Source organism: Lepidochelys kempii, chromosome 4 (assembly GCF_965140285.1).
Source record: "Lepidochelys kempii isolate rLepKem1 chromosome 4, rLepKem1.hap1, whole genome shotgun sequence".
NCBI classification, from domain to species: Eukaryota; Metazoa; Chordata; order Testudines; family Cheloniidae; genus Lepidochelys; species Lepidochelys kempii.
The window spans coordinates 26,603,361-26,675,449 of NC_136383.1; the positions used below are offsets into that span (position 1 = coordinate 26,603,361).

Genomic DNA, 72,089 nt, shown 5'->3' on the forward strand with positions numbered 1-72,089 from the left:
TCAGAAAGTAGAAATAATATCTCTCGTTGCTCAGCAACAACCATTTTGGCCAATTAGAGCAGAGAATTTGCAGGTTTACCCTCCTGACATCCGCAACCTGCTGAGAAACAGTTGCTGAATCACAGACCATTGAGGACATTGATCTGAAATAAGTTCTCCCTGGTGCTCTAACAGAGAAGCCCAGCACGTTTCACATACTCCACATTTGAACCAACACTGACTTTAATTCTCTTTTTTGCTGTGCATGAAGTTTATGTACAAATTCTGCTCACATACATAATCATTAAAATTAAATACTGGATTGGAATCAGCAACATAGGAGACATAATTCAAATCACACCTGCGTAAATCTCTTTGCTCTTCCCATTGTTTCTGCTTCATTAGCTTCTTCATTTGCCTCTTTGACATAACTCCAATGCTCTCTGCCTTGTCTGATCCTGGCTCCCCTTTTTTGACTTGATTGTCATTTGAATTAATCTTTTCTTCCACATCAGGAACGTCTGTGGGCAATGGATTTTCTGCTGGCATTTCTGATGACATTTGCTTTCCGATGGCTTTAGTGGATCTTGTCTAAAGAAGCTTGAATTTGTAGAGTAAGTCTTTTTTTCCTCCAAGACTGTTTCTGCAAGAAACAGAAGACAGAATAGTTCAAAAATACCACAAGACATCTACTTCAGATTAGTATCACTTTAAACCTACTGTAAATAGGGGGAGGGGGCGGGGGGCAATGACAAACAAGAACCGTAGACAGGCTTTTCCCCAATTCTAAGCCTTGGTCTGTGCCTCAATAAGCAACTAATGCTCAAGAGCAAGTAGTAACAAATATAACTGTAGTATTCAATACTTTTCTAGAAAAATCAGCTTTTAGCTACAGATGACATACCACCTATTTAAAGATTTATTTTAAACCCAGAGGGGGAAAGCCTAAATATGCTATGTTATGACCAGACTCATTTAATTTCTGTGAACACCCGTCAAAATTGAGTTCAAAATGACCCCCAAATGCATGTGCAGGAGAAAGAATATCAGGAGGACAGAATTCTGAAAGCATGACTCAGATGTCTGTTTGTTTTTAAATAAAGTTCTTCGTTGTTTAGACAGCCTATTTACTGCAGATTTCCCAAAGCTATCACTTTCAATAAACAGTTTTACCTCTTCATTTTTCAAAAAGAACTCAACGTAGTTGCATATCGTTCTTAGTTGGAAGTCCCTCATAATTATTTTGGTTTTCCAATCACCTTATCCTATTTTGTAAGTGTTTTTCTTTTCCCCCACCCTGTTGCTGTGTAAATCCTGCAGAGAAATAGGGGGCTATACCAGACAAACAGTATAGGGAAAAGAGTTAAATTAACTACCATGCATACACAGTACCCTGAAAGGCACAAAGGAAAACAGAACAAAGTAGAGAACGTTTTTCTGCTCTTTCAGTTATCCTGATGTTAGAGGTTAATTATAAACAGAAGTTAACATTAATTCAGACACAAGCTTGATTTTAAGAGACCCGGGGGGCGGCGGGGGGGGACGGGGACGGCGGGAAAGAGATTTTAAAAAGACAGAAAATCTTCTCTGGCTCTGGAGAACGGACTGGCGGCTTAACGAAGAGGCGAAGCAGGGACAGACAGGAGCTCCTGGCGCAGGAGGTGGGTGGGGCACCAGCCGTGTCGGATTGAAGCCTGCACACAGCGCTGAGCCCCAGGCCATGGCAGCGCGCCGCAGCGCCAGCAGGGGAAAAGCGCCGCCGAGCGCCGGCGGCCCGGCCGGGGACAGTCGCTGTTCTTCGCACCGCTCTGCGGAGAGCGCGCGCGCGCGCGGCCCCGCCCCCCGCCCCGGGGGCCCGCAGGCGAGCGAGACCGGCCGGCGGGGCGGCTGCCGGGGCTGATGACTCGTGAGGGGGGAGTCCCGTCCCGTCCCCAGGCTCAGCGCAGGCGGCTGGCGGCAGCGCTGACTCACGATCACCCACGGGGGCCGGCCGCCCCGCACTTACCCGCGCGCGCGCGGCAGCGCGAGACTGGAGCGGGGGGCTCCCGCCTCCAACGGCCAGAACCGCTTCCTAAGCCCCCTGCCGTCACCGGAACCGCGTCGCCCATCTGACGTCATCGGCCCGCGCCCCGGCCTGGGGGGGTCTATCGCCGGGGGCGGGGCGGGCGAGCTGCAGCGTCAGCGGGGAGGCGGCTCAGCGGCCCAGCCAGTCCCCTCTTGTACCCACACCCGGAGCAACGGCCTCGCCCCCGGCCGCCCCTGAGGTGCGGCCCGGCGATGTTGTGCAGACCTAGCCACGGTTAATCTGCCCCGACTGTCGGGTTTGCCACAGGCGCCTCGGGCCCCTCTCCAGCCACGACACACAGGGCCACCGGCGGGAGACCGGCAGCGTTTGGGGCGTGTGAATTAAACCCCTCCCCCCACGCCCCGCAGCCGCTGGCCCAGGAGGCAGCGACCCCGCTCTGCCGGCCGCGCGCGCCCAGCCTGGCCCAGGGGCCTGAGGCAGGGGCCGAGCCCACCAGCGGCAGCCTGCAAGGTGGAGGCCCAACAACTGGAACCGCTGCGAGCTGACACCAGCACAAACCAGGCTGGTCAATCTCCAGCGAAACAATTCCCCTAGTTGTCGCCCGCGTCACCCCCGTCCTCACAGGAAGCTCCCCGGTACGGTTAAGGAGGGTGTGCGTGTGAGGAACTTGACTCAGGTGCGTCGCGGGATGCAGGTACCTGGCCGGAAGCATTAGGGGATTCCTCGGTCACAATATGGCGACAGGATTCAGAGTAACAGCCCTGTTAGTCTGTAGTCGCAAAAAGAAAAGGAGTACTTGTGGCACCTTAGAGACTAACCAATTTATTTGAGCATGAGCTTTCGTGAGCTACAGCTCACTTCATCAGATGTTTACCGTGGAAACTGCAGCAGACCACACAAGCTCACTCTCCTGCTGGTGGAGGGGGGTATGGGGGGGTGGAGGGTGAGAAAACCTGGATTTGTGCTGGAAATGGCCCAACTTGATGATCACTTTAGATAAGCTATTACCAGCAGGACAGTGGGGTGGGAGGAGGTATTGTTTCATGGTCTCTGTGTATATAATGTCTGCTGCGGTTTCCACGGTATGCATCCGATGACGTGAGCTGTAGCCCACGAAAGCTCATGCTCAAATAAATTGGTTAGTCTCTAAGGTGCCACAAGTCCTCCTTTTCTTTTTGCGAATATGGCGACAGAACAAAACGCCTGTACTCTGTAAGGAGCGCTGTCGTGTGTGATAGATCTGCTTTTTATTTATGGTCACACCTCCCACTATTTTTAGACTTCACTTTTGCTTGGGTTAATTTCCCTTGGTCTCAGCGAATACGTTTTCTTGACCACAGAGTTTCTGAAACCCCTTTTTATGAAACTCATGTCTCGCATGATGGCGCTATGTGGGGGGAGAAAAGTCTAAGAATATCATGCCATTGTTATTGGCAGAATTTGAAAACATACTTAAAATGACAGTTGGCAGCATACGAAGAGATATGCATTCATCATTCAGTTTATGTACACTGGGACTATTACATAAATTAACATGTTTTACAATACCACTCCTTTTCCTAATGTAGAAAAAGCCTTAATTATCTTTCCTCAAAAGCAGTTTTGTCACTGACATTTCCTGCATGCTAGTCACTTGAAGCGTGCTTCTGCTCTAAGAAGTCAACTGTTCTGCATGGCCCCCCTGCCTAAGTCTAGAGGAGAATGAAAAGATAGCAACTCTCTCTCAATTATACCACTGCTACTATCACAAACAAATTACTGAAAAGTCAAAAGCTGTGTCCTGCTATTTTGGGGTTGCCATCCCAGTAATGGAAAAATTAGCTACACACTTACCCGAAGTTCCTTCCTCTGCATCTGGTTCACCTGTGCTTGACTGGCAGGACTGACTGGACTGTAGTGGACTCAAAAACAGGTCCTGTCTTGCTGCGCAGCTGGATCCCCCAGTTGCCTGTCCCCCATCTTCCTCATCCACCTCCTCCTCCTCACTGTTCATGGCAGGGGCCTGGGACTCAGGCTCCTCTGAGGTATCCAGAGTGATGTGTGGGGTGGTAGTGGAGTCTCCACCAAGATGGCATGCAGCTTGTTTTAAGAGTGGTAGATCTGCAGCTTGGCACTGTATTGATTATTGGCATCCCTGAGCCCCCCTTCTGGTATGCCTGCCACAAGTTCTTGGCTTTCATGCAGCGCTGCTGCGTGGTCCCTGTTGCACCTCTTCTCGTGCATCACCCAAGCAATCTGCTCGGCGATGTCCACGTTTCTACATCTTGTTAGCGTCTTCTCCCCATGCACCCAGGAGATCCACTATCTCCTGTGTACTTCAGACATGAGTGCATCATTGGGCAGTTGCGTTCAACAATGGAGAGCCGCTAGGTGTCCTTGCCAAGCTGGGCAATCAGGAAAAGGAATTTTTAAAATTCACATTTAAGGAGGAGTGGTTGAGCTTCCAGTCTATGTGGCCTCTGGGCAGTGGAGTTCACAATGGTGATCACAACAGTCAGTTTGGGGTATTGTGGGACAGCTGCTAGAGGACTGTTAGGGTCAACACAATGTCTATACTCATGCTATGCTGACCGTAGTACATAGAGCATGGCTCGATGTCATTCACGGGGGTGGCGTTACTATGTTGGCATAACAGGGCACTTACGTCGTTGGGAGACAAATTTAAGTCTAGACATATGCATGACTAGGTCAACACAAGGCACCCTTACGTCACCATAACTTTGTAGTGTAGACCAGCTCTAAGGCCAGAACTGGGCACTGCAATTGCAACTTAGACTTCACTCCTGCAAACATTTATGCAAATGAGTAGTCCTACTGAAGTCAAGGAGACTACTCACAAGCATAAGTGTTTGGAGGAGGTAATTCTGTTGAGAATGGGCAAGAAATAATAGAATTCAGTTTATTCTCTCTTAGCTGTGTTGGCTCGACAGACTCAAGAGTGAAAAGTAAAGAAAACGTTATTTTTATCTGCTGGTTTTAGTGACATGACTGAGTGCACACGGAGTAAGAAGGTGTTCTATTTATAGTGTCACATTCTTCAGAGAAGAACCATGGTTTTAAAAAATCAATTACATATCCATTTCACCCCTTTAAAAAGTGTTACACTATTCACATTTCACATTCAACTAGCATTATCACTTAGTTCTGAAGACTGCAGTGCCATTGCCCAATTGGAGTTGAAGTACACTATGCACTTCTTATCTTTCCCAACCAGACAGTATGCTGGAAGAATGTCGCAATAGAACTGGAGTTTATTCTGGAGTTCAGTGTGTGAAATGTGACATAAGTACACTTTCGTGACAGTATAGATGGTGACACTTTCCCAGCTCCGTTACTGAGACATGCGAAGGCAGCAAACACATGTGTCTGTGGAACCATAGTATCTTTTTCATGTATCTTAATGCTTATCTCAAGTTTCATTGGTGCCAGATATACACTGCGTTTCAGTCACAGTGTTGGTTTCAGATTTATTTCTGCTATATTAGAAGTCACAAAACAGTGTGGTATCCATGGTAAGACATTTACCTTTAGCTGGTACACAAATTCCTCCATATGCAGAATTTTTAATATTTGATTTTCTCAGGGGCCCCATATATCTGGATTACTTTAAAAAACCTGGATTTACATTTGCTTATGCTATTGTCTGTTTTAAACCTCACCATGTTTCTATTTATATCTAGATTTACATACTAGAATCACACAAGTTCAATTGCATCACAGTCCCGATAAAGAATCCTTCATTTTCACTTGGTCATTAAAGGGCTGCAGTTTGGTTGCTGACAAAGCCCGTTTGTTTTTGTTTGGTTCTCTTTCTTTCTGTGTGTGTTTTGTTTTTAAAAAAGCAGCAGCATTCAACTCCTTTTTTTTTCTTAGGAGTGTGAAGATCCTCAAAGGTTTTGATTAGCAAAACATTCCCCTCCCCCCCCACACTTTCTGATTTTCTAGGATGGCAGCATTTTGGATCCAAACCTATGTTTCTTTAAATGGCAGTAGTGGGGCAATGAAACCATTCTGGTCTAAAATCTGTCACAGTGCTAAGTGGTGACAGGGTACACTGATGGCCCAAACAGTTGAAATAGCTCAAAAACAGTGCTAGACTTAAGTATTCTGATAGAGTCCAATGTGAACCTTGAAGATGTTAATTTAAAAAGTGAGTTTGCGTGAACAAAAGTACACTGAATACAAAAAGTATCAACAACTAAATAAAAAAACAAATTAAGCAAAAATATAAGAGGCAAACTAAACACAGGAGCAGCTAAAAACCAGCAGCCCAATGATATTATGTAATAATAAGAACATCTATAGAGAAGGTGATGTTGCAGGGCAAGTTGCAGAACAATGAGAGAGAAAACTGGAGACAGGTTTGTACACAGAAATCAGTCTCTGGATAAGGTTTGATTGCAGAGGTTCTTCTGGGTTATCTCACACTGAGAACAACAAAACAGAAAAGTACAAACCATATGGGGTGTGTAGCCATATTTCCTCAGAGCTTCCTACCCTGGATTCTGGTTGACATAACCTCCTACTTCCACTCCTCTGAAGCATTGTCTATACTATAAAATTACCTATTGTAAAACTCTTTGCCCTCATGGTGTATAGCTAAATCAGTGTGGTTTGTTCTTGGCAACCCTTGCAACTACAACATGTTCAGTCACACTAGTTCATTATTATGACCAACAAGTAATTCACCTAATACAGACATGCTTTTAGAGTGACCCCCTTCTTCTAAGATTTTGATTGGGATAGATTAGAGAAAAATTAAAATTTCACTCCATCTTTTGTGAAGAACAGCAGACTATTTCATTGAACTCAAATGAGCAAAAGGAGTGTAATAAGTTTTATTAGGTAATAATAAGTTTATTGTTTGGACTCTGGAATATAGGTGACAACAGTAGTACTTTAACCCTGGAACACATGCCAACAGGGCTTAACTGAGGTGTATATTAAGTGGCCAGTCCTGCACCCACTGAATTCAGCTGTAAATACTTCCACTGATTTCAGTGGGTGCAGGATTTACCCCTAAAAGTCAGTTCTAATGTTAATTCCCTTGATGTCAGTGGATTTACTCCTGATTTGTACCGAGTATAATTGAGATTAGAATTAAGCCCTCTGTTTTTGAGTAGAATACACACACACACACACACTATCTACCAATAGAGGTACAGTGTCCAGATCCTTGGCTTGTGTAAATTGCCATAGCTCCATTGACTTCACAGGATATAAACTGATTTACACCAACTGACGATTTGGCTCCTAATGTTTTAACTGTTTAAACGACACTCTTCTTGACTTTATTTTAAGGATGGACAAGATGTATGAAATATATTTCTTGATTAAATTCCAAAGATGTAAAAAATATGCAAAAAGCTGATAAGGCATTTCCACAGGGAAAAAAAAACAGACATAACTCTCCTTTGGAGACAAAATTCCATACCTCAACATTTCCAGCCCAGAATCTACATTTCCATGCTCTCACCAACCATAAAATTACCTGTGCAAGGTGACAGATTATTCAGGTTTCAGAGTAGCAGCCGTGTTAGTCTGTATTCACAAAAAGAAAAGGAGTACTTGTGGCACCTTAGAGACTAACCAATTTATTTGAGCATAAGCTTTCATGAGCTAAGCTCACTTCATCGGATGCATTCAGTTGAAAATACATTGGGGAGATTTATATACACAGAGAATTTGAAACAATGGATGTTATCATACACACTGTAAGGAGAGGTTTCAGAGTAGCAGCCATGTTAGTCTGTATTCACAAAAAGAAAAGGAGTACTTGTGGCACCTTAGAGACTAACAAATTTATCTGAGTATAAATCGGTTGCATCTGATGAAGTGAGCTGTAGCTCACGAAAGCTTATGCTCAAATAAATTGGTTAGTCTCTAAGGTGCCACAAGTACTCCTTGCCACTCCTTGGGGGGGGAGAAAACCTTTTGTAGTGATAATCAAGGTGGGCCATTTCCAGCAGTTGACAAGAACGTCTGGGGGGGTGGGGAGCGGAAATAAACATGGGGAAATAGTTTTACTTTGTGTAATGACCCATCCACTCCCAGTCTCTATTCAAGCCTAAGTTAACTGTATCCAGTTTGCAAATTAATTCCAGTTCAGCTGTCTCTCGTTGGAGTCTGTTTTTGAAGTCTTTTTGTTGTAATATTGCGACTTTTAGGTCTGTAATCGAGTGACCAGAGAGATTGAAGTGTTCTCCGACTGGTTTATGAATGTTATAATTCTTGACATCTGATTTGTGTCCATTTATTCTTTTACGTAGAGACGGTCCAGTTTGACCAATGTACATGGCAGAGGGGCATTGCTGGCACATGATGGCATATATCACATTGGTAGATGTGCAGGTGAACAAGCCTCTGATAGTGTGGCTGATGTGATTAGGCCCTATGATGGTGTCCCCTGAATAGATATGTGGACACAGTTGGCAACGGGCTTTGTTGCAAGGATAGGTTCCTGGGTTAGTGGTTCTGTTGTGTGGTATGTGGTTGCTGGTGAGTATTTGCTTCAGATTATTCAGTTTCCAAAGAGTACAGCAGTTTGCAAAGTTCTATGCTTTCCAAGCAATAGAGAACACAGCAGGAATATCAGCTGCAATCGAGAAATAGTCATATGTTATGCAACTCTTGTAATGCAAGAGCATATCACATAGAAGGTATAATATAAATTAAAACTACCACGGGAAACGTAACCAGCTGGCAGCCTTGCACCAGACTTGCAAAGAAAGCTCCACTCAAACCTATTTCAAATTTGTACCCTAGGAAACAATTTCTGCCTTCAGTTACATACATTAAATATTGTTGACTGCACTGGATTTGCTCAGGTGTAACTAAAGGCAGAATTTGACCCTAAACATCAAAATAAACGGTTATATTCCCTACAAGGGAAAGGCCCATGTAGGTGCTAGGACACATTAGAAATTGAAAATCAGTTTCCACCTATCTTCTAAGCCAGGGGTTCTCAAACTGGGGGTCAGGAGGTTATTAATATTAATGTGAGGTTATTACATGTGGGGTCGCAAGCTGTCAGCCTCCACCCCAAACCCCGCTTTGCATCCAGCATTTCTAATGGTGTTAAATATATAAAAAAGTGTTTTTCATTTATAAGGGGGGTCGCAGTCAAAGGATTGGTATGTGATAGGGGCTATCAGTACAAAAGTTTGAGAATCACTGTTCTAAGCTGAGATGAGTGGTCCTCTTACAGAATGTGAAGTAGGCTTGACCCTCCAAAGCCACTGGTGTACTGAAAATCTGCAGGGAAATCTGGGATCTTGGGAAATCCATCCAACATTAGGACTCTTGTAAGGAGAACCAGTCCTACTTTCTGGCCCCACATTCCTTAAGGAAATGTGTTGCTATGGTCTCCACATAAGCCTCTGTCTGCCTCAATCTTCCCACCCTTGCATTGGGGTTGGGGAGTGTTTCATGCCACAGATGTGGAAGTAACATAAGGCCATCATTATCTTGGTTTAAGCCTGGTGGTTTAAGGGAGGCAATGGCTCATTCCACTCACCCTCTCCAAAATAGAGCATTGACTCTGCAGACTTGGGGAAGAGGAGCTTGTACAGGCTGAATCTGATTAATATTCAAAAATGAAAACTGAGGTGAACAATAAAATAGGTAAAAGCCCCAATTACCTCAGTTGTGAATGATTAACGGAAGACCATCAATGAACTTAGTACCTGAGTATGGAATTTGGAATCTGACCTTTACTACATCTAGATAAACACAGTTGCAGATTCAGAGGCTCTCTTTGCAAACTTCACTCCCAGCTGAAGAGTTCACTTCTTGGTAGTTTTAACATTTAATGCTATAGTCAAGAGCTCAGAAGAGTCAAACATGATTCTTCTTACTGTGCTTTTCCTCTGCATCTTTTCCACAAACTCCGCCTCTGTTAAAGGTAGGTCTACACTGTTTTTTTATTAATCTTTTGGTGGTAGCAGTGGTGAATGTACAGTGGTATATTTTTTACATAAGAAAGGAAGATCTTATACTAAAGGGGTTCTCGAGGAGCAGAATTTTTAAATGGATTTACTAAATGAAAATAAATATGCAGCACACGCACTTGTAATGTTAGTTTCACCCAGTTTATAGAAAAGGCAAAGGGGTCAAGTGCATGTGGCACTGGCCTAGAAGTCAGAAGACCTGGCTTCTAGTCTTGGCATTACCAGTGACCTGGGGCAAGTCATTTCACCTCTCCGCTTCCCAGTTGTTAAATGAGGCTAATGATACTTATCCTCCTTTGTAAAGCATTTTGAGATCTACAGATTTTAAAATGCCATAGAAGAGCAAAGTACTACTACGATTTCCATTTTAGGCTAAATCCTGCAAGGGGTTGAACACTGGCCCTGATCCAGCAAAGCACATAAAAGTAGTTCCTTTGACTTCAAAGGCACTACTCACATGCTTAAAGTTAAGCACTTGTTTAAGAGCTTTCATGGATCAGAGCCAGAGTGCTCAGCTCTGCATAACTGAGCACTATGTGGTTTTTCCAGCTCCCATTAAAATCAATAAAAAGACTCCCACTAACTTGAATGGGAGTTGGAGCTGGATCTGCTCTCAGGGTGAAGTTCTGGGTGCCCACATAAAATGGTTTTACGCAGGTCTCCTGCACAAGAGTCAGGGGTACAAAATCCACACACAGGAATCCCCTGCAGCCCCTCTGCACACTTCCGTGTCACCAGCCTATGGGATAGAAGTTGTCTCACACAGTGCCTATGGGGGGATATTCTGCCACTGTTTGGATTAAATTTACAAGACTTTTAGGCCAAAGCAATCAACATTTTGGGTGAAAATGATGCAAGAGCATTCTGTTCTATGAGTCTGTACTTCGAGGGCCATATTCTTAAAACTCAAATAAATGGTAATTAATATAGTTTTATGCAGATACCCTACATCCATATTAATTAACCATCCATTATTAGGCCAGGCTGTAGGGTAGCCTGTGGGATGGGCTAGTTGTTACTGCCCCTCCCTGTCCCTCATGTAGAGAATCCAGGCCATTGGATCTGTGCAAGCACAGACCAAGTGCTGCTTCTCCAGCTCACTGTCACTTGGGCCCCATTGCTCTCTTCCACACCAGTAAATGTGGAACCAGCACACAGCCCACCTCCTCAGTTTACAATGGATGCAGAAGCTCCCTGTGCATCTTCTCTGCTCACCTTTTCCCTCACAGAAGTGGCAAAGCACAGGGCTCATCATACAATCCCTCTACCAGCAGGTGAATTTCACCATGCTGCCAAAACGATCTTATTATATAACTACTCAACCAACATGCTGTACCTCTAGTATTTGCTACTCTCAGCTTCTGAGATAGTTATTTTAGCCAAGCTAGCCCAATGTAAAGGAATATGGAATAAAAATACTTAGCACTTTACATCTCCAACATGCTGTGCAAACATTAACTCATTCAGTAGTTCTCAAAACAGCCCCGTGATAAATCATTATTTCCATTGCACAGATGGGGAAGCTGAAACTCAGAGAGGTTAAGTGATTTGCCCAAGGCCAGAGGGTGAATCAACAGCAGAGCTGGGATTAGAATTCAGTTCTTGGCTCTCAGTCCACCAGACTGTGCTGCCTCTTTAAAATACTTATGGAGTATTCTGTACATTCAAGTCAGTCGGATAATTGCACACGATACATTTCTAGCTTTAGTTACATTTTTAAAATGTTTTCAAATAAATAGCTTGATGGCTTTCGTTTTTTTAAAGGTATCCAATATCATAAGAACTGGCAAATGTAATTTATGGTCTTAGAGCCAGTTAGTGGTTAGAGATGCACATGTTGTGCATGCCAAATGTATTAATAAAAGGCACAGGATTTGACAGCTGTCTCTGCTCATGCAGTGTAACCTTCTGTATTGTACACTATCATAATTTAATTATAGAATTGGCATGTTACCCTTAATGACAGACACTTAACATTACTAGTCAAACTATGTGTTATGCACTCCACCTTGAAAGCGACACAGTCCACGCAGGCATTTCTGACCCCGACACAGCAGAGCAGAATGCTGTCTCTGGGTCCAGTCCTGGTCCCCTTTAAGTCAGTGAGGGTTTTGCCATTGACTGCAATGGAAATAGGATCAAAGGAATAAACATCACAACATTATGTAGGACTGACAGTACAGTACAGATCTCCGAAAGGCAGCATAATATTAAGTCTCTGATTTTTGAGAGAGGTTTCTATTGGCTAGGAACAGAAATGCAGCATAACCTTCTATATTATACACCATCATGATTTAATTATTTACCTAAACAGTACTGCTATTTTTCTTACAATGGAAATAGTATGTGTATTTTGTAAAAGCTAGCTTGGGTATCGGTTTTGCACATAACATCACCCAGTCCACATAAAACACAGCTGTTAATATCTTCTTTGCCTGTTAATCTAGCCACGTTACCCTACTGCCCCTTTAATCTCTGCTGGCTTCCCCTTTTCTACTGCAATAAATTCATGCTTCTCCTGATTGTCCCCTTCCCTACTTGCCCTCCCTAGTCTCTTAGTCTTATCAGATCTTCCCACCACAACCCCTCTTCGGCTTTGTGACCTGTGTGTCTGCTTCTCCAGCAACTGTCTGTACTTTCTTCCATGCTGCCTCCTATGCATGGAATGCCCTTGCAAAGCTGGTGCATAAAGCCACTCTCCTCCCCACATTTCAGTCCCTCCCAGACACTCATTGCTTCCATGACTACCAGGAGAAACTAGCTGGTGAAGTCGTTTGCGTATCTGTTTCCTGCAGGAGTGAACTGCTCCTCTGCATGTGGAGGGGATCCAGTGTAGGGCGGGGAGGGCACAAAGGGAATATTAAATGAGAACTACTATAGAAAAATACACATGGGCTGAATTTGTGGAGGAAGGGTGGGGAAAGGGGATTGTACGGAGTTTAAACCTAAGAAAAATGTAAAAAGAGAACAAACAATCCTATGCTGTAACTAACAAGACCAGTCTATCATCGCCCTGATCATTTTACTCACATGTCCTTTCCCCCACCCTTCATGTCTTTGCCTTTTTAGAGTGAATGCCCTCAGGGGTAAGTACAGCATCATCTTCTGTGGTTAGAAAGCACCTAGCACACTGCACTACCCCACTCTCAATAAATATTAAATACTCAACAGTGTAATTGGTACTAAGTTACAATACACTTAAAACAAGCCATGGGTCTTCAGCAAAGATTTATTTCCAGGAATTGGGGTCTGTTCCTGATAGGTGTTGACAAGCTTTTATGCCACTGACATTGATGGGAGCAGAGGATGCTCAGCACGTCACAGGAAGCACTCGCAGACCCTTACAGGAGCAGGCCCTTTATTTTTAAAGCACTTATTTTTAAAGAAAAACCTCTGGCCTACAAGGAAGTGCTTCCCAGCATCATTACAGTAGCAAGATAGTGAGACGACAGCCCCAACTTTCAGCTCTAGGTAGTAGTTCTCAACATCAGGGACTGCAAAATCTCAGGGCCAGATCCTCAGCTGGTGCAAATCAGTGTTGTTCTATTGAACTTCTATGGTGCTATGTCAATTTACAGTGGCTAAAGTTCTGGCTCTTTGGGGGTACAGCATCCCTTCGAGAAGTATGTTTCGGTTCCCTTCGACTCTACCTTAGCATGCTAGTGACTATCACATCTGAAAAAATTTGACCAAAAAAAGGGAGTGGAAAGTGCCTTGAGAGATTTTTTTTTAAACTTATGAAATTAACTTGATTTTTTAAAAAAGAAATCCATCCTGTCATGGTGGATCTCCAACACGTATCTAATCAAAGGAAGAATTTAAACTTTTACCTGCCATTTGAACAAACAAATACTTTGCATTTTTTCTTGATTAGATGTATTGAAACTTTTATTTGGCCAAGTCATATCAAATGGTGCAAGACATTATACAAATTGGGAAACCCTGGTACTGTCAATTCTCTGACAGGAACACAGAACACACTGACTGAGTTCCAGTTGGTTTGAGAATCTGTCTGAGGTGGTGTGGCTGATTTTCCTTTTCTGTGTTTGCCAAGAGACTTACTCATCCCTCCTGTAGAAAACAATGCGACCTTGTCTGGTTGAACTTCGTTGCAGAGGTTTGAATGCAGCTTCTTCAGTTTAAATGTCTGATCCTGCACCCACTGAAGTCCATGGCAAGGCTCCCATTGGTATAGGATTGGAGCCGAGTAAGACTCAGCTCTTTAGTTACAAATAGAACATCAAATCATTATAACAAAGTAATTTGGAGGGCAAGGGGGAGGAGGGATCTCATTTTTGTCGTTAGTTTACTTTGTGCCTTTGGCAGCCAGAGGTGCTGAAACTGGGGGTGCTGCCCCACCCCCTGGCTTGAAGTGGTTTCTATTATATCCAGGGTTTACAGTTTGGTTCAATGGCTCTCAGCACCCTCACAATACAAATTGTTCCAGCACCCCTGTTGGCAGCAATTTGTATGTAGTCAGTCAGTTTCACGTCCTATCTCCAGCACCAGCCTCTATATGATGAGTGAATTAGTCAATACTCCCTTGTACACAAGAGACCTTTATAACCATCAACAAGAGAGGAGAAAAACCCTTGTAAACATTTATTTAAAGGGAATTTTATACATTTATTTCAGGGCATAGTATTTAAAGGATTTGCTACCAGAAACCTTTGTTTTTTTTAAAGTCAGTTAAAAAATTCCAATTGATAGCATTCTCTTAACAACAAACACTTTATGGATCAAATGGTATAACTGTTCCGCGTGCTGCAATTAAAGTGAGTGAAACCTCCATGCAGTGTGATTCTCAAATCAGGCCCGTAGAGCCAAAGCTAGCTCCCACTTCTGAGGCTGGAGAGGGATCCTTGACAGTGGAACTGGGGTGTGATGTGTCCCCCTGCCGTAGCAGTGCAGAGGAGAAGGGGGAAGGGAGGAGGAAATAGGGCATTGGGCACTATAGGCAAGGTTAGCTGAGATGGTGGAAAAAACCCTTGAGCCTTGTCTACACACTCCAGCATCAGCTTACATAAGCAATAGCAGAGCTGAACTGCTGGGGAATAATGTGTGTCATTTTTGCTGGTGCAGAAGCGCTGGAAATATCAGTGGGAGCACACCTATGGCAGGGGGTGCCCTAAATTAGATGCCTAATTTGAAAGCTGCATCTGTGATTTTATTTTATTTATTTATTGGTGTATGGGGGGATGTGTCTTTTAAAATACATTGTGGGGTCTAAGTGTAACAAAATCAAGTGATAACTCCCAGAGACATGTATTTTATTTGAAGAAAATGGGTTTACTGCTCTGAGTGAAAAAAGCAGCTTTCTACTGATCTTCATTACTTTCATTTGTGTCATCCCTTGGATGGAGTCTCAATACAATGACTACAGGCAAGGTCCTGAAAGATGAGGAGTGATTCCTAATATAGGCTGAGTGCCTTCAACTTCCATTAACTCCCATGGGAGATCAGGGCACTCAGCACTTCTCAGGTTGCCAAACAGATTGCTTTCTAGTGATAGAAAATTCTTTATATTCTGAGCTCACTCTGCATTCATTTTTAAAAAAAACCTATCCGAAGGGAAGAATTGGAACTTAAGCCAAACCTTCTAATATCTCTGTGTAAAGTTACAAAGATTTTTATGGACATTCTGGTCAAATTGCCAAACTCAGAAAAAGCAGTCCCATCAAAGTCAATGTAACTCAGTAAAGGTTGCAGGATCAGACATGGAATCCTTTGTTAGAGAAAAGGTCTTTAGTTCTTCTAAAGCTGATTCTACATGTTTGAGAGAGAAAATGACAGATCATTTGGGTCTGTGGTTATTGCTAAAATGATGCCATGTGCATTTTTCATCTCATTTTTTCCACACAGGGCACACTACAGGACCAAGAATAAATAATGACAAGCTATACAAATTCACCTATTCAACAGAAGTGCTTATCGATAGGGTTAAAGGATTACCAGAGGATAGCGCGGGCTACCGGATTTCATCCGGTGTGGACGTCAACCTAGTATGGAGAAACCCCAACAACGATGATGACCAGTTGATCAAAATTATGGTAGGAGTTTTCAAAAACATATAAAAGCAGGCAAATTACTTTAAGAACCCACCTTTTTCAGTAGTCTAATTCGCATTGTGTGCTGCTTTGTGACATGTATGGTAAATTAAAGGGTTTATGAAAATTGGGATGAATTACTCAAACAAAGAGATTGTTGTACACCTACAAGCCAGAAATCTGTCACCTGCTGAAACAATATATCTGAGGCAAAGGCCAGGCCCTGCACGGCTCTGAGTACCTCCTGTTGCTACAGAGAACATCCACGTGAGGACAAGATCATCTAATAGGTCCTTTCCATCTCTAAGTTTTGACTGTATGACAAGTCCTCCATTATATCTATGTAATATATGTAATATTTTGGCACCATGTAATGTTTTGTTTACTGGAGTTGTTATATTTTGCCGGAGTGATGCTCAGATTCTAAACAAAACTCCATCCAAACTAAAAATAAAGAGTTTTCCAAGATTTGTCTGTCTATACAAAAAAAATCTAACTGCCTTATCAAATAGCCATTATATATGACCCTGTTGTAAACATTATTAAGAGTCACAGATATTCTAGTAAATTCTGTTTAACTGACAGCATAGGCAGATTGATCTTGAAGAAATGTTTCCTGTTGGGATACAATTCTTTTTAGAAAATGAGCATATCACCATGCCATCCTATCTGAGTTCCACCAACTAAAATTAGTTTGTAGGTTCAGTAGCTGCCCACAGAATATAAATTCACTGTGTGGTACCAAAACATTACAGGCCAGATTAACACAACAGCTCTGCACCCAACAGCTTCCATTTAGCCACTGACATGAGCTGGCCAGATTGTCAGACATGCTCAGCATCCAGCAGCTCTTGTTGAGAACAATGAGATTTGCTAGGTACTTTGAAAAATCTAGCCATTTCAGTTAGGTTCCTTCATCTGAGCTCAGCTGTTCTGTGAAGGGTTCATGTTTAGCTATTCCACCTGGAAGCAGGCAGGGCACACCCTGACTGTTTTGTAGAAGCAATGCACACATTGCTCTATCCAAGGACAAGGGCTAGATATGAACCATGAGAACTTGATTGTTGGGACAGCAACTGTGGGAAGCTTTCTTAGCCTGGGCTCAAGGCCTAAGAACCAAAATTGTAGTAAATAAAAAATGGTAAATAAGTATATTAATCAACGTCATACATTCCTTTGTGTATCTTTTTGCGGTAGCGGTGTGTAATGCTTAAAAAAAAAAAAAAAAAAAAGTAAAAGGCGGGGGGGCAAAACAGCCCGTCTCAGCTAACCAGCCTGCTTGCTTGCATAAAGCTGTGTTCTGTCTCATCATTAAACCGCCACAGTTCTGAAAAAATCTTTTTTCAGTGGTGGGTTCTGACTCTCTTTTGAAAATCTGCCCTACATCTGTCTCTCAGATACAGAAGGCAAATAACAGAATGAAAAGACCTTTTAGGTAATTTTGTCCATCCATCCTCCTGCCAATGCATGGTTGCTCCCTATGTTTTTTTTTTTTTTGCTTTTACTTTTCTAGATAAAAGATGTTAAGATTGAAAATGTGAATGAACGTCCAGCAGCAAAAAACATCTTTAAAGGGAAACACTCAGAGAATATAATTGGAAAAGAATATCTGTCAGCTTTACAAAGGCCTATAGTTCTTCAATGGACCCGTGGAAAGGTAAGTCCCTGCCTTTTAAAGTTCATGCATATTCCTTGGAGAAGCCCTGAACAAGTCATTTCTTGTTGGCATGAAAACATTTAGTAATTTGTTGTCTCTTTAGAGTTACTAATACACCATCCTGTCTTATTTTTGTACATAAAATATATTCATTTTGGGCTAGACTATGACTTGCCCTTATTTGGGTGCATTGTGGTGAGGACATAAGGAACCTCGTCAGCTCCTGGCTCTATGTCTGTATATATGTAAATTGTTCATGGGGAAGGTGCCAGGAGATGTCACTCAAGAACATGTAGCATAATTATGAGGTAGGACCAATAAAACTGGCTTTTTTTGCATTGCAGATAGCTTCCTCTGTGCAGCTCTTTACACCAGCTCTTAATACCTTGCAAAGGGGCCAGCCAAAACTAGTCCCTGCTTTCTTGTGCACATCTGGGGACATGCAATTATGCAAAGAGGGCCAGGAGAAAGCAAAGCCATGGCTGCACCCCCTCCAGCCCACAGAGCTGCTGGGCATAGCACAGCAGAGAGAGCAGGCCACGGCATCCCAGAGGAACAGAGAGGGGAAGGTAGATTGGGGAGTTATCGGTATACAGGCAGTAACTGAAGCTGCAAAACTGAATGATATCGTGCAATGATAAGGGATGAAATCCTTGTTCTACTGAAATCAATAGGAGTTTTGTCACTGATTTCACTGGGGCCAGGATTTCACCCAAGAGGTAGAGGGAGAAGAGGAGATATTATTTACCATGAAGGTAGACAATACTGAGTCTAGTCTGGAGCAATGTTAATCACTCTGGTGAGTACTTGAGTATATCCGTACTGGCTATAGCAGTGTTAGTTCAAATTATTATAGTCAGATAAGTTCATCAGGTAGGATATCCAAAACCCTGAATCTTCAATGATTTCAATGAGATGTAGGCTCCCGACTGCCTAATTCACTTTTGAAAATGTGGCCTAGGTTGTAAGTCACGTGTTTATGAAAATTTTATCTGAGATCACCATTCAACACAGCACTCGTGTCAGATCATCATGTAGAGCCTCCACTGGTTACAAAATAATTAGATAAAATATCCTGAGATTGAAAATCTGAAATATTCTGTGTTGTTCCTGTACTGTGGGATTTCATCAAGAATCAGGAAGAAAAAAAAAGTGTTTCCTCTCCCACTGGCAATGGGCTGGATTGTGATTTTACAACTTGTCCCGAGTAAAGGGCAGCACATAGCTGCCACAGGAACAGCTCAGAGAACCCGTTGTGACTCAGAGAGAGCTCCCATTTACTCAGGGGAAGGAATAAGTTACTTGAGTATGAGCAACTTAGTTTCATGGAGCAGCTTGGTTTCCTTTCATGGAGCAGCTTAGTTTCCCCACTGTGTCCAGCCAACTACTCTGGCCAGTGATGGGAAGGGTGGAGCCAAGATTACTCCCACTCTCTCTCTATTCCCTTCCCACCCACTGGCTCACAACAGAGTGTATCAGGGGAGCAGCCCTTGCTCTCCCAACTGCAGCCAGTGACAAACCTGCCTTGTGCTGAGCAGAGGGGTCACTCCTTTTCAGCCCTCTGCAAACTTGAGTAAGGGCTGTGACTCTCTAACCCCCAAAAGATCTTCACCTACTGCTGTAAACAGATTCTGAGCACATACACTGGCTGTTAGTTTGGCCTGCCCGGATGCAGATGCCACTGGGTCTGCTCAGTAAGTTTCAAATTTAGCCTCGTCATTAGTTTTACAAAACATAAAAAGGAACAGGATGGCACTGGCTCTCCACTGTACGCATCTCTAAACCATGACTAAAGTATCAAAATAGCACAATCTAAATACCTCTGCTCCCAATTCACTGCAAATATGTTGGCAGATGCAACTCTCCTACTAGAGGCTGAGATGTTGTTTTCCATGTAGCACTTTCTATAATCTCTTTTTCTTGCCAACTAGTATGTTACTCTATCCCCTGTCACAATGACAGGATCTCCTCTTCCATGCCTGTTCCCTCTAATGCTGCAACACTAACACAGATAACATTGATTACATTTAGTTTCTAGGAAGACGGGCAGTATAAAAGCTCCTTAAATGCACATTGAAGGTGCAAAGTCTTGTGTTACTAGAGAAAAAGCTCAGACAGGGACAGTCTTCCTTTGTGGTTCAAAGGTTGGCGCATGCTTGACACGTCATTTAAGTCTCTCCAACTCTGATTTAGTTATGATTCATTCTGACATATTGTAACTGGTGGTTAAAGTGCAATGGGTACTAGATGTATGCGGGGAGGGAATGGGGTGCGAAGGGAGGGATTACTATGGGATGTGATACTTTTGGACACATCTTTGAGAGAATAATGCTGTAAGGGACCCATTTTAACCTGCATGTAAGAGTGAACCACTTGTGATCTTATATTTAGTTTTCCATTTCTCTTCTACTCATTTCTCTTCTAAATTCTCTCTCATTAGCACACAGGAAGTCCTCTCAAGTGAGGCCTTTTTAGTTTTTGCCAGAGGCTTCAGTTATGGGCTGGATCCTGCAGTCAGTGGGGTTTTGCTGAAGAAAAAACTACAGGATAAGGTCAAATAAGCTCAGTTTCCTGAGCTGAACTCTAGAAATTGGAAGGAAGTTTGCAGGGGATCACGTGGTGTTTCTCTGATTTAATCAGATGTATACATTTACTGTTTGTTTTTGTTTCCACAGGTTAAAAACTTCTACTCCTATAAAAATGAACCTGCAGTTGTTCAAAATCTCAAGAGAGGTCTGGCTAGTCTATTTCAGATACAGCTGCACTCTGGTGCTGCCAGGGAGGTACTGTACTACATCAGCAATATAGAGATAATCAGATTGATAGAGTCCTGAATGCATGTATGTGGTTCCCATTGACTTCACGAGTATTTAAAGGCCAGGACAGAATTTGTCCTTTTGTTTAAACTTGAACTTGTGATTGAAAAGATCATTGGTGGAGCCTTTGGTTACACTATGTTTGGCTACATTCAAAGTTGCAGATGTTTAACTTTATAAGATTTAAAAACTAATTTAGTGAAACCAGAGCTACCCCTGTGTGGACATACTTAATTTGATTTAAAAGTCCCTTGTTTCAATTTTGTTTAATTCACTAAAGAATCAATTTAAACTAAATCAACATAAGTGAGGTTTAAATAGAATTAAGAGTGTCCATGCAGGGTTAGCTAAGCTCATGAAACTTGGAACATGGACAAGGCCAGAGTCTTGCCAAAATTCACTCCAGCACAGGCAAATGCAGTGCCATCATCATCATCATCATCATCAACTGTTTAGAAAATTCACATTTGTTAAATTAATGTTTACTTTGCTTCACATGCCGCTAATAAAAAATAATTTTTGCCCATCCAAGAGAAAGTACTTTTTGCATAAGTTAAAAACAAACAAAAATAAAACCAGCAGCCTCTCTTACCCCCCCCACAAACTAGAAAACAATGAACCCAAAATGAAAATCAACCTCGGACAATACACCACCTCTCACACAAGTACCCAAGAATTAAGAAAACAGATTATCTTTGGAGTACACCCTATAGCACAACAGATTGATTCAAGTAATTGCCCGTGGACATGCTGTTAAGACTCCTGCAGGTTGCAAATATTGCAAGCCTGCCATCCAGTAAAGACGGTGTACGTGTATGAGAGGGAAAAAACAAACATCAAAAACATGACAACAAATGAGAAATGGGTGACACTGAAAATAGTTTTTCTTTTTCCTTTTTCAAGGTGGACGTCTCTGGGAAATGCAATGTTACTTACCATGCTCGAGAAAGTCAAGTGACTAAAATTAAAGCCCTGGGCACCTGTGAAATCGAAAAGACAGGATTTACAAGCCATAATGAGGTACAATGTGGTTCATTTTTGAAAAAAATAAATACAAGAATCAGCATGTCAGATTCTAACATGTCAGTATGTCTAAAATTAAAAGAGCCAGTTCTGAGCCATAGTTTATTTGATGTTTGCCCATACGCAGTGGTAGATATGTGTGACCAATGGAAGTCATTTTAATGTTCATTATTTGTTTTACCTTAAAATACATTCTGATTATACCCTCTTTACTTGCTCTCATTTATTCCCTTCCTTGCATTGTAGAGCGCATGCTACAGCTGCATGTTTCATGCAGGAGACTTCCTAGTATATGCTTTACCGCAAAATACTGTGTGCATTACCAACAAATGAAAATGTGGGGGTAGATCCTCAACCGTGTAAAATGTCATAGTTCAACTGAAATCAATGGAATTAGAACATGTATACCTGCTGGTGATCTGATCCAGGATGTATTTTACTTGCAGTGTCTATGGAGACTTCCAGGATGTCCTGTCTTCTTTGTGGTTTTAATTATTATGTGTTTCTTTCTATGTGGGTAAAGCTTCTATATATTTGCAGAGCTAGTAATAATTGTAAACCCTTCCCCAGCTATTATATATGTGTTTAGTACATACTGCAGATGTAGGGCCAGATCCCTAACCCGATATGGCACTTCGGTGGCATAGGGAGGTAGTAAATTTGGCTGAACTGCACAGCTGGTTCCCCTGGCATGACAAAGGAGGTATGGTATGGATGTGGCCACAAAGCATCTGTGCCCTAGTGATCCATGGCTAGCATAAATGCCCCCTTTGGGCTGTTACTAATGAGTGCAACTTAGAGCCAGGCTAAGGGTACTCAAGCTAACCCGAGAGCCCAAACTAATCCTTGTCCGCTGTAGAGATCCATAAAGCACAAAGGCGGTATACAGCCATATTTGCCCTGCTCCTTCTTGGCTCCTGCACCGAGGGCAGTGTGGCTGGGCCTAAGCATTGAGCGCCTAGTATTTCAAGCTTACCACAAAGAATTCAAGTTGTTTATGAACAGGTCATTAGAGTAGATAGCTAGTTTCCTTTCCACAATATGTTCTAGATATGGGAGGCCAACAATGTTGGGCCAGATCCTGCAACACCAACTCACATGAGGAAATCTGACTCCTAGGAGTTGCCCCACTGATTTTCTCGAGAATCTTGTTTTCTGGTGGTTGCCTTTAAAAAAAAGAAAAAACCTTGATCTACGAATTATTGAGTGTCTTTTCAGCAATATTCAATTCCCTAGCCCCCCGTTTCTCTCCCCACCACCCTCTGTGAGGTAGGGAAGCATTATTGCAATTTGCCAATGAAATATTTGAGAGGCATAACGGGGAAGTGATTGGCTCATGGTCACAGATAAGGAAATCATGTCAGAAATTAAATGAAAGCTCTGGAGATCTTGGCTCCCAATCCTGGGCTTAGATCTCTTTCCTACACCAGGGGGACAGGCCCAGTCCCACATTCCTCAACAGGGCCTTAGTTCAGTTAGAGTTTTGCCTTGGACTGTAGGATCTGGCCCTATTTTCTTGTTTGTTATTATTTTTCAGCTTTTAGATGTCAGTACAAAAGTCACATCTGCTACAATTTATGTCCTAGAAGACAGCTTTATTAAATCTGTGAGAGCAGAAGAGAATCATGTTTTGTCTCTGAATTTCCGGCAAACGACAAATGCCAAAATAGTTTCCAAGTAAGGTGGCTAATTTGATTTTTTTAAATGTTTAACTGTTAAATCCAACTAATAATGGCTGGGTAGGAATAATTAATTATATATATTTTAGATGTTTACTTAACCTTATAATTAAAAATAGAAAACCATCGACTAGTGTATATATTCAGTGTATGTAACTATACTTTGCAGTCACTTCTGTCATCATTCTCCCTCCCTCACTATTTCCTGTTGTTTGTTATACACACTTGTGGTGTCTTGTCTTAAATTAGGGCTCACGTCTGCAAACATGTTTATTTTATTCATGCAAGCAGTGCCATTGACTGCAATGAGACTGCTAGTGTGAGTAAAGTGTCTGCACGATCATGGCCTAAGACCATAAACTCTTCAGAAAGGATTTCTGTCCAACCTATATGTTTGTGGAGTACCTAGTTCAATGGGGCGCAAATGTACTATCATGCCGCAAATAATAAATAATGAAATAATAATAGTTGAAGCTGGTCAGACCATTTTGAAAAATTCAGGGTGTCTATGAATTTTTTTTTTTAAAGAGTGCTGATTTTTTTGGATAATGATATTTTTTCAGTTTTTGATCACATTCTTAATGGAGGTATTAAGCCATAACAACATTCCAGTTTTGGAGTCATTCCATTTCTGCATCCTCTCATTTCTTTAGTAGAATTTTAAACAGAGATTGACCCAAGCTGCAAGATGCATCTCCACATCTAGACTTCCAGCATCTGAAAGTTCAGAGGTGTTTGGATCATGGCCTGTTATATAGATCGGGATGAACTGCAAAATTTGGAACAATGTCTGAGTCCAGACTCCTAGATCCACCAGAGTTTGGAGGCATTCATATCCAATGAATTGGTTCAGGAACATTTTTAGGGTTTGTCTACTAAGACTTAGTGTGCAGCAAACCAAGGTGCCAATGTACAGCTCACTAGCGTGCTGCACACAAATTCACCCTGTGGACCCTGCTGCTGCACACTGAAAGATCCACAGTGAGCATTGACATACTGCTGTTTGGGTGGCAGGGTCCACGTGGACAATTAGTGCACAACCAGCTAGTGCACTGTAGATTTGCACCCCAGCTTGCAGTGTACTAAGTCTCCATATAGACAAGCCCTTAGCATTATTTTTACACCTACAAGTTCTGGAAGGCTGTTTCCCATATGTTATGGAGCTGAATCCCAGAAAATAGCCTAATATTTGGGCACCTTATTCATTAGACAGATCAATTTCCTCCATTTCCCTCCAGCAACACCTCCACTAGTGTTAAATCCTCCTGATAGCTTAAAATGGAAAAAAGATTTACAGTGTTTTCCTATAACTTCTCAAATGAGAAATTAATTGATTCTATGATTCACATCAATGGGATAATATATTTCTTTCTTGACATGATTCATTTATTTCTTCAAAACACATTCCGACTTAACAGTGTTTTTTCAATATGTGGCTGTGCAGGCAGAAACTGGAACTGAAGTCAACAGAAGCTGGCCCTGGAGTGATTGCTGGGAAGCAGGTTGCCAGCGTTATCAAGACTTTGGACCCTAATTATATAGCACTTCCACTAGTGGCAGAGCCAGTCAAGACTGAATGCAAAAACTGTCCCTCAGTAAGTAAACACACGGTTAGAGACTTAAATTCAAGGAGGTGAGTAGAACAGGTTTGAAAAAGAAATTTCTATCCAACAAATATGCCAAAGAAAGATGTGTAATATATCATTATAAATGCCCCAGGAATTCCCCCAAACTTCTGAACATTATGGTAGTGCTGTAGTGAGTCAACAACCAAGGCTGAGTTGAGTTTTGCACTTGAAGTGGAATTAAACCCTTTTGTATTCTATGAATAATATCATGTATCTCCCTCTAAACTTATAGCACATATTCTTAACAATAGGTAATGAAGTTTCTGAGAATTTACAAGTAAATTCTTAAATGTATTAATTAGAATCACTTTAAAATAAAATGGGCCTTTTATATGTATTTTTTTGAAAGTCTAACCTTTCTTCCCACTCCCTCGAGCAAAACAATCTTGCTTTTTGAGATTTGACTTACACACTAGCAAAATCTAAGATAAAAGCTACTTTAAAAAAGTGTATTGATATTATCAACAAATATTTTAACTGATACTATGATAACTGATTTTTTTTTTCAGTGAACTGATATCCTAGAATTTAGAAGTTATGATTCTAAAAACTTTTTGATGTGGAAGGTATGGCTCCAATTCAGCAAGATACTGAAGTATGTGCATCATTTTAAGCACTTTTAATGGTCTATTCATGCACTTAAAATACCTTTCTGTCCTGGAGCCTGTGTAAATTATTTGGCAGTAAAATCATGCTGTAATGTTGTCTTTTTTCCTAGAGTTTGTATAGCTGCACAGAAGTTAAAAAAACATAAGCTGGGGAAATCTGAAACAGAAGGGATATTGCATGAGTAGTAAAGAAGTTCTGAAGGTGCGGGTACATCAATGGGAGGCAGACAGCTGAGAAAGAGGGGTGCCCTCCTTCACCATGGGGTTCTGCTTATGAATGTTTACACTGAACAGTTTCTCACTTCTTATTGCGAGACCTGAGGTCAAATAGTTTGGATCTGAATTTGTCATAATAGTTGTAGAGATAATTTCCAGGCCAAATTAAAAATCATTGGGTATCTTTACAGAGCAGTGCATGAGGAATGAGGCATGACATTCTCACTATAAACCTAGGGGAATGCTGACAATGGAGTCCTGCTTCCCTGCTGTATTCGAGTGTAACTGCTATACAAAGACTGGGTCTATAAACAGAACACTACATCCAGAACAGCAACATCATAATATTTAGTACTTCCATGTCATAATATACATTAATACCACTCTGATATAGTATGCCATACACCTTTACATTGTCAAAGGCCTTCACAGACATTACCTAGATCACTTAGGTGTGGTTAGGATTAGTAAAAGTAACCATTATCCCCATTTTACAAGTAGGAAACCTAGATACAGAGAAAAAAAGGCCAAGATTTTTAAACTTGGAAGCTTAAAGTTAGGCATGCAAATCCGTATTTAGGCACCTCACATAAGTCACTTGATTTTCAGAAGTACTGAGCAATCATTGTTCTTATATAAATGGGTGCTCAACATTTCTGGGAATCAAGCCATTTATTAAGATGGCTACTTTAGTCACGCACATTTGAAAATTTTGGCTTAAGGAACTTTCCCCAGGCGTCACAGTTGAAATTTGAAGCTGCTTCTCATGTAGTTTAACTATTAACTTGTCAACACATAAAAATAGTAACTGCATTATAATTTTTCTTTATCCATTTTACATGATTTCTAACTGCAACAGGTGAAGCATTTCCTGGCAATTAATGACCAGATGAATTCGAGACCCCAAGTTCTTCTTGGGGCCTAACCTCCTCAAACTGGTCAGCTGCCGGAAGATGCAAAAGAATCATTAAAGCTGGATGAATGTTAAAAGATGATTTAGAGTAACCTAGTGTAAAGTAAAAGACATTGATTGTGTAGAGCACACCAACCAAAGTGCGTCACTCACCACAAAAATCCATTTCTCTGTGATGTATATTTATTCATTTTCAGCTTACAATAGCAATATTGACCTTGATGCTGGGTATCAGTGACCAGCAGAGATTAACAGCCCCAGGCCATCTATTCCTCCCAGATGGTCATTAATCCCCAGGAAATATCCAGTGCCTCTGCCATTGTTGCCTAATTACTGTCTGTTACAGTTCATGGAATTACACTCTGTAGCACTGAAATTATACTTCTGTTTGCAGGCAGGTTCAAGTGTTCTAGCTTAATACAAACCCTGTGAAGATAGAATATTTTAGCAAAGATTGAACTGGTATTGATGTGAATTCCCACTTTGGAGAACTGCAATAAACACTGCTGAAAAGAACAGATGAGTTTTCACCAAGGAATGTCCTAGATAATACTAGATAACAGAAGTGGAGGCAGGTGATAGAACAGAGAAAAGGTCAAAATACCTGTACAGATTTCTTACAAAAGGTGTCTGAAAGAAAGTAACCCTCTCAACCTCTAAATTTCTTAATGTGGAACATGGGCTTCTAAAATACAGCAATGGGAAGTCTGGAAATGTATAAAATTGATGCAGAGAGCTTAGCTGGATTGAAAAAAGGGATTGGACATTTATATCAATAACAGGAACATCCGGAGGTACAATAGTAAGGATTTAAAAAAGAGAGAGAGAGAGGATGACAACAATTGAATGGGATATAAATCCTCACAATTCAGGACATAAACTAATCTCTAACCACAGAAGGAAGGAAGAAACTTTTCTTTTGGACATATTATTCCACAACTGCCTACTGCAGGGTTTCATGCCCCTCCCGCTCAAGTATCTTGTACTTCCCACCTTTGTGCACAGGATACTTGACTTAGAGGAACCATTGGTCTGATTTAGTATGGCAGTTCTTGTTTACCTGTAGTGCTGGTGCATCACTTTTGACTGGCTCTTTATCTTGGCCTAAATTTCACCCCCTTTCCCTTCCACAACTGTTGTGCAGCATGCTGTGCCCCACTTGATTGCTATCCACCACAGCAGAGGTAGATGTATTTCAGTTGTATAGTTTGTGGAGCACTTTAAAGATACTTTGGGATGACGTGCTATATACATGTAAAATATTATTAATGATTCAACAACTGAAAGCATGCAAAATCATCCTGGTTCCAATACTCTGCTAACTACCATTTTATAAAGCAGCTACAAATTGCTACCCCTCTTCACCATACACAACTGTAGAAGACAGAAAAGGGAAAGTCTTACGGGGGCATATGCAAAGGCTTCTTGCAGAAGTGCCACCTTCTAAAAATAATTTCAATGTGGCATTTCACATTTCTTTCTGTCGTGAAGTTTCAAGAAAACTAGAGCCAAATTTTATGAACACTATATTTACAGAGGCTGCTGAGACCTGGAAAAGTTTTAAGGAACACATGGTACCATAACAGAGGCATATTAAGTGATATCTATCTAAGGAATCTCCAGTTTATGAGATTTCAGCTAGTATAAACTATACTCAACATAGCTATCATGGTACTGATTTCTGAGAATTGAGACCAGTGCGTAAGGTTTGACATCAATTTGTTTAATTATTTTGCAGATTTCTGAGCACTGGCAGGCTATCAGGAAACAACTAGAACCTGAAAACCTTTCCAAAGCTGAAGCAACAAGAAGTTTTTTGTCCTTTATTCAGAACCTCAGGGAAGCTACAAAAGAGGAGATACTTCAAATTCTTAGAAGTGAAAGAAATGCAGTACTGTAAGTCACCAAGAGCAACCTTTTATGGTCTAATAAAGTGTTTACAAAACACAAAAAATGTGAGGTGGGTACATGGGAGGGAGTAACTCATAGACATACATGTGTAGTCATATTAGGGATATGCTAGATCTGTAATAGTTAACACTTTTTCTATCTACATGAAAGGGGAAGTTTTTGTATGATAGTGTTTGCTTCTGCAATAACATGTTCTTGCAGTTTATTATTCAGCCCCTAGATGCCTCTGGCAACTGTATAGCATCCCAGACAGTGTGGTCTCTGGTAAACAACAGAATCAAAGCTGGAACTCACGCTGAGTGGAAACCCCTTCATCTGGAGTTATAGCTCTTTTCCTTTTACAGACACACTTTTCCTTTTTCAGATTTAATCTTGTGGATTTTAAAACACTCAGAACACTTCTAAGCCTTTTGTCATACTCTTCCTCTGTATTGGCATAAAACAAAATATAATCTAAGTGTATGGCTACCCCTTGCTGTCCTTCAACTATCTTGCTCTGGAAGATTTCAGGAGCACTGGTTTTGCTAAAAATGTAAATGCTGAAAGCAGTAGCAGCCAAAAAGAGTAATAAATGTTACCTGTGATTTACTTGCCATGATAAGACCTGTCAATAGCCCAACCTCTTTGTTTCTGTAAGTAGCAGTGTCTTTTCAATACATTGCCTAACACACTTCAATAACGTGTTAATTTCCACTCCTCCCTTTACAGTCCTCAGCTGGTGGATGCTGTAACCTCTGCTCAGACCCCAGCCTCACTGGAGGCTATGCTGGAGTTCCTGGACTTTAAGAATGGAAGCAGCTCTGTTCTACAGGAGCGGTTCCTATATGCCTGTGGATTTGCTTCTCACCCCAATGAGTTGCTACTGAAATCTTTAATTGTAAGCCAAAATGGCAGAAAAAACACAAGCTAATTTATTACTCAAAGAGCCTAAGCCACACTGAGAGGGGAGGGAAGGGGCGTTGTCCAAGCACCTCACAACTTTGAGGTGTGCACATTCTGCTGCAGGTTGTGGCTCATACAGTACCCACAATGCATAGGATTTCAGATGCAGAACCTATATCTACTTTGTAAAATGTCACCTCTGCTTACACCATGGAAAACCTATTACGTAACAGTATGTAGATACATCCCAGTTCTCCTAGAGTGGGGTGGGCAAACTTTTTGGCCCGAGGGCCACATCTGGGTATAGAAATTATATGGCGGGCCATGAATGCTCATGAAATTGGGGTTGGGGTGCGCAAGGGGGTGAGGACTCTGGCTGGGGGTGTGGGCTCTGGCATGGGGCCAGAAATGAGGAGTTCAGGGTGCAGGAGGGGGGTCCGGGCTGGGGCAGTGAGGGTGGAGTGTGAGCTCCAGCTGGGAGTGCGGTCTCGGGATAAGGGGTTTGGGGTGTAAGAAGGTGCTCCAGGCTGGGACTGAGGGGTTCAGAGGGCAGGAGGGTGATCAGGGCTGGGGCACGGGGTTGGGGTGCTGGGGAGTGGCTCAGGGGTGCAGGCTCAGGGCAGCACTTACCTCAAGTGGCCCCAGAAGCAGCGGCATGTCCCCCATCTGGCTCCTCCGTGGAGGCGTGGCCAAACAGCTCTGCTGCACGCTGCCCCGTCCGCAGGTACCACCCCGAAAGCTCCCATTGGCCGTGGTTTCCGGCCAATGGGAGCTGTGGCACTTGGGGTGGGGGCAGTGTGCAAAGCAGAGCCCCCGGCTGCCCCTATGCGTAGGAGCAGGAGGAGGGACATGCTGCTGCTTCCAGGAGCCACACAGAGTGGCCCTCAACCCTGCTCCCTGGCTGGAGCGGGGAAAGCCCCATACCTCGCTCCCCACCAGGAGCTCAAGGGACGGATTAAAATGGCTGGCAGGCCGTAGTTTGCCCATCCCTGTCCTAGAGACTACCAGATCAAGCAACATTTTACAAATTGTTCTTGTGAGTATACCAATTCAGAGATGAAATATATAAGAGCTAAGTATTTCTATTATCTGTTGATATCAGGCTTTAAACATCAGCTTCATAAGGAACTGCTGGGCCAGATATTCTGAATGAAACTTAAAAGGAAAAAAACTACATTTATTACACCCGACAGCAGAGCAGTACTCTGCTGAGTACGAGTGCGATCCTGTGAGGCGATGAGCACCCTCCTCTCCCAGAGAAGTCAACAGGAGTGAAGGGCGCTCAGCACACTGCAGGATTTGTACCATTCTATTTAGATGTGAAGGCTAACAGTGTTCCCTTTCAATACCAGAATAGATTCCAGGGCCAGATTGGAAATAGTGAAATCAGAGAAACTGTTACCATCATCGTTGGTGCACTCATCAAAAAGCTGTGTGACAAGGGAGGCTGCAAACTTCCAGTAAGTATTTGCTGTTTTTCTACTGGCCAAATTCTGCCATTGGATGCACATGCACAACCCCTGCTGAAAGTATTGGGAGACTCATTAGGGTGACCAGAGAGCAAGTGTGAAAAATCGGGACGGGTATAGGAACCTATATAAGACAAAGCCCCAAATATCAGGACTGTCCCTATAAAATCGGAACATCTGGTCACCCTAAAATTCATGCAAGCATCTCTCAGAATTTGCCCTCAGGTTTTTAACATAGCTTACAGACACCTAATGTGATGGACAGACTTCCTTTAGAACAGGTTTTATTTTGTGCCCTGGGGGTCAGATTCTGATCTCCGTTACGTCTTTTGGGAATGCAGATAACTCTAACAACTCCTGATTTACACTAGGGTAACTAACATCAGACCTCTCTCTAATCCCAAATGCCTGTATGTTCCGAGCCTGGCGGTAGACATGGTGCTTTTGTCTGGTTTTGCAGAAGTTTTTGGTATCCCCTGAAAACTTTGTGCAGTCAGGGTCTACCTAAAACATAGAAACAGCAAATTCACTGGACCAGGAATATTGGTCCAGTGCTGGACTGTATCTAATCTGTGCTCAGTGCAGGGAGCTCCTAGGACTGATTCTATGCCATTCTATGGGTCGTGACAAGAAGTATAGCAACCTGAGGGACAAGGAGTCCTCAGCTGGCCAGATCTGCTGGATGTATGACTCCTTTGCACCGCTGAAGAGCATCCAGCCAGCACCCAAGGATTTACACCTTTTATTTTTCTGTTAAGTGCCATGCATTCCTATACCACTGTGTGAATAGGCAAGAAGGAACATTTCCCGTGTCATTTTTTTCTGTCACAATTATTTAAATTGTGTCTGTTGGCCTCAACAGTGGAGTCTGTAAGTTCCTTGAACCAACACGTGCATGCTAAGTGAGTGGCATGTTTAGGGCTCATGCATCGGGGCATGCCTGTCGATTCAAGGAAGTTTTCAGTATGCAGCTGAAAAGTCGTAACTTTGCTAAATGTGACAAACTATGTTTTCAACCAGCCAAAAGTATCAGGACCCACTCCTGCAGCTCCAACTCACATGGGCATTGACCACGCTTAGCACCTTGCAGGAAGCGCTTAGCAGCTCGGAGGATCAAGTCTTAAATGTGGCATCTATTTTCTTTTCAGGCTGTTGTGCGAGCTAAGAAGCTGATCCTAGGAGGATTAGACAGGGCAAAGAAAGAGGATGATGTGAAGATGTACCTGCTGGCAATGAAGAACGCCCTTCTGCCTGAAGGAATTCCACTGCTGCTAAAATATGCTGAGTCAGGAGAAGGGCCCATCAGTAACATTGCTGTCACTGCTCTGCAGAGATATGGCATCTCTTTCATCACCAGTGAGGTGAGAAGATTTACTGCAAGGAAAAAAGTACAAGAGAGGACATTTAAAATCAAATGTAAATTAAGTGGAGCCCATTCTTCATGTCTCACCCCATTTCAATTTACACTAGATATTTTTTTTTCAATAAATGGTCTTTTGTACCCTCTCATGGTGTAGCCAGAAAACTGTTCATGGCAGTTTTGATCTCTATACCTCTCTCTCTTCCCATTGAGCAGTATCTAGAATTAATTGGCTCTAGAGTCACATGCAACAATTATGGTACAGCATGTGGAGATCCCGGCTCTGATCTGAACTCCATTCACAGATATGCTCACTTTGCTGTGTAGCACACAAGAGACATTAGAGGGAATGCTGAACATGTGAATCAGAGTAAACAGGATCCTTCCTTGCCCCCCAAGTAGCTAAGGAAAATGGGTGGCAAGGAGGAGAGAGAGGTACCTCTGTCTTCCTTCCCAGCAGCCAGGAAAGGGATAGGTTAAGAGGAATACTGAGAGATGATGGCAAATGGAACTACAGAAGATTACCCCAGAGCGAGATCCAGACATCACTGCATTGCACTGTGTACTTCTGTTGCTGTTCTGCACCAACCATTGCTGACCTTGCATTGCCATGATGCAATTTCACAACGCAACCATCTCAGTCCATCAGCAGGCCATGACTGCTTCGCTCTCTGTCACTCCATTAGTTAGGAAGTAGCTCTGCAGTCCTTCATGGTAAGATACCTCAATAGCAGACAATCCTTAGCTTGTGGGAAATGTATGATTACTTTTAAGAAACCTCTTCTCTTAACCATTTATAGAAATCTCCTTAGCCATTGTCAGCATTGTATTAGTTCTCCTCCACTATGTTCTGGCCAACAATCTTCCTGACAGTGCTAATGTGTAAGTATGAGCTATTGTGCGTATGAGCTATTGTTGAGAACATAATGGCTGTGCCATTTCCTTGCACAATCACCATACTACTAGTGTTTATTGTGTAAAGTGACACAGGGAGCATAAAAAGCACTATATTAAAACATACTTGAATGTATTAGCTATGGACCTAGACTTGACAGCATTCAGGCTATGTGTTTGCATCTCTGACTTCATAAATTAGTATGATTCCAAGCTGTACATTTTCTATGGATACCTGTGATTTATTAGGTGAATATTCTATTTTCTGATTAGGTGAAGGAAACCATGAACAGGATTTATCACCAGAATTATAAAATTTATGAAAAGACCCTCAGAACCACGGCAGCTGCCATCATCTTCAGCAGTAACCCATCCTACATGGAAGTGAAAAACCTCTTGCTTTCTATTGGAGAACTACCATTGGAAATGAACAAGTACATGCTCTCATTAGTCCAAGATATACTTCATTTTGAAATGCCTGCAAGGTACATTATGTTTAATATATGTGTGTATATACACACACACACACACACACACACAAATGTACAGGCATACACAGATATAAACAAACAGTTTTTTACTTATTGCTCTCCGTACTAATGTGACGGGATAAAAACAAAGCGTATTCAGTTAATAGCTAAATAATGTGTAGTTTTTAAGAGATCATAAGTGGGCACATGCTCATCTTTCTATTTTTGGCTACTGACATTTTAAAATAAATCCATATATTCCAGGGGCAGACACTGAACGCCTGACAGGAGATTTTCAAAGGCACAAATGGCGCCTAGCTCCCTGCTGATTTTCGATTAGTTAGGTGCTTTCCTGCCAGTTATGCCTTTGAAAATCTTCCCACCTGGTCTTCATTCTTGATGTTCGATGGAGCTTATGTTTTGTGTTTCCGGAAGGTGAAGCTCTTTGAAAAGTTGCAGCATTAAAAGAAAATCATTGAAATATCTTTCATTCTAGACTGTTAGTTTTCAAATAAAACCATTTTAACTGATAACCTTCCTGCAACCAAACCCAGATCTGTGGCCAAGACCTTATAAAAGTATCTCAACAATTAAGCCAGGTATTTAACAAAAAATCTTCCGGTCGTAATCTTTTACATTTCTGTTATTGAAATATCAATTTATATAGACAGATTAAGAATCTTACATTCAAAAGAACATTAAAGGTGCAAAGTGAAGCACCAAAAAGTCAGATACCACCTGTTCTGTGCATAGGAACTTCACTCCCCAGGGGTTTGTCCATCTAGGACCTTAAAATTCTTTCAGGAAAGAAAGGAAATAATCAACACTGGGTGGAATTTTCAAAAGTGCCTAAACGATTCAATGGGACTTGTGCTCCTAAATTTCTTAGGCAGTTTCTGAAATACCATCTATTATCCCTTATCTATTTATCTTCAGGTTTTAGGAACTGATGATCCAAAGCCCTGTGAAGTCAATTAAAAGATTCCCATTGACTTCAGTAGGCTTTGAGTCAGGCATAGAGTAGTTTGCGCAAAGCTAAATCTTCTCTTTCCCAATAGGCTGACAGTCTTAATGTTCTCATGGAAGACAGTGCAGTAGCAAATTAGTTTTGTTTTATTTTTTAAATAATGCAGCAAAATGATTCGTAAAGTTCTGAAGGACATGGTTGTTCATAACTATGATCGCTTCTCCAAGACTGGGTCTTCTTCTGCCTATTCTGGCTACGTGACACGTATGTAACCAGAAAAATAGCTTTTTAAGCCTGTTTATATTGCTGGTCACTTGACTTAGTGGCAGGCATTATTAATATTTGGTGTCTTTGTCGATTAAGGTGGTCCTGATGCATCATCCACATACAGCCTTGACATCCTCTACTCAGGCTCTGGGATTTTAAGAAGTAGTAACATGAACATCTTTCTTTTCAATAAAAATGCTCACCTTCATGCCAGCCAGGTAACTGCCATGCACTATGTAAACACTGATCTAGCATATGGCCTGTTCCTGCAGCCTTTAAACTAATGTATCTCCCATTGAAAACCATGGGGGTTTGTGCATTTAAGGACTATTGCGTCAGGCAGAGAATATGCCAATAACAGAAAAAACTGCTGACAATGAGGCAAATGTATTATACAAAAGAAAGGCAGTTCCTTATAGAACAGATCCAAAGTTTTACTTCTAGGGAAAGACTATATAGTCTACCTGCTAGGCGCAAATTCCATCCACATCTAATTAATGGCAATAGTTGCTATGAGACTGTTTTACTGTCTGTTTCTCCTACTGCTTTGAAACACTGTTATATTATGATCAGATGCTTTTTTCACTGAAAGTAAAATTTAAAAAAAATTAAGTTAACTTTAAATTTCAACTCTTCTGTAGTAGAAATTCTTGTAGTGTTTAAAATTCCAGATCGGGCACTTTGTCATGGATAGTGTCTCACTTTTGCCTTTTAGGTTGTGATTGAAGCTCAAGGCCTAGAAGCCATAATAGCTGCATCTGCTGATGAAGGCGAGGAAAACCTGGAGTCCTTTGCTGGCATGTCAGCAATCTTGTTTGATGTTCAACTCAGGCCCGTTACCTTTTTCCAGGGGTATGGAGATTTAATGTCTAAAATGATCTCGGCAACTGGAGATTCTATGAATGTGGTGAAAGGACTTATCCTTCTGACAGATTACTCACAGGTACTAATATCTCATTCTAAACTTTTTTTGTCTCTCAGGTGGACACACACCCACACGCTCCTCCAGACACATTAAATTAATCTGACTGTTTGCTCCACTTATTTGATACTGAAGAGTCTATAAGACTTTGCTTACTTTTCAATCCAAAGGGAAATTATGTAGTGCATGAAATCAGAAGACAGGAAATCAGCCTGGATAGAAGAAAAAGAGTTAAGATAAAGGCTGCAAATACATATCACTCTAAAAAACCACTTTACTACTATAAAAAACAAACCAGTTCCCTGCGGAAAAACCCTCCAGCTTCCCAACATATACTCTCTAACCAGTTATTTTGTAATGTACAGTTCCTATTAAAGTGGAGGGCTCACCAACAGCCATCTGTTTTTATAGCTCAGAAGTTATCCAGTGATCTGAGACCCATCTTGTTCATCTTGTCAAATGCTCAGCTAAGTTACCCAGGCTTGCATGCACCATGTGATCTTCCTTAACGGCTCACTTTACAAGCTTAGTGCTAGCATTGTTCAGAATTTACTGTGAATTCACAGAGTGCAATTTTCAAAGGCTCATAAGTCAGTGACATCAAAATGATCTGTCATCGGAAGTCAAAAAGGCTCTTCTCAGTAACCATTCTTCCCTCAACCAAATTGGCACCAGCGATGCTAAAAAAAAAGTTACAAGGTTTTTTCTTTGCATGTGATGGGGTGAGTGTTTTTCACTGTCCTTGTATCGCCAAGCCACTGAGTTATATTTGGTCAAACTTTCCCAAACAATTCCTCTTCAGGTGGAAATCACCAAAGGTGAAGGGTTCGGACATTATAACCATCTGAAAACAGGGATTTAAAGTTGAATCTATTATTCTGTGCCGACAACAGCACTGCAGATAATCTTTGCATCTTTAACCAACACCATATGCACTAAACCCAGCTTCAGATATGGAACAACCATGCATCTGAGTAGCACTTAACCTAGAGCGAAGAGGCAGCATGTGGACTGTTTTTTCTGTTCTGCTTAAATACAGATATGTGGAACTGGTAAATCTAATGGTAGAACTCAACCTATAGAAGAACTGTAGGCTCCAGTTTTATCCCAAAGCAGTACTGTATTGGATTACTGGGCAAGCATAGTGCAAACAGCTCCTAGTGCAAAAGTTCAGAGAGGCTCCAGCCGTGGAACTTTTCACTTCATAGAATCTCATTTATCTCCCCTACTTTTTGGTGGAGGAGAATGCCAAACTGTTCAAAGACAGTCTGACTAACACTGTACCCTTAAAAAGAAAAGAAGTACTAGTGGCACCTTAGAGACTAACCAATTTATTTGAGCATAAGCTTTCGTGAGCTACAGCTCACTTCATCCGATGCACGCTGTAGCTCATGCTCAAATAAATTGGTTAGTTTCTAAGGTGCCACTAGTACTCCTTTTCTTTTTGCGAATACAGACTAACACAATACCAACCAGAAATGATCAGCAATACCAACCAGAAATGATCCTGAGCACCAAGTCTTCTGCAGCAGAGGATTGGCATTTGCATTTGAAATCAAGCACAGCCACTTTTAAATGGTTCTGTCAGCTAAGAGTTTCACACCCAGTGCACAAACTGTGAACTAAAGTTCACAGAGAAAACGGGTTGGGTTCTAACAAGATTATATGCCAGAGGTCCAACTAACAGACAGCGTGTCAGTGACTTATTTTACAAACCTGGCAGGTGGGAAACATGATCAGACCTTTATGTTCTCAAGCTCAGATCACATAAGGGCCGTGTTTCCAGAACTAAATCTTTCCAACTGCCGTGCATGCACAAAGCTCCCTAAATATTCTGGCAGAATCACTTGGCTAGGCACCCTGAGAACTCTGCCAGCCAGTGGATTCCAGGCTCCTTAACTTCAGACAACCTAGTAAGAGTGCAGGGCAAGCCAGTGTTGGAGCTGCATGCCATCCCTCACAACAGCAGGGCATATCATTTGAGGTCAGTCACTGAAATTCAGGAAGCCTTGGCAATGGAAGCTCTGTAACAGCACAGTGAGCAGATGGGATCACTCTCTGCTTTCTCTTTTGTATCACTGAGTGCACAGTTGCTGCTCAAGCAAGCTAGGTTCCAGGTAGCAGATACCTCAATTGATCCTTCCTAGCCAAGAAATCACCGGATCCTTTTAAGCTCCATCCACACAGGGTCCTCAACTGGTTTACAATACTGTTCACCAAAAAAAAAAAAGCTTCAGGCTAAACTTTTTTTCTCATAGATTCATAGATATTTAGGTCAGAAGGGACCATTATGATCATCTAGTCCGACCTCCTGCACAATGCAGGCCACAGACTCTCATCCACCCACTCCTGCGATAAACCTCTCACCTATGTCTGAGCGATTGAAGTCCTCAGATCGTGGTTTAAAGACTTCAAGGAGCAGAGGATCCTCCAGCAAGTGACTGAGACTAGTTTTAACAATCATGCTTAAGATTAGAAACAGCCTTCACATTGGTTTGCCACTTCCATATAGGCCCACTATACTGCGTTATAAACATCTTCACCTGAAGTGCCTTTGAACTGTGCTTAGAACTAGAACTCTATCAGGAAACAATGTAAACAGAAGTGTAGATGGAGCCTGAATTGAATGGTAAGACTGGCATTTAAGAATCTAGATCTGAGAGAGGAAAAGAGTCACTCCCTGCACTTGTGCTGATGCCATTGCACCAATAGCCACGATTCACGTAGCTTCTTACCCATGGTTTTTGCTTCCAGGGCACTAACTCTGTTTCCTGGGCCAGCCTGGAGAGTGGCACACAACTGTATGGCTTTATAAAAGAGTTTATAAAACCATCCTGACCAACAGTATGGCTTTATAAAAGAGTTTATAACATTGTTCATCCTTCTCTACAGTGGCCAGTGGTCAGTTACCTGCCAGCCCCATCCACAGTGAGTCATGGTTTGGGGCAATATTGTTTCAGCACAGACAGGGAACAAATGTGTAACAGTAAAGGATGTAGATAGCACAGTTGCTATCCTATTTATAGGAGGATGACTTGAAAGCTGAAAGGAGGAATTTAAAACTGGCCAATTAAACTTTTGAAAACTAATTTCAGAATATTCTATTTTACAGGGACTCTTGAAACAGTATATTCTGTTGTTTTTTTTAAAGTCCTTCAGAACTGTTATAAAGGTTTTTCTTCTCTTTTGTTCATCTTTATATGGATCACTTCAGGTCCTAATTGCTCCACTGCTAACTGACTAAACAGGTGAAAAGTGAAATTGACTACACACAAAGTGTTGTCAAATATACAACATAAAAATACCTGGAAAAATAGTTTTCTTTCATTTGCTCCTTTCAGCTGTAATAGTCATTACTATAGTCAACAGCATTCTCAGACAGATGTGAATTCTAAGTTGATGATGTCCCTTTAAACTCCTGCTCCTGCCCATTACCCATGATGCGGTGTTTTTGTGAGAGAGAATATTCCAAAAATCCACAAACAAATATCCTCAGGGTGCACTATGCATCTATTACCACCTTTCCCAACTTGGTTCAAAGGTTAAGAGTGACAGGGTGGCAAATTATAGTCCCCCTTCATAAAAGAAACACCTCTCATGGAATTATTTTTGAGCCCCCAAAGACACCTGCATTAACGCTCCTGGGTGTAGGAACAATATTTTCTCGGTATCGCACCTGCCAGAAGAGCAGAGAAACTGAATATTTTATGAGGTCAAAGCAGCCATTTGAAAACCAGACACCCCCCCCCGCAAATAAGTGCCTTTTTCAGCCCTGCCGTTTGCGTTCCATTGCAGGAGTATAGTACGTAGTGGGTCTTTGTTGAAATGTGGTCTACTTCAGCATTTTGAATCAGTACCAAGACATTGATCCCAGTTTTTCATATCATGTCTTCTGTTACAAAGAACGCTGTTAAGCTTTAAATAGAAAGGCAAAGGAAAGGAGCGCCTCTAAAAGGCCAACTCCCTTGACTTTAATGGGATTTGCACATGTTTAGCTGAGGATAGAATTCAGCCCTGGAGTAAGTAATGGATGATCAGGTCAACTTTGTCTTCAAGTCTCATAAAAACATTAAACAAAGAGACACGGGTGTTCATGATATATTCTTTGAATTTTAATGGCAAATTTAACTTAACTATTGCAGCCTCTGATGTCCTAAATAATCACATCCACAGTAACTGTTAAATTTAATAATTCAGCCTTTGCAAATTGATTCCTCATTCAAATACTTAAGTGCAATTTGACATGCATCTCAAAAAATCTGCTGCCCTGTTTGTGCACAAATGACTTTCAGAATGCATGCTATTACACCCTCACATACATTCAGTTATAGTCCAGTCTGGTTCTAATTTTTAAAAGAGAGGCATGGAATGTCTCCAGATCCAAATAAGCCAGGCATTTTTAATTAGCTACCATGGGTGAAATCTGGGACCATTAAAATCAATGGCAAAATTCCCTTTCGTTTCAGGGGAGCCAGGATTTCACACAATGACTTTAACTAGATAACAAGAAAACAGGACAACAACATGTGATCAGGCTAGTGAGGGGCATCCTTGTTTATAAGCTACATCCAAGCCCACTGCATTCTTAGGTTAAATCTCCAGCCCACTCCAGTTGCAACTGACTGCCAAGTGACAAGCCGATTGAACTCTGCTCCACAGAATGATTCAGACCTTAAAAGGTGAAGTAACCAGATACAGTCACCACATTTCTCCAGGCTCCATACACTGTGAGGGGAAGGTTTTAAGACCCTCCCCCCAATCAACCTCTTTAAGCACCAGCCCCTGCTGATTGAGTTGGGGAGGGAACCTACAAGCTTGTTCCGCAGGAGACAGCAGGGCTGCTGAGCAGCTAGCAAGGGAAGGCCATAGAGAGATCCCTTTGTCCAGCCTAGGAATGCAAGGGGGGTAGAAGCATCAAACACTCCTGCATGCTGCAGTAATACAGGGAACAATATAGGAGCAGAGATACTGGCAGAGGGAGGGACCCCGGTGGGGATGGGGGAGGACAAGTATCCCCATCCCAAAGAGCCCTGGGCACAGGGGAAACAGAGAAAGAGAGCAGCAGATTTCACTAAGAATAGACACCAGCTTGTGTGTACATCCTCCACTGGCCAGCCGCTCACACACACACCACTACCCCTGCTCGGTGTGAGGGAATTCATCTCACTAGGACAACAGGGGTGAAAGATGGGCTGGCCAGCCACAGGCCCCTCTTCCCTCAACAGTGAGGGGAGACAGGCCCTCTGCCTGAATGGAGGGGAATGGGAAGCCAGCTCCCATTGTATTGAAAGGGGCTGCTCCCATTCTCATTTCTCCTGTGACTGTTCCTCCAGGCAGAGTGCCCATCTGCCCATGCCCCACACCTGCTATTTCCTTCAGATGCAAAGGGAACATAGGCTCCTGCCCCCACCATTAGTGCTGGTGTTTTTGGAGGAGGGTGTAGCTTGATCCTGCTTCTTCAAGCCCCAGAAGGAATGGAGGAGGCTACGGTCTTTATACCCAACCCAGTGGCTTCTGAGTATGTCTACACTGCAATAAAACACCCACGGTTAGCCCGTGTTAGCTGATTACAGCTCATGGGGCTTGGGCTGTGGAGCTATAAAATTGCAGCGTAGGCATTTGGGCTGCAATTTTATAACTCCACAGCCCGAGCCAGCTGATGTGGGCCAGCCACAGGTGAGTTATTGCAGTGCAGACGTACCCTCAGACGCCTGGCTGCCGCCTGCTGCTGCCACAAGGGAGGCCTAGGCTGCCTGTCAGACATCAATAGCCGGAGAGAGGTGCTCCGGGGGCCATTTTTAAAAATTAAAAATGTACTGGGCAATCACTATCTTCTCCCAAGTGAGGCTCAGAGTGCTGCTTTAATTCACTAATTCTACATAAGGTAGAAACTGATCATTTTTAGAGCTCAGAAGACCAACAAAACCATTTTTTGCTGGAAAATGCAGGTCCCTCAAAATCAGAATGCTTTGCAAAATCCCTGTTGATTTCACCCACATTTTGTTTTGGTGAAAACAAAAACATTTGACAATATCAAAATGTTCCATTTTGACATTTTTCAGAATAAACCTTTTGGGGTTGTTTTTTGTGTGAAATATTTTAATGTTTTTTTTTAACAAAGTATAAAACAAAACAAAACATTTTGATTGATCCAACTCCCCCCCGCTGCCCAAATTTACCTTATTGGAGAATTTTGAAATTTTTGTTTCATTCCAATTCAAAATGAAGCCAAATTTAAAAATCCTTCATGAAATGTAATTATCCTCTGCACAGCTCTAATCTGCATCTTAACTGTACAGAAGGTGAACTGAGAAGAGAGAGATTAAAAACCTTATCCAAAGCCCAGTGAAGTCAATTAGAGTCTTTTTATTGACTTCGGTGGGCTCAGGATCAGGCCCTAAGGGACTTGACCAAGGCCATAGAGGGAATCAGTGTCAGAGCCAGGATTAGACGTGGGGGTTCCTGTCTCCCTGGTCTGTGCTCAGTACACTAAGCTGTACCTCTCTCTCCACGATGGTGTTCCATGGACCTAAGCAATAAGTTTGATTTACTGATTAGTGCCAGCCACTGACACTGCAAAGTTGGGGGTGGAAGTGGGGGGTGTTATGGCCTAAATCACCCTTTTTCAAACTGAAATGTACTTTTAAAAAAATGAATTAGACTGTCTAGTTTTCAGGTGAGTGGGGCAGTTATATAAGGCAAATCAGATTACCCAGTGGTGTGAACTTTAAAAACTTGGCTGACTCTCAAATTTCAAACGTAACAAGCTTCTGTGAGGCTGAGCGATTATCACTTCCGAAACTGACTCCAGGCAATGCATTTCCAGTCCAGCTGTAAAGGTTTCAAGCAGCCATAAGTATGCCCAATGCTGGCAAAAAGTGCATTGACAGCAAAATATCAAAGGCATTTTGATTTGTATTTGTGGTAGCCGCCTGATTCTTCAGATCAAATCCCTCCACTATAGCTCTGTATCATTCTCGATGGTCCTGCTGGGCAACAGTGGGTATTTTATTGCCATTATGGGGCAAAATTCTGCACTGGGTGCTCCCAACTGGCAGGCTCATCCAAGACAAACTAAGAGTAAGAAGAACAGGAGGACTTGTGGCACCTTAGAGACTAACCAATTTATTTGAGCATGAGCTTTCGAGAGCTACAGCTCACTTCATCGGATGAATTCCTCTGTGGTTTTCCTGGGAAGTGCAGGCCTGTATGGTAGCTCTGTCACACTTTGCAAGAAGGGGGCAGGACGCTCCCTGTTCTGCACCTGACTAGTAATGCTGTATCGTGGGTGGAGTGGGAGGAAGGACACACTTGGGGTCCCAGTCTTATCTCCTTTTCATAAAGGTGCTGGGCAAGAACAGAGGATATGCTCTGCAGTGAAGTTCTGTCCATGCCCATCCACAAGGATGGAAGAGGACAGAGGGGAGCTCCATGTGCTTCCTCCCCACTTGAACAGTCCTCAAAGAAAAAAGAAAATGAACACCGTTTTGATCTACATTTAGCAAAATGGAGTGTGATCTCTGCTTTTTTATGCTTTCAGGTCATTCAGTTACAGTCTGGGCTGAAGGCCAGTGCAGAGTTCCAGGGTGGTCTGGCCATTGACATTTCAGGTGGAATGGAGTTCAGTCTTTGGTACAGAGAATCCAAAACCAGTGTTAAGAACCGGTGAGATACTTAAAGTGCACGCTGTAACCTTATACTCTGAAATACGAAAAATGTAAAATGAGCTGGTCTATTTTGAGGCTTTCAAAACAGAAGCAACCTTGCATTTTCTTTAAAATTAAGGGACAGTTATATTAAACGCCTTTTAAAATTAGATTCGCATTTCAGGGGGAAAATAATGTGGCAATAAGTATGTTGTCTGTTTGAAAATGCCAGGGAAAGAAAATATACAAAAACAAATCACCTTTAACCTATTATAGAAAATCTGAATGAACGTTATTGCTTCAAAGGCTACATTCTGCCCTCTTTTAGACTGAGACAGCTCCACCAGTTTCCGTGAGATTGTATCAGTGGATCTGAGAACCGAACTTGACCCCAGGTCTTCAAAGAGCTATAAATACACTGGATAAATTTTTCCAAAGCGCCTACATGATTTAGGAACCTATGTCCCATTTTCAAAAATGACAGGTACTTAAGCCTCATTGAAAGTCAGTGGGAGTTAGGCCCTTAGGTGCCTCAATTACTTTTGAAAATGTTACCTCCCTAATTAATTAGTTAATCCTCACCTGTGAAATAATTACCATCACTTTAAAGTGAAGGAAAGAGGCAAAGAGATCAAGTAATTTACCCAATATACAGCAAATCAGTGTCAGAATAAGGATTAAAATGCAGGAGTTCCTTGCTTCCAAACTCATGTCTGACCTGATAGATTACGCTGCCTCTTTAGAACTTGAGAGTGGATTTGATATTACTGGATCTGTAGCTTGAAGCAGTACTGCAGAAGTGACTCACTCAATCTTGACCAGAAGTAAGAATGTGGCCTCTCTTGGAAGAATTACATCTTTAGCCCTCTGAATGGAAACTGGAATTATGAGATGCTGGTCTCCAAAGGGGGTAGAAAAGGTGTCTGCCCATGCAAGGTGCCGAGCATTTCCTGTAGGATGCTGAGCACCCTCATGCTGTGTTGACGTCCATGGGCATTTCGGATGTGCGAGAAAAGCATGATGAAGCCCAAAAGGGGTGGTGTTTGAGAGAAGAGTGAAAATGGGCAAGGTTGTTAATGTTAACTTATGATTTACTGAACAAGATCTAAACACAACTTGCTTTCGGGTAGTGTGTTTTACATTAATGAAATTAATAATGACTGTCAATAATAGATTTAGCCCCACCTTACTGATTTTACCAGCTTTGAATGGCAAGGATCCCTCTCCTAGATAGTGAGTGAAGCTTATCCATCCGTATAGTATGGTTTTTGACTGGAGACCAATAAAGCAATGACAAAATAGATGTCAGCGCTCTCAAAGATAACCCTGAAACAGAGACTTCCTAGTGTAAGTGGGTGCATCTCCCCTGGTCCCATTTCCACCAGATCTGAGTTTTACTCCCCGACAGTGATGTTTTGTAAGTTCTTAAAGCCCTGGACAGCTTTGTCAAAAATGCCAGTGAGCAAAGACTTTGGGTCTGATTTGCCAGAGACACCTGGTGTGGTCATTTGCACCAGAACAAAGTGAGTATAAAATACTACCAAATCAACAGGGTAGTATTTTACATCTCTCTTTTCCTCAGGTAGATAACTAAAGGAGGCCCTTTGAGGAATCAACCCTGGACATCACAACAGCCTACACACCATGCTTTTGCAGCAAGCGCCAGTCATAAAGAATGCATGTTCCAAAGAGCGTATAATTCACCCAACATTAATGGCTGTTTTCACCTCTCTGCGTGGGTGTGTGCATGCATACGTGCACAATCCCCATGACAATGGTGTCAACTGAAGTTCTCTAGCTACACTTACATGAGAACAAACTCTAAGAGAACAGTCAGGATTATACTGTTCAAGTGTTAGAACTGTTTGCAGTTTAACCTCCTGTTTGTTTCTGAGCCCTGTTAATAATAAATTCTAATATCTGAATTTACTAGGGGAGCCCTGGTGGTAGCTGGTAACATCGTTGTCGATTCCTTCTTTGTGAAGGCTGGTATGGAAACCAGTTTTGAAACAGAGGCAACACTAAACTTCATCTCCACAGTGCAGTTTTCAGAATATCCATTTTTAGTTTGCATGCAGATGGACAATATTGAATCTCCATTCAGGTAAGAAATAAAAACACTATCTGAGATTTCCAATTAACCATTTGGGGACTCCAAAACTTTTTCCCCCTCCATGTGTTCTATGTTCACAAACATGAGGGATTAAAAACAGAGACTAGATTTAAGCGTAGTACAAGCAAGTGCAGTGCAAGATCACTCTCACACACAAATGTCTCTGCTAATGCCATTCATCTCTGATGTACAACATGCCAGAAATATGGATAAATGTTTAGTAGGAACTTTGACAACCACCACTGCACTTGCTTTGATTTCTCATTTTTGTTAGATTTTCCACCCAGCTTTTAGAAGTAAAAACCAAGTGAAATAACCCACTAAATTACCCTAACATGTCATCATTATAGATGGTGAAAAAATCTGAGAGTCAAACAAAGAAGCACGACCAGCAATGTCTATCCTCTGTTCATTAGGCCAGTGACGGTGCAGTGCTTAGACTTGAGCCTGCAAGGTTGCCTTTATGACTTACTGCTTCCTGATGCTTGTGAAATTAGCAAGAATATTTAGTGCTCAGCTCAATTATCATGCTCTGTAATAGATACAGTACTTCAATATGTTTGGAAATATTTTTTGACTATGGTCAGTTTTCCACCTTGAAATTTAAAATAACTATACAATAAAGTAAAAGATGTTTTCCAATGGGCAAGTGTAGCACTGCATTCCCATGTAAGAGGCCTAGGTTTGCTTTTTGGTCTTGGTCCGCTAAGAATTGCTACAGATCTGCTAAAACTTGAGAATGGTCTGTGACAGCATTCTCTGGCCCTGTGAGAAAGGCTTCCATTCAGTGCTTCTTGGCCAAAGGACAACGTGTACAGTGATTGGCCCAATAGATGGGAATTTCCTAAAGCTCTCCCAGGAATCCCATCTCTCTGAAAATACGGTATTAGATATGTATGCTGATTATATATACAAACCACTAATCCCCTTGAAACCAATCAATCAGGCATGGATATGGTATGCCCCTACCTAGATTCACACGTATGGGTGCAGATTTTATAGCAGTTTTGCTATACTAGATAACAATGTTGTGTCTTTGCAGGCAATATGTGACTAAATACGAAAGCCTGCCATCTGGCAAACGGTACACCTCTCGGAAAGGAAAAGTCAGACTGCTGGCAGGTTCTGAATACCCTCTCCATCAAGAGAACTCCAACATGTGCAGAAAGGTTTTCAGCACTCAGTCGGACTCCTCTGACAGCTGGTTTTGAAATGGGCACCTCTTCTTTCATTTTACTGAATCCATGGCCCCCTGAATGACTTAGGCGTCCATGTACTGTACTAGCTCAGCCCCGATCCTGCACTGTTGAAATCAATGGGAAGTTTGTCATTGAATTCCAACAGGCCCAGGATCAAACTCTTATTATGTGCAGAGTGTTTACATATTTACGTATATTTAAGACTTTTGTAAAAAGCTAAGAAAAAAACAAAAAACAATTTGGAGGCAACCCATTCACTCCCCCTCAGGAGGTATGATCTGTAATTTTTTTTTTCAATAGCAGAAAGACATTCATATTTTTCTCAAAGTGGGAATACAGAAGCCCATGCTTCTGATTTTCAGTAAGAACAATTATGCTGTAGAAAGAATGATTATTTATAAATACATTTAGAGGCAGCCATTTGTTAAAAAACTAACCAGTTCTCATTTAAATACACAGCAGCAGCATTCTAAGAAGGACCATTAATTCTTGGTCGCTTACGGCTGTCTGTCTGTTTAATCAAAAGCAGGGTGTATTTTTACAACTTTTTAGAGCCTTAGTCTCATAAGTATTATCTGTCTTTTTTTATAGTGCTATGGTTAGACATGTTTGATTAAAAATTTAGGATGAAATTTTCAAGAGTGCTCCGCATTTGCCTAACTCTTCTCTCACTGACATAAATTGAAAATGCCTCTTGACTTCAATGGGAAGCAAAGTTAAGCCAATGCTGATCATGTTTGAAGAGCTCACTCTGAAACTTCATGTAACTATGGGGCATCAAAGCACGCACATTTCTAGAGATGAGCACTCACTGTAGCAACAGTGTGAAATATGATTAGTTTTAAAGACTTGAAAATGAGTTGTGGAATGCACCATCTAGCAGGTTCTGTAAGGACAGAGAAAATTCTAGTATTCTCCTCTATGGGAGATTACTTATTTAGACTAAAAGAGGAGCCTAAGTTATCATTATTCACACAAGTAGTTCTATTGAAATCAATAGTACTACTCAGGACAGTAAGGATCATTTGTGTGAGTAACGGTTTTACAGGATCAGGACCAACCTTGGCTGGAAAAAACCCTGTATTTATTAATCATTTTGCAGTTATTACAATGTAATAAACAAACAAATATCTCCCATCACAGAACATATTACTTTCCCATTCTTTTGATCCCTCAAGTGATCCACATTATTTGTAATTCCATGCGACAGGGTGTCTAGTGTAAGTGCTGGGCTCAAATAACCTTGGATAAGTTGCATTTCAGAAAATGAAATCTGGCAGAAAAAGCTTTTGGATTGTCTCACATACCCACACCCCCAACCCCCAAATCCTTATCCTGATATAAAACTGCCAGTCTGTTCAATGCAAACAGCTAATCTGTTTGTTTTAGAATTATAAACAGGAACTTATGGGTTGATTACTGTATTTCCCAAATACACCGTTGATGCAAAAGCACATTTTTTGCCAGAGCCTAAAAATAAAATGGGGCAAAATAAAATAAACAAAAATCCTTCTTTCACTCTTGGTTTTGGTTTGTTATTTTTGTGTTTTGGGTAGTTTTATTCTCTAAGGGGTGGTAATTGGGGGACACTCACCTCTTGAGTTCCTTCTGCTTCTGCTGCTGCATGCAGTACTGCAGGCCCTTTCCTGCTCCTGGCACCCCTTGTAGATTGTCAGCCTATTCTGAGGGTGGGGAAACATACTTCTCCAGCGATGCAGAATGCTGAAAGCCTGTCTTCATTCCTTACCGGCAAAGACATTATAAGGCTTGCATTGTGATGTCACAGTTATTATAGCGATAATGTCTCACTGGAAACACAGATATATCACTTCATTCAGGATTCAAACAGAAAGATAAGTTAGTTTGTGAATGGGAACAATCTTCAACACCAGCACCAGAAATCTTGAAAGATACTAGCCAAATCAATTACAATTGGTATGACTGTTCTTTTCCCAGTATGCTAATGTCAACTGGAACTTGACTGGAGCTGAATTCAATTTGAACAGATGCAAATCACATTTCTGTGCTACATACTGAATATCCGATGATAATTTTTTAAAAGTTGAAAGTAAAGTCAAATTAGGGAAAAATAACCCCAAACACAACCCACAGGTATTCATAATAAGGGTTGTGACCAGCTTCCATTATATAGCCCTGTTTTAATTCCATTACATCTTTGGCTTGGAAAATTGGTTTGGTCTGAAAATTGGCATGGTTACTCTGAAGGTCAAGAAGATGGAGTCTGGAAAGTTTAAAGAAATTTTGTCAAACTATTTTACACTGTAAGTTTGTGGCAGTGCTGGAAACAGAGATCTTATCTCTGGAGTGGTAGCCCATCCCTAATCCACTAGATCACAATACCTTTTATACCAGTGGTTTCCAACCTTTTTCATTTGCGGACCCCTACGAATTTTCAAATATAGGTGTGGACCCCTTTGGAAATCTTAGACATAGTTTGTGGACCCCCAGGTTGAAAACCACAACCTTATACAAATTGCTTCAACCAATTGTGTAATTGGGATATTAAGATGTACTCACCTTTGTAAAGTGGTTAGCAATCCAGAGATGAAAATGCACTACGTGGCCAGTAGAGTAATTTTGCCAGCAAAGCTGTGGGGGAGACAGATCCTAGCTATACTGTGAGACTCCTCAGAGTCTCCCAGTCATACACATTCCCTCTTTCTTTCCTGCAGCTCCCTACCAATAAGGCTCTGAACACCTCCTTCTCCCCAAATATTCCTTCTCTCTCCCACCAAACCCCCACTCCCAAACCTGCTGCTCCCCACATACCCAAGACTCCCCCAAGCTGTCTCCCAGCTCAGCTTCCCTTCTCAAGGCTCTCTCCGAGTTTGTGCCCTCCTCCCAGCTCTTCTGCGGCTTCCCACCCACAGCTCCCCTCCCACAAGGTACCCCTTTAAGCCTGGGTCTTTTTTTTAAGACCGCCACTGGGGTTGTGTCTCCCCACAAGTCCCCTCCCCAAGAGCTCCCCTCAAGTCTTGGTCCCCCAACTCAAAACATCCTTTGAAGCTATGTCCTTTCCCCAACTCCCCTCCCAAACATCCCCTAGAGCATATATCCCTGCCCCCAAACACCCCCAGCTATGAAAGAGCTAGGTATTAATTATGAATATTGTGACTCCACAAGATTCCCCCCCCACAGTACTGTGTACAGTCCAGTGCCCACCCGCTACAGTTCCAATTCCCCTATCAGACCTGAACCTCCTTCACAGAGGAAGAGCTGCTGCTAAGACTCAGTGTCTTCTCCAGAACCAACAAGGACAGAACGACCCCTGAGGGCAAGAGGCTGTAGCTGCCTCTTTACCCAGCTGATCAGCTGGTAAGGTGCAGTGAAAGTTCTGAGCTGCACTAAGCTACAGTCTCTGACTACTCCCTCCTCTTCCACCTGCTCTCCCCTCCAACTAGGGCTGAAAATTGGTTGTAAGTAGTATAGTGTCATTTTCTCCCCAAGCTCAAAGTTGAGATGGAAATGTCCCTTGTCCCTCCCTTAAAAGGACACCCGTGACTACGACCTAGTACAGGCGTTCTCAGTCTGGGTATCACAACCCTTCCTGCCCTTCCCATATTGCTAAGAGGGAGGAGGATCCCAGGTAGATCAGAGGAGGACCTCATGAAGTTTTGGAATGTCCAAAGGGAGTCTCAGTATGGAAAAGGTTGAGGACCTAGTGTATTGGGCATTCGTGGCAGCACCACACGAGGTAGGTCTGACACTTAAATTGTTATAATTCTTAGCACTTTTAACCAGGAATCAGAACATAGTTTGGCTGTGCTGCGTATGCATGGCTAATTTAGCTACCCAGTGAAACAGCATCCTGGCAGGTGTGACTGAATGAGACAGGGCTCTGCAAGAGCTCATATTATTGTGGCCAGTGTTGCTCACTCCTTGAACTTAGTTATCTTGAGAATCATCCATCCCATTTATTCAAAATTTACTACACTGGGTCTTTATGTCCTACCAAAAAAACCCAAGAAACAAAAAAACACAAAAACCCGAGATATTAAAAAACCCCAGTAAATTCCCAAACACAAAATTTCAGCATAATGACTTGTTTAGGTTGCTAAATGATTAGACAAAGTTACCTATCAAGTCATTTATAAAACCCAAGCAACTAAATGCAAATAAATTAATAATACATATACACATTAACGATACAGCTTAAGCAGCCTCAAATGCAAATCCACACAGGACACATCCCATAAATCACTAACATTATTATTATTATACATTTTTCCTATTAAATCATCTCTTCAGCATTTCTCAAGAAACAATTATTATAAATGTTAATTGCAAAGAAATTGTCCTGTCAACTGAAAAATGTCTTAACTGATAAAGTTCCATAATTTACAGTATTCCATAAAGAAAATATTTAGATACCAATATCAAGATTAAAATAATATATTAAAATCCCAATAATCCAGGGGGCAGAGTTAAGGCTTTTGTGTTGTGATGAGAAAAGCTTTTCTTTTATAAGAATAATGCATTTATTACATGGACAGTGTAAGTTTTAGGTTGTGCTTATCTACTCATTTCCCTGGTTTTAAGTGCTTAGATTTTGTAAATGATGTGTCAGGTAACTACACAGCTGTATTAGCAATCTTAATTGTTTTTAGAGAATGTTTTTTTTTATTTCAATGTCTTATTATTGTTATTTATTATTATATGCAGTGTTGTAGCCATGGTGGTCCCAGACCTGAAGAAGAGCTCTGTGTAAGCTCGAAAACTTGTCTCTCACCAATGGAAGTTAGTTCAATAAAAGCTATTACCTCACCCACCTTGTCTCTCTATTATTTGTGTATTGCAGCACCTACAGATCAAATATGAGATCAGAGTGCTGTTGTGCTATGTATTCACACACACACACTGTGATCAGCACAGGCAGACACCACCACCCACTTAGAGCACCGCTGGCTTCTCAATCCAGCCTCGGAGCCTTAAGTGCTCCAGGCCATACAGGATGTCTGTGGCGGGTGTCCCAGACCAATGCCTAAACTACGTGACCAGCCTCCCTCTCAAATATACAACTGTTACAAACTTTTCCCATGCCCAGAGTTGGGGCACATGCTTGTAGGATTGGGCCCTTTGTATGGAAATGTAGCATACCACATGTCCTTTAAAAAAAAAAAAAGTAACACTATTATAAAATGTTTTACGATTGTACAGGATCACCTCACTATTGCCACACAGCTGGAGAGCAAGGCACCCCCAACTACAATAATGCTAAGTTTTTCTACCCTTCATAAGAACATGCACAAGTTTGTTTACTGCGAGTAAGTCAGTCCCCCGAAGACACTCATATGATTGGGCTTTTTAAAAAAAATTACTCATCTTGCACGAGCATAGACTGAGAAAATCTATGCAGCTGCATTATTAAAAATAAGTCCTTTCAGATGGAACAACTGTCTCACTAGGTCAAGTTTTAGACTTCAACAACTTGGAGAGTGTCCCTTGAAATTAAATCAAATGGAGCTGTCAGCAAAAGAAAGCCTCTGAGGCCAGAGTTACTCCAAAAGTGATAAATGTCCTAATGGATACTACATGGTATCATTCTAGTGCACTTGTTTCTGAAGATATTTTACCCTAACAGCTGGACATAATGGGAATTCCTAAAGGGTTTTAGCCCAACAGCTGGGCAATAGAAGGTAATGGCTTACTTACACTGACTCCATAGTTACAGAAACAACAAAACTGACAATCTTCTAAAAATAAGGTGAACATAATACACTGCCTAAGCCCGCATTTGAAATAAAAACATACTTAGTTACGATCAAAGCAAACATTTTCTACACTTATCAAATAATTTGGGGCTAGAAGATGATTTTTTAAAGTGTTTATTTTTATTAAGCCTTTGAAATCGTTACAAATCATTTTTCCAAATGACAAAATGTGGAAGTTAATAATACATTATTTCCTCTACGCAGAATGGTGAGCATGAAGTATCAATTCCTATTAAGGAAAGTCCACAAAAGAGACCACTATAAACACAGCTAGTCAGGAAAAAAAACAACAAGCCATGATTAAATAGATTTTTTTAAACCATCTCCTTAAAATTCGAGTCTATTTTTAAAAGCTATTTCTCATATAACAACAAACACCTTGATAAAGGCTTTTCACCCCAGGCCTGATAGTACCTTCATGAACACATGGTGGAATACAAAAAAAAACCCAATTAGCTTGGCAGTCACAGTTTCTCTAGAGGGAAACGCTACATTGCATGAAATGAACATTTTAAAGGCCATGTGAACAGCTTAAAAAACTCAGGTGATCTTCTACTTTTTGGTGTATGTCACATCACAAATATACACATAAAACAAATGTAGATCTTATTATACGGAAATAAAAATGTTTTTCAAGGAAGTTCTCTATTGAGGCAATAGGGTAACTCTGCATTTAGGACTCTGCCTCCTGTGACCAGAGTCTCCACAGGTATAAATTAGCATAGCTCCATTGATCGGATTTCACTGGGCCAGATCTTAAAGTGGTATAAAATTGCATAGCTCTACTGAGGTCAATAAGCTATGCCAATGAACCCTAGCCGAGCGTCTGGCCCAGGAGCAGAAGTCCTAGAATTTCCCTGGCATTGTCAGGTGGAAATGTCATGCTGTGCAAGCTTATTTGAAACAAGAGGGCATGCAAGTGATGGTTAGAACCTAGGGTTAGGGGTCAAGACTTGTGGGGTCTATTTCTGGCTCTGCCATTGATTCAGTGTGTGGCTGACATAAGTGTAAAAAGTGTCCCTTAGTTTTCAAAGCTGTCAACTAATTACAGATGACCAGTTTGAAATTTGAGACATGTAGGGTTTGATTCTCAGTGGTGCCGAGAGGCCACAGCTCCCATGGAAATCAGTTGAAGTTGCGGGTGATCTATACCTCAGGGGAAAAAAACAGGGCTTAACTGTATCAAGTTGGCCACCAAAGAGTAGTGGATTTAAAAAAAAAAAAGGTCTAATTAGTCCAATAAAGACCAAATAATGCCATTATTTGCATCCATGCAACCCCAAAGATGTGAGTTTTCAGAAGGGAGGTGAATTAAGTGAGATTGAACAGATGTAAATGAAGGCAGAATTTAAACATCAATCTCTCAGAAGTCTTTTTGCACCCCTCTCACGGTCTCTTTTCTTCTTTATATTCTTAAATCCCTCTCCTTTTAATGGACAGTTGGCATTGCTGTCACTCGTTCTACAGTTAGCAAGATCACTGAGCTGCCTTTTCAAAGACCAGCCCCACGTTTTCTATGTAAATCAGCTATCTGGAAACACCCAAACTACACTATCATCACCTCCCCTGGCAAACCCCCTCACTCCTCCATGCTTCACTTCTGTTGTTTTACTTCTCACGATTCCAAATGAAACATCAAGGTGAAAATTTTGAAGCTACTTGCAAGTAAATGAATGTAAGCAGCTCAAGAATTGTGCAAGTTACTTCAAGAGCAATTTTGAAAAATACAAAGGTGGTTCACACTGAGATCTCTTTCTTTTTTTCAAATAAACTTTTCTTTCTAAGAGATCTTTTTATGGATCAGCCCAAAAGGCACCACCCTTTCACTAAATTCACTTTAATAAGATAGATAGATAGATAAATTTGTAAAATTTTTGATTATTTCTCTATCTAGTCATTGGAATCCTCATTAACTGATCATTTGAAATTAATCAGTGACATAACATATTGTAGGATCAAGGCCTACTTTGGTAATTAGGTGATAGATGCCTTAGACTGGGGTGGGCAAACTTTTTGGGCCGAGGGCCACATCTGGGTGGGGAAATTGTGTGCAGGGCCGGCGCAGGGGGTTGGGGTGCGGTGTGCAGGAATGGGCTCAGGGCATGGGACTGGGGCAGAGGAGGGGTGCAAGGTGTACGAGGGGGCTCAGGGAAGGGGTGCAGAGGGGTGTGGACTGCGGGAGGGAGCTCAGGGCAGTGGGTTGGGGTGCAGGAAGGGTGCGGGGTGTGACAGGGGGCTCAGGGCAGGGAGTTGGGGTGCAGGAGGAGTGCGAGGTGCAGGGAGTTGGGGGTCAAGCCTACCTAAAGCGGCTCCGGGGTGGTAGCAGCACGCACCGGGGCCAAAGCAGGCTCTGTCACCATCTTCATTTGTTAAGAAATTATTCAGAGATTCCAGGATTTTCTCTACTAGTCCCCCAAAAATCAGATACATTTCATCAGAGCCTGTACTTCGTATAAATCTGTTTTTAATTTTGCCAGAAATTCTTGAATTTTTGTTCCATCACATTCTCGAGGTATAAGATTCCATGCTCTACAATCTCATTTGACTGGAAAATTGTGCTCTTTGGGAATGATTGGAAGATCAGTCAAGTGCAACCTATACTTCCGATCTTTCTTTAGTAGAGACTTCAATTTAAAAGAGTTTCAAATTTTAAATTATTTTAAGATGTGGTAGGGTGTAGAATATTAAAGCATTGTACAGTTTTCATTGAAATTGCTCTAAGATTTCCAGTAACTTTCTCCTGGAGAAATCTCAGGGCTTCTTCTCAATCTAAACAGCTCTGAATAGTCTGTGCCTTTATACAGCTGCACACTTGCTCCTTCTGAGCAGAGTCTGTGGCTCTAATCTCTCTTGATTCTTCTCCTTACAGGTCAGGCCATTCTGTCTCCCCTATGGTGGCTCTTCGTGTAACCCCTGTCAGACTCCCTCAGGACTTTTGCCTGGAACCACAAAGGGACTTCAGCATGACAACACCCAGCATCATGATGCCTAGAAAATCATAGGAACAACACTGTGATCCACAAAGCCTGAGTTAGGTGCCTAGGGTGCCTGTACAATGAATGGAAAGAGATAGGCACCTTAGAATGGGATCCACAAAAGCCGGTATGCTAAGTGGGGAACCACCTATACTAGCCAATGGGAGATCCCAATGAAAGGGGGTCTGAGCTCAGCCCTCTCACGGAGATAGTTCCCCAAGTCCAGGCTACAGGAAGGCACCTTTCTCTGTTTAGTGATCCACGAATGGGAAGCCTTCTCCAGGAGTAGGCAGCTTAGAGGCCTATGCTATTCTTGTGGGAATGAATTAGGCACCTGCCTCACTCCACACAAAACCGGCTCCAGGAGATGGTCGTGCCCACCATATACCTAGTAGCCCAGTGGTTAGAGCACTCACCTGACATATGAGACACCCACGTTTAGCTCCCCTTTCTACCTGGAAGGGAAAAAGAATCTGAATAAGGGTCTCACACTTAACATTAGAACGGCCCTTCTGGGTCAGACCAAAGGTCCATCTAGCCCAGTATCCTGTCTTCCCACAGTGGCCAATGCAGGTGCCCCAGAGGGAACGAACAGAGCAGTAATCATCGAATGATGCAGCCCCTGTCACCAATGCCCAGCTTCTGGCAAACAGAGGCTAAGGACCCCATCCCTGCCCACCCTGGCTAATAGCCATTGATGGACCTATCCACCATGAACTTATGTAGTTTTTTTTAACCCTGTTATACTTCTCAGGGAGGTGCTCAAACCACTGAGCTATGGGATAGTCTTATGTGGGGCTCCCTCCATCTCAAGTTGTTTCACTTCAGATAAATAATGAAAGAGTGATTTGAGCAGGGGGATTAGCCCAGGGGTCTCCCACTGCCCAAATAGGAGCCCTAACCACTGGACTATAAAGTCATTCTCTCTCTCTCTCTCTCTCTAGTCCAACGACTGCTCCACTGTGGATATATTAAATAGTCATTGGCCAGAGAGTGAGTGAGAAAGCCTATCAGATCAGGCTATGCACTCAAGATCATGGGTGAGCACCCATCTTCTGTCGATCCATGGATCATTCTGGGGCTTAGGCAGGAGATAGGCATCCAGATGCCCAGAGCAAGGCAGCAATGTATATGCCTAGAGGCAAAAACTTAGGTGCCTACAGCGTTCGGAGGAGGTTTGTGGATCACAGTGGAGCCTAAAACTGGGACTTGGGTTTAGATGCTAAATCCCTGCTCCGCTCCCCGCACTATATATTATCCCTGGGCAACCTAGTCTGTGGCTCACATGGCTCCAAGCAGTTATTTCTGTACCAAAGATTCACAAATTTCTCTGTCCATCCTGACCTTCCCCCTTCCATCCAGTCACATGTCTGGTTTTCTTAAGTATCAGGTGGGATATCTCGCACAAGCTGGCTAAAACTGAACTAACTTTTCTTCACTGGTCCTCTCCCTGCCTTCTCCATTTTACTATTCTATTCAAGTTGTTTTTCAAGTTTATCACCAGAGGATCTGAGCACCAGTGCATTAAGTGACATGATTAATGTCACATCTGGTTTCTTCTTGCTCTAATCTTTTCTCCAGGGGGAGAATTGTGTGTGCAATGGAGTGTTTTGGTGATGGTGGGAGATTCTTGCTTTCTGTTAACACCATTTTCCCCCATCAGCCAGGGTGACAACTCTGCTTTTTCCTCCCGATGCATCCATGTTGTCACCAAATTTCACTGGTTATTTTCTCCACATTTTAAAAAAAAAAATCTGACCCTTCCTTTCTGTCCCTCTGGATAAAATGTTTGTCCATTCCTTGATTATCTACTAGCCTTGAAATGCAAATCTCTCCCCTCTCTGAAATCCCTGATTCCCATTCTCACTCCTCTCCAATCTCTCCAAGTTGCTGTAATTAAAATAAACTTCTGTGCCTGATGTTAGGACAGCATCATCCCTCTTTTAAACCTTCGACCAGCTTCTTCTCACTTTCCATATTAAACTCAAGCTTCTCATCTTCAGCGCTCTGCAGGACTCCCTTTGTTTATAGCTCTGATTTCTTTTTTTGTCTTAAATCCCCCTCTCAGTGCTTTCGTCTCTCAATAACTCTGGCTTCACTACTCCCCTCAAATCCTTCTCCCATTTTCATCTTCGTACCCTCTTCCATCCTGACCTATATGTTTGGAACTCCTTCCCATTCTTGGTGGGTGGGCAAGGCTACCACCATTACTTTGTTCAAATTACCTAAAACTTATTCCTTCCACAAAGCTCTCCAATATTAACCTAAAAGTGTTGTCACCTTCCCTGCTAAACAAGAAAAAATGGTTCACTCAAAGACAGAACCATTTCCTAGGCCTTCCAATACATTGTACCTCAGCTTTGTGCTGTCAGCTTAGATTTTAAACTGTTTAGGGCAGGGACCATATCTTTCTTTGTGTCTCTTATAAAAGCACTCCGCCTGTTATTGGCATTTAACAAACACCACACTAAAATGTCCCATGGTTTAATCCAAATGCAGGTTCGGATTCAAAATTCCAAAGAACCCAAAATGTGAAAGATTAATACTTTAATCAACAAGCCACCTGGACCACAAGTCACCATTAAATTGTACTTGTTCCAAGAGAGAAATAGTGTTGCTATTTTTCATTCTTTTAAGGTGAGTCTTGTAATATATGATGTTTGACTTAAAGTCCCAGATCCTGGAGATAACTGATTCGGTGAGAATATCAGCTTTCATTAAAAAGAATGGTTTCAAGCCCACACGGTTACAAGAAAAGTTTGAAATTTGACCCATGTGCACCCTAAAACAAAACAAAAAGGAAAATAAAAATACCTTTTTTTAAATAAAGTCTCATGAATTTTAAACTAGCCTAATAATTTTTTGGTTCCTGACTCATTTTTTAACATTTGGGTTGGCAATACTGGAAAACAGCCCAACTTCCTTTTGGATGTGCTGAACACAATGGAATAACAGAAGATTTAGCCCACTGATCATTCAAGCAATACCACTATATGCCAGCAAACTGATATGGCTTATGATCCTGGCCCAAAATTAGACAACTGAAACAACAGAGAATGACTGGAAAATAATTATGAATTTCACTAATCTGTGTATATAAAGAGGATATGTCATAAAGAGAGAAACTGACACGGCTCTTGTGATATTCAAAATCATATGTCAAATTTAATCAAAAACAATTTAAGGGATTTTTTGGGGATGAGGGGAAAGGGGTTGAAGAGATTTTTTTTAATCACCTGCCTTTCAACTGTATTATGGTTCGAGATAAACCTACTCATTACGAAAAGAAAAGGAGTACTTGTGGCACCTTAGAGACTAAACAATTCATTTGAGCATAAGCTTTCGTGAGCTACAGCTCACTTCCGTAGGTCACGAAAGCTTATGCTCAAATAAATTGGTTAGTCTCTAAGGTGCCACAAGTACTCCTTTTCTTTTTGTGAATACAGACTAACACGGCTGTTACTCTGAAACTACTCATTACTAGTTAATCTGGAATGATTTTAGAAAACAACCTTCTAAAACTCAACTGCTAACTTCCTAATAACAACTATTTAAATTTACCACATGCTGCTGCTGGGTGACCTGCATAAAACCAGGTTGTCATCTTGTCTCTTGCTCTCTCAATTCAAAACATACTTCCTTTATCATTTAGCGAAAGACATTTAGGGGATTGGGAGGTTTTTGTAAATGGGCTGCTTTAAGCGAGATATCATTGTTGCTTATTTCCTTTGATAGAAATAGACACAATTATTATCCCTTACCCTCTCCCATTCTAATTCTGTACGTGCCTGTGTAATTGAAAAAGTGGCAGTCATTCTTTCATTCAGACACAGTTTACTTGCTATATGTAAGAACAGGTTTGGGCCTGATTTCCTTTCAAACTAGTGTAACTTCACAGATGTCAATGCAGCTACACCAGTAAAAAACAGGTGGGAGAAGACAATTCAGCCCGTTAGTTTTTTTAAAAAAATTCAAGGTAGGAAGCATTCGTACTTTAAAAGCTCTCCTAAAAGGCAAATGTTTAAAGAGGAGCACTGTAGCTGCTTGACAAAGGGTGATGTAGCATGCTAAACAGGAACAAGCAGAGAGCCCCAAATTTGCCAGGTGCCCAGTGTCCTGAACGCCTATGAAAACCAACGTACCCCTCACTAGACTAGGGCCGTGAAGCGTATCGTACATTCTAGCTCCTTTAAAGGGGGACTTTGAGCACTGTGAGTATGTCTACACTGCAGTTAGACACGCATGGCTGGCCCGTGCCACATGACTCAGGCTAAGAGGCTGTTTAATCGTGGTGTAGACGTTTGGGCTCGGGCTGCAGCCTGAGCTGTGGACCCCTCCCACCTTCCAGGGTCCTAGAGCCTTGACTCTAGCCCAAGCCAGAACATCTATACTGCAATTAAACAGCCTCTGAGTCTGAGCCCTGTGAGCCTGGGCCAACCAGGGGTTTTTAATTGCGGTGTAGACATAGCCTTAGACCTCAATCTCTCTCCTAGGGAAGTTAATGGGAAAATGCCAACTGACTTCAACGGGAGCTGAATCAGGCTCCTGATGACATACAGCAGGAGTCTTAGAATCCTGGGGTGCCCATGAAAGAATACGAGTCTTTTCGCTGCTCATTTAGGGCCCGATCCAGTATTCATTGAAGTCAATGGCAAAGTTCACACAGACATTAATGGTTCAGGATAAGGACCTTATTGGCCTGGCTCTGTGGAAACCATGGGAGAGTTTTTCTTAGGCCAGTCAGTGCTTTTCATACTCTATTATAATGGAGTACTTTATCTTCGGACCTGATCGGGCACAACTGAAGTCAATTGGAGTTTTGTTACGGACTTCAATGGGGACCAGAGATCTGCTCCTGGCTGTTCTCCTGATTACTTAAATAAATAAATGGCACAGTATTTTCTCCTTGATTTATATCCTGATCAAAAACCGGGGAAGTGCCTCAAAGGACCAAATTTTGCCCTGACTTATGCCACTTACACCTCTTCTAAAGTCAGTGGGGCTGTATAGAAAATAACTGGCCCAAAATATTACTGTTCCCACCAAATAGCCTTTCCATTGAAAAAAAATGTTTTTTCAATGCAGAAAGAGCCTCAGACTGCTGATGGGGAGAAATGACATCTTGCAGCATAGGAGCCTATGCAGCACCTTGCAGAATTGGGTCCATAGGGAAGCTGGATACTTTGCTATAGAGCAGATTTTCTCCAACTTATTCTGCAAATCACTTCATAAGAAAATGTTCCTTTCACAGATCCCACCTATCCTATCCCTAGCCCCCATTAATTATGTGGCTCTCAAAATATCTGAGCCTGTGGACTACAAGAAAAGTAGACAGCTGGTTGGCCCATGAACCACATTATTAGAACCAATGCTGTAAAGTTGCACCCTAATTCAAATCACTGAAGAGTTCAGACAGGAAAATCATGTTCTGAATTTGCTTATTCCTACGAAGCTTTTATATTCTGACACAGCATTTTGAGATACAAATTAAAAGTTCTTTTGAAAAGTACATTTTGGGGCTTGCTATATAGTGTAAACTTTCCTTTGGTTATTTGGTATTTTACATGTTAAATAATGTCATGGCATTATTATGGACAAATGCATTCAATTTTACAAAAACAAGGTCAAACAGTTTATACTTGTTTGCAATGTGTCTTTTACTGGAAAATACATTTAATTTGTCATAACATTCAAGAAAAACATACGCAAATGCTTGCCAATGAATTACAAACTTTGGTATTCAACGGTTTCAAACAGTCCATTCTCACATGATTCACATCTAATGAAATTTTCTCCTTGTGCAACACACAGTTAGTGCAATTCTCAGAGCTGTTTTGCTGTATTTTTTGTCCTTAAATTCCAAGCTCACAGCATTCTGTAATGTGATCACTTCAGACTTCAGCTAGGAACTTGCCACAATGTTGTCTAGGTTGAAAGCAATTTAAAGAGTCAAATTCTCTCCATTTATATATCTTCTCTTTTTCCACTGGCAGTAATCCATTGTCATTGCAAAACCTTCACAACACTCTACCTTTATCATTTACAGTGTAACCCACTATGCTCTAATCAAACATACCACTCACATTCTCTTCAACAATCATGGTCTTTACTTCATATTTGTGCTGTTCAATGTCTTAATACTGATGCATCTCCCCCCTCCCCCAGCCAAAAAAAAAAAAAAAAAAAGGATTCTCTTCCACATCAAGCACGTTTTAAAGCATTGTATGCATTCTCAGGTAGCCACGAGTTCATGGTAACTTCTAAGAAAAGGAATGACACTTTGGCCATCACCACTACATAGTAAACTCATCTTCAAATGCAGACAGAAATAAACACACAACCCATAAATATACTTTTAAAATTATTCACCAAAGGAATATGTATCAATAATTCTAAAAGAGTGAAATTCACCCCCTCCCCCCCGCGCTGCAGATTAACACAAGGTCTATGCCTCTTGAGTCCCATTTAAGCCTTCAAACAGGACATGATTCAAAATCCACTGAAATCAGCAGGACTCTTTATGTTGACATCAGAGGGCTTTGGATCGGGCCCAAAGAGCTTATGTGGAACTTGAGCGGTGCCTGGGTTTTGTGATGATTCCCCACAGAGAGGTGAATTTCACCCATAAAGTACTATGACCACAATATGAAACATACAATACTAGCAGCTTGTGAACCCTGACACAAAGGGCTTGATTCTAATCCAAGATATGTGGTTATACATAACCACGTTAGCTTGACAAATTCACCACTGGGTACGCATGCATAAGCACCACATTACAGGATTTTTCTAGCTACTCTTTGCAGCAATGTATGCCTGCATATTTCATGTTAGACTCAAACCTGGAGTACTACTTGTATACAGATAATGTTAAGGATCTGGGGCTCCATCTGGCAGGATGCTGAGAGTTCTGGCCCCAACGAGGCAAAGCACTGAAGCACATGCCTAACTTTAAACATGTCAGTAGTTCCACTGAAGTCAGTGGAGCTACTCAAGTGCTTTGCTGGATCAGGACCAAAGCATACAACACCTCGCATAATTGACCCTTTATGCAAACATGTAGTCTGTTTAGTATTAAGAGACAAAATTAAGCAAACACTGTTTCAATCCTAATGTCAAGCATTCTATTGAAGAGATTTCCCCTGAGAAAACAGATAATTGTTGATACTGCTTCATGTTATTGCTTTAATTTTTTACAGGCAGTTTAACAAAAACAATTACTACAAATATTTTTTTCCAACAACAAATGCTGAAATACAGGGCACCTTTTTTTTCCTTTCAAGTACACTGGGCAAAACTGTAAACCCTGAGAGTTTTGTGTGTGCAAACCTACATCTTGTAAACTGTAATGTGAAACTCCTCTCTGAGCACCGTTATAGAAAAAGGTATGATGTCGCTAATATTTCTAAATGCAGATGCTAGCCTTATAGTGTGTACACCATACACATATTTGTGTGACTATGGTCAATCTACTTTGGTATCTATACTGTCCTGCAGTCTGAAGTACTGTCTGTTTCATATAACACAGAAATCCTATTTGTACCATATAGAGACATTTATCATGATCATTTATGAAAACAGCAAAGATGCATTCATTTTCTTTAAGAGCACTTGAACAGAAAAGCAAAATTCTGATAAAAATGTAAAGCTTATAAGTCTAGGCAGTATTATTGAGGAACACAGGGATGAACTTTACATGCTATATATTCTAGTTGTGCACTTGGAAGTTCTTAAAGTGTTAAAACATTATTTCTTTCACCTGATTTCCACAATGATGCAGGTAAATGAGAACAGCATATGTTAAATCACTCACTATCTGTATACTTGCAGTGCATTTCATCCTGAGGATAATTTCAATTTGTGCCTGCAAACAAATAAATTCTGGTGAAATAAAATCACACGTGTACTTCAAGACAATTGTAGCTGATTTTTTATACCTCATCAGTGGAAACAAAACTGTAAATTAAATCCTAAGATTTTCCTTAAATGTGACAAACACTCAAATAGACAAATGTATTAAAATAAAACATTATTTAAGCAGGTTTTTTGTTTGTTTGTTTTTACTTCAAGAAAGGTCATTTTTAAAACTTTCCTATTAGTCTCAACATTTTTATATAAAGTTTAGGTTCTTATTCACTGAAAACTCCCACTGACTTCACTGGCAGTTTTGCCAGAGTAAAGAATGCAAGGTACAGCCCAAAATGATTTGGACAGAACCATCTATTCCTGTACTGCCTTTATTAAATCACTGGTAATTATTAAAGTGGCAATTTTAGGGCTCAAACTCGCTGAAAGAAGCATATGTGACTTCTGGTCCATAAAAGCAGTGTGAACCTTCTGGGTTCTGTGCTTCCTAACTTTAATTTTTCTTCTTCTGTGGAAATGTACTCTCTTCAATAGCTGCAGAACACTTCAGTAGGCATTAGCTATATCACACCTATCTCCAGAGTACAGTCTATGACTATCATTTCATATAAGGAAATAAGGGGATTTCTCAGAGCATGCTCAGGGAACACTATATAGAGAACTGAAACTCCCAAACACCTGCACACATCCATTTCGCATAATTCAGATTTCCGATTCCTACCTTAATGATAAGCCATTATGCTGTGCGCTGGAGTGTTATTGCAGGCTATCCGTGACACTTGTGTTTGGAGCAACTCAAGGCCTGTGGATTGTTAGAGCACACAGTTGAATGAAAGTCAAAGACCTGATCTATTCTTAAAAGTTATGCCAGCATAGCTATGTCAATCAGGGGTGCGAAAAAACCCACACCTCTGACAGACGATGCTGTGCCGACAAAACCCCCAGAGTAGACACAGCTATGTGGACAGAAGAAGGCTTCTGTCAACTTCGCTAACGTCGTTCAGGGAGGTAATGTTCCTACACCAATGGAAATAACTTGGTTGCCGTAGGCTGTTTCTACACTACAGGGCTATGCCAGCATAGCTATGCCAACACAGAGAGGGTCTAGACTACAGAGCCTAAGTCTCTCTCCAGCAAATTGCTAGTTTCCCCAAGAAGGGAGACCATTTCCACAGACATCTTAAAGGAATGAGTTCTCTAGGGAATGAACTTGGAGAAATTCTGCATTTGAGTTCTTGCTAGGCTGACATGTCCATTCTTAAAAGTCAGCCCAAGTGAGTTACTCATGTCACCATTGGCCTATTCATCTGAAAGAAATGCTCCGAGTAGAATCCCTGAGCAAGTTCAATGGAATCCCCAACTGCATTTTCAGGAGTCTAATTTCCACATACTGTGTGGCAGGGATTTATTGTGTGGCAGGGATGCACATTTCATCCTGTGGACCAGTTTGTGAGAGAGAGATTTTCTCATAGCATCTCTCCTCCCAATCCCCTATTGTTTCAATGTGAAAACATTTTGTTGTAGAGACCATTTGTGATCCATGGACTGTAGTGCAGGAACGATTACTGTATGGCCCTTGGGCCATGCAGAGTCACAGCTCTTGTTGGCTGGTTTCACAAATGAACCTGTGAGCTACAGAAAAGAATGAAGAGACCAGCAATTAAACAAATGGACATGGGGCAAATAGGTTCAGAACCATAAAGTCATTTTTAAAACTTTAAACATGTACTACAATGGAGCAGTCGCCAAACCATAGTTATGGTTACATTATATATAGGTAGGTCATCAAAGGAAAAAACTCCAAAGCCTGCGAAGCAGAACTACTTTGACCTACCACTGGAATAATTCCAACTTACTGAATGGCCACGGGTAGTTGAGGAGGACGATGGTTACAAAGGAAGCAAGAATCAGGCATTCTGGGAGGCAAATTTATTTGCATGAGCTTCCCAGCTGTCTGTCAGCTCCACAGTCTTTGGCAACTGAGCTGTTAGATTTTATTTTATTAGGGCTTCAATGGAAGGCAGACCTTTCTTCTGAATAGGTCAATGTTTCACAGAGCCAAAAGCCAGAGCCTTCCCAGGCTTGCATGGTCAGAAGGCTCCAGATATTTTCTTCTGCAGAAAGTCATAAATAAGAAAGTTGGGTACTAAATATATTGTATTTTTGAACAGGTTTCCGCCATTGATCAAATTCAGCTGCAGTATGTTTAAATATGGAAAACAATATTTTATATTAAAATATATCAAATGACTTTAAATGAATTTAGGGACAAATCCCACAGTCCTTACTTGTAGCCTGATCCTATTTCCCCTGAAGTCAGTAACAGTTTAGCCACTGACTTCAACGGGAGGAAGACTGGGTTATTTCTCCTTACTCTGGGAAAACCCCTTTGAAATTAATGGGAATTTTACTTAAGGAAGGACTGAGTAAAGAATGCAAGATCTGACTTCTTGAATTTTGACATCCTGTCAACTTTTTTTTTTTAAGATGGTTACATTTATACGTATTCAAAACCAAATATCTTTCTTTACTCAACTGAAGAACCTGAAACACATCTCATCCAAGCGCCTGTCTATACAAACACTAAAAGTTCCCAAAGGTGCTTTGACCTACTCCCATTTCAAAGCAGGATAGATCAAAGAGCACTATGGAACCTTTAGTCTGCAGCAACAGTCTCCACACGAACACTTCACGTACGACAGGCTAGCACGAGGTAGATTTCCCAGCTTGCCGTGAACTAAATATTCATATAGACATACCCTCAAATAAAAATTTGTTTTCTCTTAGGCTTGAGACTCCTCAAGTGTTTCTGATGTTTTAAAGTTACACTCATTTTCAGTTCTTACTAACCAGTAAAGCAAAAGTCTACTTCATATCTTTCATATAAAGATAAATAGGTAATAGTTCTAAACATCTAACTAACGAGCCATGAGTATTTTAGAACGGCACATAATATAAAAGAGTTTTCTAAAAGTAAAAAAGATAAAGATAATTACCTTTAAAAGGTGACAATTCAGCAACACAAAAGAGTAATTCTGTTTTGTTGTAAAGTTCCTGTTTGTGTTCTAAAGAACTGAAAGTTTATTTGATCTTAAAATTGGTTCTGAGGCTCCTCAATCATTCATTTTCTAAAGTCTACGATTTATGAACAATTTAGGACTTCAATGTACCAAAGCTTTGGAATCTAAGAATATTACTGACCAGCAACTGAAACTACTGTGTATGTAAAAAGAAAAGGAGGACTTGTGGCACCTTAGAGACTAACAAATTTATTTGAGCATAAGCTTTCGTGAGCTACAGCTCACTTCACCGGACGCATTCAGTGGAAAATAGTGGGGAGATTTATATACATAGAGAACATGAAACAATGGGTGTTATCATACAAACTGTAAGGAGAGTGATCACTTAAGATGAGCTAATACCAGCAGGAGAGCGGGGGGAGGGGGGAGAGAGAAGAAAACCTTTTGTCGTGATAATCCAGGTGGGCCATTTCCAGCAGTTGACAAGAACATCTGAGGAACAGTGTGTGTGTGTGTGTGGGGGGGGGGAGGATAATAAACATGGGGAAATAGTTTTACTTTGCGTAATGACCCATCCACTCCCAGTCTCTATTCAAGCCTAAGTTAATTGTATCCAGTGTGCAAATTAATTCCAATTCAGCAGTCTCTCGTTGGAGTCTGTTTCTGAAGTCTTTTTGTTGTAATATTGCGACTTTTAGGTCTGTAATCGAGTGACCAGAGAGATTGAAGTGTTCTCCGACTGGTTTATGAATGTTATAATTCTTGACATCTGATTTGTGTTCATTTATTCTTTTACGTAGAGACTGTCCAGTTTGACCAATGTACATGGCAGAGGGGCATTGCTGGCACATGATGGTATATATCACATTGGTAGATGTGCAGGTGAATGAGTCTCTGATGGTGTGGCTGATGTGATTAGGCCCTATGATGGCGTCCCCTGAATAGATATGTGGACACAGTTGGCAATGGGCTTTGTTGCAAGGATAGGTTCCTGGGTTAGTGGTTCTGTTGTGTGGTATGTGGTTGCTGGTGAGTATTTGCTTCAGGTTGGGGGGCTGTCTGTAAGCAAGGACTGGCCTGTCTCCCCACTGTAGTTTCCACTGAATGCATCCGATGAAGTGAGCAGTAGCTCACGAAAGCTTATGCTCAAATAAATTTGTTAGTCTCTAAGGTGCCACAAGTCCTCCTTTTCTTTTTGTGAATACGGACTAACAAGGCTGCTACTCTGAAACCTACTGTGTATGTAGTTAGAACTCGCAGAGCGAAGGTTGTCCCCTACAATACTTGGGTGTTCTGCTTTAAATTTCTGCCATATTCTCTGAACAGCACAGCATTTTACAAAAAAACAAAATGTTATTTTTCTTTCATACACAAATCAAGACCAGGTACAGATTAGAGGTTGTTTACAGTTAACGACAGACTGCTTGTAAGATGAGGGCAAATTTTGGAACCAATATGAGAAAACTGCGTATCTGGATAAATTCTATACACATACATGTCCTTTTTTATTTTATTTTTAAATGGCATCAATGGAAGGCATACTGTGCCCTTGAGAGCGCTTTAAATTAGACACTATAGGCTCATCTTGCATCCCTTGCCCTCCCATTGATTTGAATGGGAACTTTGTGAGGGCAATCAATACACGAGCAGGTCACTGATTAAAATCAAATGTAATGTAAACCTACCATCATGTGAACAGTTCTCTTTTAATAAGACAAATTCATCATCGGTATAACTCCACCAGCTTCAGCAGAGTTATAACAGGCCCATTTCTGACTAGCCATATATGGTATTTTTTCCCCCCTTCAGAAAGAAATAATTTCTTAAGCAAATATATTGTTAATTTGGGCCTCAGATAAATCTGCTGTAGAATGGAAACAAAAGAACACAACGCTGAATAAACAACATTACAAAGTTCTTTTGTTGTGTGGATCACTGAGATTAAATAAATTTTGAATAAAGTTACAAAGTTTTAACAAAAGACTGCAGTCTTAAAGAGAAATAAATGCTATCCTCTCCTTTAAAATTGGGGCCTAAAAAGATTACATTCAGTTTCTGGCTGCCTAGTGTTTAAAAACTGCCATGATTAAGGCAACTTGTAATGTCAAACACAGTACAAAAGAGCAAATAAAAAATGACAGCAATCAAAACAAGTTTTGTGATAGTTTCACAACCATGTTTGAAGTCATGCCAAAAATACACACTAACAATAACCTAAAGACTACATATCCCTATGATTGTTATTCAAAGTGCACACCTATAATGTTATAAACTAGGGGCCTGATCCTGCTCCCACTGAAGTCTATGGCAAGACTCCCGTTGACTTCAATGGGAGAAGATTTAGGGCCTCTGTTTTGTAAATTATACAGCTGCATTACATATTCATAACAAATTTTGAGTACCTGTAAAAAGATATATTTTGATCCAAACTTAAAATCATGTCACATTTACACACTTGTTTTTACAAGAACAGTAGAGTAGTATTGACACTACTCAGTAAGTTTCTTTTTGTTTTTTTGTAAAGGTAAAAGAAACGGAAGTATGTGAACAATTTTAGCATTTTCACTTCGCCATAAGAGATGGGGCATGTATAATGTCTGCTTGGCTTCAGTATAAAAAGGAACAATTTTACAGAAAATAATGCATTAATTCAGCCTGCTTTGCATAATTAAATGTATACATACACCAAAAATGGGAGTATTGAGGAGAAAACAAGAAACTTACACACTTGTTTTGTATGAAGCAAAAAATGAGAAAACTGTGGAAGCAGTTTTTAAGGATGAATGCCTAGTGTTACCATGTTTCAGATTAAAGGAGGATAATTCTTCTTCCTTGTTCCTGTAAAAATACACCAATAAAAGAAATTAAGTTTTTAGAACATTGTACAGGTTTACATTAGAAATTCTTAAATTAATCACTAATTTAAGCACTCGATAGTATTGCAGAACAATAAATAACATTTCACTTCATTATTACAATAATGTTACTGCCAATTTCTTAATCTGTTGCCAATATCAAATAATAGTGTCTAGAAGATTCAATGCTTTGCTGAATTCTGGTCTCACAGCTTTGGCTAGATCAGGACTAGATCAGGCACCTTGCACAGTTGAACTCTAAATGCAGAACTTTTAAGCGTAGGTTGATTTCTTAGGCTTAATAAAGTGCATCATCATGTGCACGGAATAGTTCCATAATTAAAGAAAGTCAGACTTTTAAAAATGTGACCATTTCATTTGGTAATTAAAAGTGCTTACATGGGTAGAGAAAACACAACTCACTTATAGCCTGAGCAGTTTTAAGCCATGTTTCGACTCACAGCAAAGATATATAACCATGTTATAACCCTCCAAGAATATTAAATGTAAACAGGCCTGCTGACGGGGGGAGAGGGGGGAAGGGAGCAAAGGCGGCAACTGTACAGGGGCTGCCATGCTAGCAGTGTCTGGGAGCCCCAGGTATGAGCAGTGGGTGAACCCCTGGCTCGGGAAGGCTAGCCCCTGGCCTGGACCACCCTTTCTGCCTGAGTGAGGCCCCACCTTTCTCACTGGAGTTCCACTCCCCCTCCCAGCGCCCCCACCTCCCAGGCCACCCAAGTGCTGCCAGCCCCGGAACAGTTTTACTTTTCTTTAAATCTAAGGGTCCAATCCAGCAATGAACTGTATACAAGCAGGCAGAACTCCATGACCTCATGCAGGTGCATGGGGTCCACCCATAATAAATTCATTGCAAGACAAGGGCTTTTGTTCATGATAATCCCAAAGGAACTTGAAATCAAACGGCTCTCCTTCCAATGTTGGTCTTTTCTATGTAGCAAACAGGCTTTCCCCACCTCATTCCACCCAGCATGTATTCCAAAGGAGATGAAAATTAATATTAATTTTTATTTACCTATTTGTATGCGCACCAGCATAACTAATGCCAGGGAAGCAGGCAGCTTTAATTAACTGCTGCTATAGAAATAGAGGAACCCTAACAACTAAGAACTATTTTATCAGCAAGCTCACAAAAGTGGTCATTCATTTTTTGAGGGAGGAATAAATAGCAAGCTATATCTGAGGGATAAAGCAACGTATTTCTTGACATATGCTGTATACTAAGAATCTAAAAAATATTCAGCAAGGTTGCACTTTAACCAGATAGCTGACTAAGAGCCCAGTAGCGCATGCAAACATTTTCTACCAGGTCTACTCATATTGAAGTTAACAGAACTACGCACAGTAGCAAAGAAACACAACAGGCACAAACGTTTGCAAGATCAGGCCCTAAAATAAAACAATCACCACCAATAGGAACATACAAAGAAACAAGACAAAGTGACTCAAGTCACAATGACCCTCCCAAAGATACCAGTTTCCGGTATCTATCAGTCCTTGGCACAGTGACACAGTTAGCAGAGGAGGATCTGAGGAAGAAGGAAAATGATATGCTAGCAGAGAGAGGGAGAGAAAGAGATGGGAAGAAAGAAAAATAAGGAATGGAAAAAGGGAATCAAGAACACTCATACACAATCTTTTAGGTTAGTAAATTATGTTATTTCTCTGTGAGAAGAGAAGCTAAAAAGAAAACTCCTGAAAATCCATAGCTAGCTCACGGGATTTGGCACTTATTTCAGTTCACTTTAGGCTCTGTAAGAAAGTTCTGCACTCAAATACTTTACAAATGGAATTGGAACCCGAGTGAAATCAATCAGCAATGAAGAGTCCTAGTTAGTGGGTTTCAGATGCAGATCTATTGAGTGCACTAGTACTGTGTCTACTATCCCTGGGCAGAGAAAACAAAACCAGAAAAGTAAAACAAAAGTAGACAAATCAAAGAGAGAGAGAGAATAGAGAAAAAGAGAAAAGCGAAAGAGGCAAAAGTGGAAGAAGAGAGAAAATATATATAAAAAGATGCAGGGAAAGATACCCAGAAAAAGGAAGATAGTAGGAGACACGATGAAAGAACAGGGAAGTGGAAAATGAGGTCAACATACAGAAAGGAGAACAGGGCAACCGTTTATGGTTGCAACATTGTCTCACAATTTTTTCACTGAAAATAATTTAGGTGACCAAAGCTTGAAGATGAACTAAAATGTGTCTTCTGGTATGTGACTAAGTAATAAAAACTATTTCTTTCCGTTAGTTTTTTGCTTTAAGTCAGGTGTTGAGCAAAAAGCATCCCATGCTGTATCACCTGTCTGATGTTTACCTCAGTTCCACATCCTTAAGGCTAGACACCTTTCTTCCCATTTTAGAAGAAAAAACGAGTAGATGAAATTTTAGGCCTAACCAATTTAACAGCATTCTTTTGAGTATAGAAAAGTCCAGTGAGTTGCTGTAAACGCCTGAATTATTTTATGTATCAAATTTAGTATCATACATTTTATGTCACCCATATTTTGGTCATATGATGTATCTTTCATGCTGCACTCACAGGAATAAATGTTCAGTGAGATGCAAAGGGAAATGGATGCAATATGCCCATCACTATCAAGGGGTATATGGACTACTGTGCTCAAAGCACATCCTTCAGTCAGAAACACTTGTTTAGATAACCAAATAGATAACTAAACAAATAGTAGAATAACCCACTAACTTTGGACACAAATAACATGAGACTAAAGGTAAACTTTTCGCTTCTCAGAGTAATAAAAAAAGACGTATTTGAAAAATGTATTCTTTTCTTTTGTACAGTTGTTACAATTACAATACTGTGCCCCTAATATAACATATATAAACACGTCTATTTTTTAAAATAACTCATATCTGCACAGTAATCTAAGGAATAAATTATTCTCCACAATCCCTTGCACCAGTGACTTGAGATCTTTTCTAAAGAGGAAAGAGATGAAACAAAGGAGAGGAAAAGATGTGTAC

At 41.3% G+C, this 72,089-nt stretch overlaps 3 protein-coding genes across 9 annotated transcripts in view; 1 reads left to right on the top strand and 2 right to left on the bottom strand.

The window, feature by feature from the left end:
- TRMT10A (tRNA methyltransferase 10A) overlaps window positions 1-2,108 on the bottom strand; it is a 14,589-nt gene extending 12,481 nt beyond the window's left edge. Inside the window, exons 1-2 of one of the 7 annotated variants that reach the window (XM_073340776.2) lie at window positions 1,985-2,108; window positions 341-622 (exon numbers count right to left, since the gene is read on the bottom strand). In XM_073340776.2, coding sequence (XP_073196877.2) covers window positions 341-540 — 200 coding nt within the window. In that variant the 5' untranslated portion in view covers window positions 541-622; window positions 1,985-2,108. The other 6 variants (XM_078852450.1, XM_078852451.1, XM_078852449.1 and 3 more) reach the window with 6 other exon arrangements.
- A 7,282-nt stretch (window positions 2,109-9,390) lies between these two features.
- Window positions 9,391-48,159, top strand: MTTP (microsomal triglyceride transfer protein). Its single transcript, XM_073340774.2, has 18 exons — window positions 9,391-9,908; window positions 15,817-16,004; window positions 17,515-17,658; window positions 20,334-20,441; window positions 21,378-21,494; window positions 23,035-23,174; window positions 24,621-24,771; window positions 28,280-28,437; window positions 29,161-29,329; window positions 30,687-30,794; window positions 31,952-32,164; window positions 33,331-33,542; window positions 34,661-34,758; window positions 34,858-34,979; window positions 35,477-35,704; window positions 43,224-43,348; window positions 45,263-45,433; window positions 46,485-48,159. The coding sequence occupies exons 1-18, from the start codon at window positions 9,848-9,850 to the stop codon at window positions 46,651-46,653; spliced, it is 2,682 nt and encodes an 893-aa protein (XP_073196875.1). The 5' UTR covers window positions 9,391-9,847; the 3' UTR covers window positions 46,654-48,159.
- A 13,182-nt stretch (window positions 48,160-61,341) lies between these two features.
- C4H4orf54 (chromosome 4 C4orf54 homolog) overlaps window positions 61,342-72,089 on the bottom strand; it is a 17,777-nt gene continuing 7,029 nt past the window's right edge. Inside the window, exons 2-3 of the mRNA XM_073340778.2 lie at window positions 68,959-69,072; window positions 61,342-63,212 (exon numbers count right to left, since the gene is read on the bottom strand). The gene's annotated coding sequence lies outside the window, so the exon portion shown is untranslated. The remainder of the gene's footprint in view (window positions 63,213-68,958; window positions 69,073-72,089) is intronic.

Bases quoted from the DNA above. Each gene is read 5' to 3' on its own strand.
- MTTP (XM_073340774.2), top strand. From the start codon at position 9,848: ATGATTCTTCTTACTGTGCTTTTCCTCTGCATCTTTTCCACAAACTCC. The intron at 30,795-31,951 runs GTAAGTATTTGC...TTTTCTTTTCAG, and splicing joins AGGGAGGCTGCAAACTTCCA to GCTGTTGTGCGAGCTAAGAA. The intron at 34,980-35,476 runs GTAACTGCCATG...TTTGCCTTTTAG, and splicing joins CTCACCTTCATGCCAGCCAG to GTTGTGATTGAAGCTCAAGG.